Below are 72089 nucleotides of genomic sequence, written 5' to 3' on the forward strand. Positions count from 1 at the left end.
TGATGGATAACTTGGCCTTAGTCTCACTTTTTGAACCCAAAAATGTCATTGATGCCTTGAAAGATGAAAACTGGATTGTAACTATGGAAGAGAAATTAAATCAGTTTGAAATGAACAAGATCTGGACATTAGTTGATAGTCCTCAAGATTATCCTGTCATTGGCACAAAATGGGTATTTAGAAACAAATTGAATGACAAATGTGAAATAATAAGAAATAAGGCCAGACTTGTAGTTAAGGGATATGCTCAAGAAGAAAAAATAGATTTTGATGAAATATTTGCACCCGTATCTAGGTTAGAATCAATTAGGATGTTTTTGGCCTTTGCATGTTTCAAGAATTTTAAATTATTTCAAATGGATGTTAAAAGTGCTTTTTCTAAATGGCCTTATTGATCAAGAAATATATGTTGATCAACCTCCTGATTTTGAAAATAAGACTTATCCAAATCATGTGTTTAAACTCTCAAAAGTTTTGTATGGATTAAAACAAGTTCCAAGAGTATGGTATGAATGCTTAAGTGATTTTTTGGTTGAAAATGATTTTAGAAGAGCCATTGTTGATACCACTCTTTTCACTAAACATAATTCAAGTGATTTTTTAATTGTGCAAATATATGTGGATGATATTATATTTGGTGCTACTAATGAGAGTTTGTGCGAGGATTTTTTCACAATTATGAATAAAGTTTGAGATGAGCATAATAGGAGAATTAAATTTCTTTCTTGGACTCCAAGTGGTTCAAACCCGAGAAGAAACGTTCATTAATCATGGCAAATATACCAAGGAGCTGCTTAAAAGATTTAGAATAGAAGATTCAAAACAAGTTAGAACACCTATATGCACATCTACCAAACTTGACAAGGATGAAGAAGGTACAAAAGTTGATGAAAAAAAATATAGAGGTATGACTGATAGTTTGCTTTACTTAACTGCTAGTAGACCTGATATCATGTTTGTTGTGTGCTTATGTGTTTGTTTTCAGTCTTGTCCAAAGGAATCTCACTTGAATGCGGTAAAAAGAATTTTTAGATACATAAAAGGAACTTTGAATTTTGGCCTATAGTATCCTAAGTGTCATAAATTTCCTTTACGTGGATTCTCGGATGTTGGTTTTGGTGGTTGCAGAATAGATAGAAAGAGTACAACGGGTATATGTAACTTTCTTGAAAATTACTTAGTATTTTGGTTTAGCAAGAAAAAAATGCTATTTCCTTGTCTACAACCGAAGCGGAATATGTTACCAGCAGAGCTTGTTGTACTCAATTATTGTGGATGAAAAACACATTGAATGATTTTGAATTAATGTATGATTGTGTGCCTATGTATTGTGATAACACTAGTGTCATAAATTTGACAAAAAAAATACATTCAACATTCTAGGACAAAACACATAAACATAAAGCATTATTTCATTCGTGATCTTGTCCATAAGGGTAAAATTTGTGTTCAATATGTCCGTTCAAAAGATCAAATTGGTAATATTCTCACAAAAGCCTTACTACTGGATTAATTTGTGTCTTTGAGAACAAAATTGGCCGTTTCAGAAAAAATATTCTAAAACTTCTCTGGTCACTCTTTATCGGACATCTGATGTGTTAGAACGGACGTCCGACAGTATTTTTCATCATTTTTTCAGAAAGTTCTGGTTCAAACGGTTGTGTCAGACACCTTATTTCGTTCGACCGTCTGACACTCGAAAGAAAAATATTATAAAGAAGTTTTCTTCTTCATTTAGTTCACTCTCAACCACTATATCAGAGCAACTCTTCATATTCTCCCACATTCAAAATTCAAAATTCATCTCATTTGTGATCAAGTTCCAAGAAATCGAGTTGCCAAACACCATTACATTCCTATTGCTCGTTCATTATCCCTCATAATTCTTCTAACTGCCAATTACCCCGTAAATTTCAATTCTCACCCAAAACCCTAACTACTCAAAGTTCACTCTCTGTGGATGATTCAAGCAGTCATTGTAGTTCATCTGTACTCGTAGTTCATTTCATTACACACTCATCATATTCTGCAATAACATCATCTTGCATTGCATCATGGTGAGAATTAGAGGAGGGTCTGTCAGTGCCAGACGCACCACAAGGTTCAGGTTAAGGGATGAAGACATTGACATTGTTGAGCCATCCACCACTAAATCTCCAAAGAGAGGAACAAAAAAACATGGTGGAAAACGGAAAGGTTCGACCCAAAAGAAACATTCAGAAGAGCGGCAAACTACTTCCGCTGAGCAAACCGAGGAACAGCCTACTGCATTGCCCCCAGTCAGTGATAGTGAAGAGGAACTGGAGCAGCCCACTAATGCTGATGCATCAGTCACGAAATCACCCAGAAAAGTGACTGAATCTCATAGCAAAAAGGGGAAACGGTCTGCTAAAAGGAAAGGGACTGCTCAAACTAAGGAAAGGCAAACTATTGATCCTTCTGCTGAGCAAAATGCTGAAAATCAGCAAACCCCTGAGACTTCCACCAGAAAGTCACCAAAAACAAGATTTGGTGGACAGGCTGATGAACATGTTGCTCAACGAAGTGCAAAAAAGAAACGAGTTGCCAGGGAACAATCTGAGACTCAAACTGCAGAGGAACCTATCCCCTTATCCAAGTTCATTGATGATGATGCCAGGGAGAGGTTCGAATGAATTTTACAGAAAGGGTTCATCACTCAGAGAACCATTCTTCCGTCTGAATTCCGTAAGATGGACCTTGAACCTCTTCTTGAACTTTTGTGACCATTCCCAATACCTATTACCCAGACATGTTTTACCAATTTTTTGCCAAACTTAAGAAGGGTAGATCACACACTGATTTAGTCTCACGTGTATAGAGTTGAACCTTGACATTGTCAACACTATTATGAAAACCAAAATTGAAGATGACTTTAAAGGAAAAATTGTAAACTTCTTTTCATATGAAGAATTTCCTTTTGCCTATCATCATTTTCATGTTGCTAAACTGATGGCTTATTTTCAAACTCATTTTAATACTCCTGCTGAGACAAGATTGGAGGATCTCTGTCCTCAAAATTTGACCATCTTTTCTATAATTTTAAATCTGTTGGTCCTTACTGATGGTCATAGGACTGATGCCAACAAAATGGAGTTTTACCTGTTCTATTGCTTTCTTGAAAAAATCAGAATTAATTTTGGATTTGTTATGTGCAAATTCTTGTTCAAAATCAGTACTAATAGCCGTAGGAAACTTTCCTATGGAAAATTTCTAACTCCAATCTTTGCTCATCTTGAAATTTCCTTCACTAGAAAATCACCAAACAATAGTGCATCAACTGTTTTCTCCAAGACTTATTTTGAAAGAAAAAATTTGAAGTTTCTTGATGGTAAATGGTGCTACAAGGAAACTGTTTCGGAGTTTAGAAGGAAGAATTATCATGAAACTCCTGTTAGTCCTAGAACTCCTCGAGATCAGTCCATGTTGATTTCACCTTTTACTATCCATCCTAGAAAATCAGCCACTAAACCCTCTTCATCCAACTCTGAGGTTATTTCTTTGTTAGAGGATCTCAAATAACACATCCTACTTCTAGAAGATGATTTGATGATGGCCATGTCACCCGACCAACAAGCTACCTTCATTGACAAAAAAACTTGCTTGAGCCTCCTATTTCTCAAGACAATGAGAATGTTCATCAGAAAGAGTCAAGAGAGCCAACTGAGCAAACTTCTCATACTGAAACTACTACAGAGGTTCGTGCTTCCAGATTTTAGCCACAAGACAAAGGAAAGACTCCAATAACTGAAGAGAAAACTGAAGCGAATGATGATAAAACTGAAGAGGAAGAAGTGGATCCTGCTCAGTACTGCCTAGCAAGAAGAAGACCCGGATCATCCAAGATCACCATTTATGCACTTTAGGCATATTACACTTCATCATTTAGTTCATCATTTGCATCTTTTGTTTGCTCTATATTAAGGATTCTATTTCTTTTCTTTTCTTGTGCTGGTTTGTAAAACTATTTGATTATCTTTTATATATTGAATGAATGCTACTTTTGTGGATTATCCTTTAGTTTACTCTTAATTCAGTGTGGCATCTGATTTCTGATATTGACTGTCAATATTGATGGTGTGTTATTTTGATTTCTGGTTTTGTTGGTAATAGTGTTGCTGATAATATTAATGATGTGAATTGTTGGATTCTGGTTTCTGGTTGATTCAATGATGACAAAAAGGAGGAGAAATGGATATGCAATCTGGGATAAGTGTAATCTATACATGAGGGGAAGTCACTCTAAGGGGGAGTGTCCAATAATCTATATGTGAAAGGATATTATTCTGAGAGGGGGTATCCACTCCTTGGATGCATTAAGTAAGGGGGAGTTGTGCCTCAATTATTTTCCTCCATCCATTATTTTGTCATCATAAAAAAGAGGGTGATTGTTAATTTCAGTCTGTAACTTTTGATGATTACAAAACAAATGGATGTTACTAATATTCTAGCAATAGACCTTTTCAGAAATGGAGCAAAACAGATTCAAAGATTAAGTACAAAGGATGCTGAAGTTACTGTCGGACGCACAAAAAGACTGAATCGGACGTCCGACAACCATTGCGTAACTTCGGACGCATGAAGAACTCCACCCTCGGATGTCCGAAGATGTTAAGTCATTTCTTCTAAGTTCACTGACTTCGATCGGACGTGCAACATCAGAGCACCGGACGCCCTACAAACATTACGACACTTCGGACGCAAAGCTTTGGAGGCACCGGACGTCCGAAAAGAATTGAAGAAGAATTTTCAGTTTCATTTCCTACCCTCGAATGCATACATTGAAGGTACTGGACGTCCGAAATAATTCAAAAAAATTTCTTGAACTCACTGCCTACGTTCGGACGCAAGAAATTGGTCTACCGGACGTCCAACACTGCCAACGGCTAGTTGACTCTTCAACTGCCTTCTATCCGTTGGAAGCATTAATTGAAGAATTTTTTGGTCTCATATAAATAGAACAAGGTCAACCACTTCAAAGGACTTTTGCACATTGAGACTACATCAGATCAAGAGTAATTTTAGTAAGAAAATACTTTTCAAAGAAAATTTGTAATCTTAGTTGTGTAAATTTCGATAAGATTTTCTAATGTGATTCAATTATTTCAATAGTGTAATTTTGTGAGGGTTATCCGAGTGATAGTAAAATTTCCTTGCTTAACCAAGTGTGACTTGGAGTAAGGAGGAAGCGATCCTTCATTTGTACACAAAGATTGGTTATAAGTTGATCAATTTGAAGAAACTTACTTATTAAAGTGATGTTCAAACTCAAGAGGAGTTTGGTATTTGGTTTGATATTTTTTCTCTTTTACTTACTATCTTGCTATATAAATTGTTCATCTCTTCTACTCACAAGTACTTGTGCTTTCTCATTAATTGCATCATTGTGTGGTCTTTTAGAAAAAGATGGCAAGTACTCAAAAAGTGACTCACAATTTGGCCAGTTTTTAAAACTATTTAATTCACCTCCTTTTAGGCTGTCTTCGATTCTTACATAATTGAATCATTAAACCTACAAAAACATGAAGTTTTCACCATTAAAATTCATAAAAATGCAATTTTTACACTTTAAACCACAAAATGCATACTTTCACTAGATTCCTAGTTAATTAGCTATAAAAGTAGTTAAAATATACCAAAACTAACTAATAAAATACACTTAAAATATAGGCCTATCAATCGGGCCTAATGAGTCGGGGTTTGATAAGTTCAAATTCAGCTCATTTAATTTGAAACATTTTCGGGATTCGGACTATAAGATTCGGGTTCATAAATATGAAACTCATACTCATCTCACATAATATTCGAGTTGTGAGCTTTAATCGGATTTAGCCCAAACTCACTTATTACTACTTAATTTTCTTAATATAATTACTAAAACTATTAAGTTGTAAAACTAATTTAATATTTACAAGACTATAATATTACAACTAAACATGAACAAATAATAGTTCTTAAAAAGTATATAAACCAAAAAATTTTCAACAATATTTATATTTAATTCGTTCAAAATGCATGAAAAATAGTAATAAAACATGCGATCATAAGCCAAGACATCTTTAAAAGTTGAAACTTTTTTTTATAATCTTGTGTTTTAAATCCAAATATGCTTTGATGATTTGTGTTTGTAGACCAAAAAAAATCAACCAATATTATGCCAATACAAAAATTTACTCAACCAATAAGAAAAGTTAGAGATTTAGTTATGCATTACTAATATTGCTTATCAAGAAAACTCATGGAAGAGTCTTTAGATGTATTTTTATACTTTGTAATTTATATATATATTTAGTATTTAGTAATAATATATTTAGATATATAATTATACATAATATCAAAATATAAATATTATAAATATAGATAATTAAAGGGTCGGGTCTATATTGGGTTTGAGCCTAATAAGGCCCAACCTTGGCTCATATTTAATTCGGATCTAATTTTTAGACTCAAATTCAGACCGGCTCACTAAATGGTCGGGCTCATCGGACTTTTTGTCTAGCCAAACGAGCCAAGTTCGGGTGGCTCAGTCCCATTGACGATCCTATTAAAACACGTAAAATATATACTTGTCAATACTTTATAGAACTTTCACACACATAGAGTTCCGTAGCTCCTAGCCATCTTGGGAAAGATAGTAGCAATGCTCTAAATGCTCTGGGATGCTTAAGAATACAGTGGAATGATCATGGTGTTTGTATGTTAAATTGGCGTGACGGAGAAATCTTATGTCAATTGTCTTGAAATAAAATCCAAAAGCAGTAACTCTGATGTAAAATATGCATGTTTTTCAATTAAATGTTCTAAAGGTCAACCTTGCTTGTTTAATTTTGTCAGTACCAATGTTGAATAAGTCATAGAGTTAACTTGGATCAACGTTTTTTTTAATACATTCCTACTCCTTCCCACAGCCTTTCAATCTCAATTATCACCCATAAGATTTGAATCTTGAATATGATAATGACGAGAATTTGAAGAGCCTTCCCCTAATCACTAAGCTGACCCCAATGGTAACTTGGATCAATCTATTTCTATAAGAATGGTAAATATATATCATTATTACTATATAAAAATTATCATGAATTTTGGTACTTTGGGGTATAAGTGTAAGTATCATTGTGATCTTAGTTTTTGTTATTCTTGATTATTGAAGTTTTATATTATGCTCTTTTTAATTTATTATGATGATTAAAATTCATTATATTATATTTATTAATTTAGAAGAAAATAATGGTTCATCATTATTATTACTACATAACAAGTACCATGAATAGGTTTCTCCTGACCACTGAGCTAACTCCAATGGTTGGCAAATAATTAATTTTTACTTACCATGCAAATTTAGGTCATCCAACTCGAAAAAAAATTGTTTATATATCTAATTAAAAATTAAACAATTTTAGTGGCATTATTATAATTTATTTGTCATAAGAAAGAAAAAAGAAGTAACTAGAAATAGCGATATATTTAACTTTTAGTATGAAAAGGTTGTGTTAATTTGTGTTAGGTTTGGTGCAATGTTTATGATTATTTGTCTGGGTATGATGTGGGTCAAAAGTTGAGTTAAGTGCCCGTTTGGGGTTGCGGTAGATTATTGAAAAGTATTTCACTAGTACATCTTTTAATAAAAGTACTTATCAACCGTTTAAATGCTTTTAAATATATTGTTTGGAGATATAATTCAATAAATACTTATTGTATTGGATAATATGTAATTTAAAATTTTTTTAAAGTATTTTTTCTTTATTTGGTTCATAATATAGGATAAGATGATTAAATTTGATATTTTATTTTTTAAATCACAAAAATTACTCTAAAAGTACGAAATTTGATCTTTTGCTAAAAGCACTTTTAACACCAAAAATTTCACTCTTAATTTTATGGGATGATATTCATTAAATATTTTAAAAGTACTTTTAACATCTAAAAGTATTATTTTATCAAAAGCACTGCAACCCAAACAGGGTGTAAATATAAATTATTATTTGTGGTCCACGGCATGTGACTATTTGGTTAATTGTTTAGCCTTCTTGTTCTTGCATGGTCCTATTTTTAAGACAAAGTGTTCCTAGATTGTATATGTCTAATGTTTGTAACAGGTAAAAGTAGCCCCTCATTGAGTTAAATATGAATTATTATTTGTGGCTCACAGCATGTGACTATTTGTTTACTAATTGTTTAGCCTTGGTGCCTTCATGGTCCTGTCTTTTAAGGCAACGTCGTCCTAGATTGTACATCTCTAATATTTGTAACAGGTAAAAGCAGCCATCATGGTAGCGTAGTTGTAGGGGAACATATCAATAAATATGCCAGCGGATTTGTTGAGTTTAGGATCATGTAATGCTTTTTTTTTTTTTTTTGAGAAATAGGATCATGTAATGCTGAAATAATGAATTTGTCAGTATTAAAACATGTCAGGCACCGATCTTGGATATCCAGAAACTACAATTTTGCAGCATAGAGTTCCTGATAAAGTTGTAAATATGATTCTTTGAACTTTGGAAAATGAAGGTGTAATGGCTGTAACTATTAAAGGAGAAAGAATTAGACTGAGAATTGAGACAAAGGAGAAGAAGAATGTTATGACTCACAGCCATGATCATCATCACAGAACTTTCTCATTTATTTTGCCATGAACCATCTCCGTGGCTTGAAGCCCACCATAGTCACCATTCTCTTCTACAGACATTTCATCGTTTACCAAAATCTAACCATCAGTTGCTTGACAAGCTAGATATGATTCATCACATTTTCTAGTTTTTCTAAAATTTCCCTTAGAAGACGTAACCAAGTCAGTACTTGAAAATTGTGGGAAAGAAATCATACCAACATTTTTCTCAATCAACATCTGATTCAAATTACTGATCTTAGTTTCAAGAAGTTCATTCTTGAATTCTAATTCTCTTTCATTGCCTAACATTGAATGTTCCAACTCCCCTTGAACTAAAATGGCTGAAGAAGGAAGCTTTGGACTTTTACCAAACAGGTGGCGCTCTTCAATTGCAAAACCATAGTCACCTACCAAATGTTCTTCCATTTCACCATGAAGGACTCTAAACTTTTCCATTTCTACCATTGCCGAATATGCATCATTCCACTTCTTGATTGGGGTAGATGTTGAAAGAGGGACCTCCTTGGCTTGAATGGATGAGGCAAGCAACCCCATCTCCCCAATAATCCTTTGATGCTCTTCTATTGTGAACCCCCATTTATGACTGAGTGCCTGAAGCATAACGTTGAAAGTACATCTGCATTTGTACATGACACATCCAATTTGTGATAGCCTTTATTTTCTTTTGCAACCAAATGATCTTGGAATCTTTGAGTTTGTAATTCAATTTGTCCCTCCAATGCATCCATTTTTAGATCACCCCTCTGGATTTGATTTTCCAAGAGTTGATAGATGATGTTATCATCCATTGGTAAAATCTGACAAGCTTGTAATTTGGAAATCAATCCAAAATGTTGGTGGATTAATGGTGTCTGTTGAAGAATTACACAGAAGGAATCGGAGAAAGAATTATGAGGATTAGGAGTAAGAATTGAATAGGAGAGAGAAAGAAAAAAGAATTAGTAATAGGAAGAAGAAAGGAGCAGAAATAGAACAGAGAGAGGGAAAGGAAGAAAGAAACAGAGACGAAGAAAGATCTTGCAATTGTTGGGTTCCAAAAGCTTCCGTTCGAGGATCGGAAGCTCTGATACCAAGTATAATGGCTGTAACTATAAAAGAAAGAATCAAATAGAGAATTGAGACAAAGGAAAAGAAGAGAAATAGCAGAAATGAGAGGGATTTTGAGAAAGAAACTAGGGTTGCAAACGAGTCGAGTCGAGTCAAGTTTTGCCTAATCAAGCCTAGCCTTGACTTAGTTTTATCAAACTCGAACTCGAGGTCGAGCTCGACGAGCTACTAATTTAAAGCTCGAACTCGACCTCGAAAAATAAAAAATAATTATTTTATTTTTAAAAAAATAAATAAAATAATCCTTTTTTCTTAGTAAATAATAAAATATTAGGAATTTATATGTAATTTTACTATTAAATTAAAATAAAAAATATATATATGCACTCGAACTTGCAAGTCGGCTTAATATTTTTGAGTTCGAACTTGAGTTCGATTTGGCTAACTCAAGCTTGACTTGAACTCAATATTGATCAATCTCGAGTCAAGTTTTGACTTGCAAGCGGTTAGATTTGTTTGCAACCCTAAATGGAATAGAAAGGTAGAATATTATTCAGAAAAGGAAGATTCACAATCAAACTTTAGCCACTTCTTCCTACATTCAATGCTTATTTATACAGCAGAATTATTCCTTCTCCTAACTACTACTGCCAGCTTGACAATAACTGTCTAGTAACTACCACTAATCATTAGTGCTAATGAAGTACTCCAGATGTTCCAACTAAAACTTGATCAATCATGACCTGATGATGATCATCATGGCCGTGGGTCATAACAAAATGGGATGTTAGTGACAATATATTGTTGCTCAAAGGGGAAAGGTGTGCGGACCCGTAAAATTCCCTTATTTTATATCATTTTATTCTATTTCTTTCATGCATTTTCTTTATTTTATTGTACTACCATAATTTTCTAGACATTTTATAAGTGAATATAGTTTTTAAAACATTTTTCTAGTATAAGTTAGTTCGTGTTAATTTGGAAGTGTATTAAGGATGTGGGACCCACTAGTGCGGTTAGTGCGATGAAATTTTGACGATTAAGTGAAGTTTTGCATAAAGGGATATTAATTTTCAAGGTGCTAGGAGATAATTAGAGTTTAGCTATATAGATTACTCTTGGAGGACAAAGGGATGAGAATAAACAAAGGAAAAGCCAAGTGTCATGAAATCAATGGAGGTTGGACTTTGACCAATTTTCACCTTTACTAAATACAAAAAATTGATCAAACCTTCTTCATTTTTCTTGTGGCTTGGCTGAAACTTTGAGGGAGAAGAAGAGAGAGAAATTTCATCTTGCACTCCAATTTCCAAGCTCAATCTCGAATTTCAACTGTAACTTTTGCAAATCACTCCATAAAAGTGCTAGCCAAAGTAGTTTCCAAGGTGGTTGCGGAGTAAATTTGGGAGGAAGAAGCCTAAGCTACCATCTTTCTTGTGGTTATAAGGTAACTTGCCAAGAAAATCCCTTTTTACTTCTAATACTAGCATACTTGTGGTTTGGAGTTGCAAAATATGTAGTTTTAAGAGATATTTGATGACTTGAGGTGGTGAGATGGGAAAATTTCAGTTTATGGTGAATATTTTGCTCTTATTTGATGCTTGAGCATTAGCCTTGGATTGATAGATTTGTTATGTGCAATGTTGAGCTTTTATATGTTAGGTTTACTTGTCTACAAAGAATTTCAGCTTGTATGTATAAATTGCAGATTAGGGTTTCCATTTAGGAATGAATCTGTCCTGTTTCTGATCTGCATATTCGTCCATGTTAGAGGCCGAATCAGGTCTAGGTCAAAATATAAAAGTTATAGGGAATGGAGTTAACTATCTTCCTGTAAAATTTCAGCTCTATCTGAGCACTGTATCCTATTAAATGACTAAAATACCCTTGACTGCCCAAATAGCCTATTTCACAAATAGTTTTCTGTTTTCTCTGAGATTTTGATTTTTGACATTGAAAATGCAAGAACTGGGTGTTGATATCTTCATAGGAAATGTAGTCTATGTCTTACCTTCAAAATGCCATAAAATTTACTCCAATCTGATAAGCGTAGCTTCAGTTGTGACCAAAACGCCGGGAGATGGCAAACCTGCTACTTAGCCATTCGTCTTTAAAACTGGTTTCCAGCTTTGATTTTGATGGGTGCATTGCTAGAATTGACTTGTATTTGGATGAATTTGAGCCTCGTTGAGGAACTATTATGTTAAGTTTACTTATGTGTTGAATTTGGATAAGTTGAGGAAAAAAATGAAGCCATAAATGGCTGGAATATAGTGAAATACAAAGGGCATGCTGTCCAAAATTTTAGAACTACTTGATTCCTTTGAGTTTGGATTGACTTTGGCTGGAAATGAAGGGCTTTGGGATGTTCATGTTTTTTAGACCAACCGCTACTTTTTTACTCCAATCCACATTGTTATCTCTTTGCACTAATAGTTAACTTGACTAGGCATACGACTTGTAGTTGGGCCTCATTTGTCCATTTTCATTTCCTAGGTTTGTGGATGAGGAAACTATAATTGTTTTACCTTGGTTGTTATTAGGACACGACGGTTATCCAAGCCATCCTTTGAGAGGAAACTTTTGAAGTTATCCTTGCTTGAACTGGTGAGTGTACCACTCGCATGACTTGTTTCTTAACTGTTTTACCTGTACTTGCAATATGTGACTTGAATGACTGTAACACCTGCTTAATTCTGGACGAGACGAGGGTGTACTTCATCACACTCGTCTCTCTTACTTAATTGTCAAGTCACTGTATAAGATTGAACCTGTTACTTGTGCCTGTTATAAGGTTGAACCTGTTACCTGTGCCTGTTATGATGTCGTTTGGAGGCTTGTATCCAACGACCTTCTGGTGAAATCTAAAGCCTCATTGGTAGTTAATTGAATCGAGCCAGTAAGGGGCTTGGTTGAGGAAAATTGACAAGCCATGAGGACCTGTTTCTTGGGAATCTTTGGGTATTGGAGACTTTGGATTCCTGGTATACTCAAGTATTACCATTCTTATTCCTGTTTGGCGTTCGGGCCCGACAAGGGTATGTTTGGTGAACGAGATTTGGCGTAAGAGGGGTCTACGGACATGTTTGTTTCATTAAACGTTGACGGAGGGTCAACGAGTTTGGATCAAGTACTGCAACGGGAATTTGGCTCTTGAGAGCCACCTATATCCTTTCTATTTGAGGTGTTTGTTCATTTTTTTATTTGGTGTGTATATGATTGATTAAAAGGATGATCCATGATTCTTGACTGTTTGTACTTCTGGTACCTCATTCAGCGTAAGCTCACCCCTTCCGGTTACTTTTGTTTTCCTTACAGGGTTCAACATGTTGGAAATCATGATTTTGAAGAAAAGAGTAGAACTAGTGATAGACATCCCTTTTGATTTTGCTTCTCTGAAATGACCCTAATTGTACTTTGATCACTTGTGAATATTCCGACTTGTATTGGTAGTTAAACTTTTGAACCTTCCAATGCATATATCTCTAACTGTTTAACCATGTAAATTAAGTGTACTTGTTTGAGATGATATTTTTATTTGGCTTGGGTGAACTTTTCTTGTATCCGTTGGGAGTCGGGTGAGTGCAGAACTTGAACGAGGAAGAAAACAATTCTGACGGGGCACCTGTTCCTTTCCATTTTCATTGGAGCGTTAATCGAAGTTCTATTGCATCGTTTGAGTTAGCTAGTTCCATTTCCAACCATTCATGTTCTCGAAGTTCTTTCGCACATCGGTAGGGTTTACATGTGTTTCAGTTAGTAATCCTAGCGAGAGCTGGACAGGCGATCCGCCGAACCCTTTGGTTTGCCTTAGGGGGAGGTGAGGTTGTCACAACAGGAAAAAGGACCAAGGAAATTATATGTGCTTAATGTTAAAAAATCATGTTACTTCATTTCTTATTTACAGGAGCTCAATTACATGCATCTTTTGCAAGCTCATGAACCGAAAAATGCCACCGGAGAGTGATTGCTAGGACTTTAATGCAGGTTCTGTATATGTTGCTGAAGAAGTTGAAGTCTAAAGGAAATTTAGTTTTGGCAAGAAACTTCTATTGTAATTATAAATCTTTGACGTATGTTTGTGACCTTGCATAACTCACTACAGTTATATATTTTGGCGGCATATAGACTTATATTCTGATGACTAGAATTATATGCATTGCTAAATTATATATTACTTTAGTGATCCTTAAATTATATACTAAATTTGATGGCTGATGCAATTATTCTTTATGATTGTTGTTGAATGTTTTAATTTAGGGATATTGTGTGTTTGGTTGTTTTTTGGGAATGCTTGTATTACAGGGCAAATATTGCCAAATTTCTTTAAAAAATCCTTGTCCCATTAAAACTTTGTTTAATGATTTTAATGAGAGGTGGAATGTAGGCTTCCTTTTTTGCCCCTCAGTCCACGAGAAAATTTTGTGTTGTTGGTGGGTTAATCTAAAAAGGACAAAATTGGCTAGACATATACAGTTAAGGGACTAAATTAGCCTTAATTAAAGTTTAGGGACTATTGCAGCTTTTGATAAATAGTTTAGAGACTATTTTGGCCTTTGCTCAAATTTTTTTGTTGAAGAAGACATCTTTAGTAAGTGTTATTTTGACTGTATTTAAATCCAGAAATTCTGAACTCATATCCATATGTTTTGCCTGAACCTACAACCGGATGACAACCCAAGTGCCCAAGCTACAACGCAATTAGACCAACCATTAATTCATCAATATTTCTTGACCGAAGACTCCTAAATGATATAGAAATAATACACAATATAATACAAGAGTTCAATTTCAAAAAATATACATCTCTTCATACTATATATATATATATATATATATATATATATATACTATATATATATATATATAAAAGGTACCATGAGTTTGGAGTGTAAGTGTAAGTGATCTTAGATTTTGTTATTCCAATTATACCCTTATTAATTGATGATTGAAGTTTCATATTATATTCTCTTTAATTTTTTATGATGATTGTTGTGGTCTTAGTTTTTATTAATCTAATTATGCCCTTATTAATTTATGATTTATGTTTCATATTATGCTCTTTTTAGTTTTCAATTTATTATGATGATTAAAATTCATTATGTCATAGCTGTTGATTTAAAGGAAAATAATGGTCGATGACAAGACAAATTTTAAGAGAGACTAAGCAGGATCTGGTCTTTGTTTTCGATTCACCCAAAGTACCATTCTTCCTAATAATTGGATTTATTGCATTTCAATAATAGCAAAAATTGTAGCAATTAAAAAAAACTGTAACTTTAATTAAATTTGAATTATAAAGACAATAAACAAAATATAACACTCCAAATCAATGTATCTTGTTGCTTTCTATTTTCGATTTTTTATTTCTATTAAAAATAATTTTTTTTAAAATATTATTTTATTTTATTGATAGGAGCAAATTTTACACACTGAGAAAGACCAATTCGAAGTACAGCAATCGACTGAAAAGGTAATAAATCAAACACAAAACCTCCATGTCTCATTCAACCGCATATTAGCTCCAGTTGTACTTTGTTCTCAGCCCTTCATACGCTTACTTTTCCGAATTGAAGGCATTCCTAATCTATCAAGTCGAATGGCCCCACGAACCATAGTTGGGAACGAATTAAAGGCCTCGTAAAGCTTGACTTGATGCTCTGGATGAAATACGCCCACATTAGACAGCACATCAGCAACTTTGTTAGCTTCCCTATAGCAATGCGAAAAACGATCAGGATCTTTCACCAACTGCCAAATCTGCCTAATCTCTCGTCGAATCTTCCAGGGGCATTGAATGCGATTCTGAAGAATTCCAACTAATAATAAAGAATCCGATTGAACATAGAGATTTTGAAAACCCCGATGTACACAAGTTTGAAGACCAATAAGGAGTCACAACCTAATTAAAATTTTAAGACTTCAAAAATATTATTATTGATATCAAACCAAGGTGCTATTACGATAACAAAATCTTTATCATTTATGCTTTATGTCAGATTTTGTCCAAAAAATTTTATAAATGAAAAAAAGAAAAACTCAATTATCTCTACCAATAAAATTTCAATTCTCAAAAAATGAACAGTTAGAAAGAAAAAATTTATATGTGGTGAATGATTTATACTCCATTGTTAATAAAAATAGCACACAAAATAACACATAGAGTTCAACTTCAAAGGATATATATATATATATATATATATATCTTCATTTTTTCAAAAAATGGTGCATATAACTTCATATTGAGGATGCATTATTATATAAAAAGTATTATAAATCTTGGTACTTTAGAGCATAAATGTAAACATTATTGTGATCTTAGTTTTTTGTTATTTCAATTATACCCTTATTAATTGATGATTGAAGTTTCATATTATACTCTTTTTAATTTATTATGATGATTAAAATTCATTATATAATATCTATTGATTCAGAAGCAAATAATGGTTCATTATTATTATTACTATATAATAACTACCATGAATTTTGGTACTTTGGGGTGTAAGTGTGAGCATTATTGTGATTTTAATTTTTATTAATCCAATTATGCCCTTATTAATTGATGATTGAAGTTTTATATTATGCGTTGTTTAGTTTTGAATTTATTATGATGATTAAAATTCATTATATCATAGCTATTGATTTAATGCAAAATAATGGTTGATGACAAGACAAAATGTTAATTATTAGAGACTAAATAGGATTAGGTCTTTATTTTTTATTTGTCCAAAATACCCTTCTTCCTCATAATTAGATTTATTGCATTTCAATAGTAGCAATAACTGAAAAAATGTACCCTTAATTAAATTTGAATTATGAAGACAATAAACAAATAAACAAAATATAACACTCCAAACTAATGTGTCTCTTTGCATTCTATTTTTAGTTTTTCATTTCCATTAAAAATTCTTGATTAGTCACGGCCGAATTAAATTTTCAAATCTTCAAAAATATTACTACTGATACCAAAACAAGATGCTCTTAAAATAACAGAATCTTTGTCATTTGTGCTTTATATTAGATTCTGTCCAAAAAATTCAAAAATAAAAGAAAAAAAGAAAAACTCAATTATCTCTACTAGTAAAATTTTAATTCTCAAGAAATGAACAATTAGACAGAAAAAATTTATATGTGGTGGATCATTTATGCTCCATTGTTAATAGAAATAGTACACAAAATAATACAAAGAGTTCAATTTCAAAGAATATGTATCTCTCCACTTTTCAAAAAAATAGTGCATGACTTCATATTGAGGAATTTCATTAAGCAATTGACAAATTGATAGGGTGCATTTTTGTTATTAAATTATGAATATTTTTTCTTGATTTTGGCCAAATATTGTATTAATTGGTAGATTCTATTCATATTTGGTTATTAGTGTTAATTGTAGAAAACTAGAGCAAAAAGTAGTTAAAGTAGGCAATTTTATAGAAGACTATGAACCAGTTTAGCGTGGGCGCGGTCAAGACATGCTGTCAAATCCAAGAGGCTCGGGATTTTTCTTGCGCGTGAAGGTTTCCTAGTTTGAGTTGAACTCCAAGCAAATTTGTTTGAAAATTTAGAAAATATCTTAATTAATTATAGTATTTGATTAGGAAATTTGGGATATTATCTTTTGTGGCTTTCCTTTTTCAATTAGGAAATGTACTTTGTTTCTTTAATAGCTACAATTTAGGAGATAAAATAGGAAGGTGGTCCGCAGGCTATATTGGCAGACTAGTACTTCCGAGGGAAAGGAGAACTTTGGCTCGTGACTGATTAGCCTCGGTAGGCGCAAGAAGCAACGGACTTATCTTCGTTTCTTTTGGTTTCTCATCGTTGAATGTTCCGGCAACTTTTATCAATGAAATTGCTTGGATTATTCCCAACGATGAGCTACTAAATCCTCTTTTCTAGTCAAAAGTCAATTCCAAGAGGCAGTTCCAAACGTTTGTGAGATCGAATTGATTTTTTATTGTTTCTTTTAATTCATTGGTATTCGTACGTTTAACTTTTTATGATTATTTTGTTATTTGAATATTACGGACCTAATAATCTACTGACATATTTGAATTAACCTAATAATCTAATAGCATATTAATTAATTAAATTCATAATTATTTGATTGGTTGATATTAGTGGTGACTAGCATGATTGGTCCCATGTTAGGGAAATATATGATCTAAGTTAAATAAACCCTCGTAGCATGTTTATTGGTTAGGGTTGGGTTTTTCTAGTTTTTAATGCAATCGGGGAATTAAATCTTACAGTTATATCTAGAGTTATTTCTTAGTTAGGGAAATAATTAACGGTCATACTTTAACTATCGATAAACTAAAGAAAAGTTGGCAATCAGAACTTGTTGATAACTGTAACCAATCTATTAATGAATAATTGAACTATATTTGTATCGAAAATCAGTTGTGTGAACCGTATATAAAAAGTTGCACCTTTGGTTAGAGTCATGTCTATTATTGATTTAATTCCTGTTTATTTTTGCAAATGACTTTTCTAATTAGTTAATTAGTTTATTTTAAATTTTTCACAAATCCCCATTTTATTTAGTTCTTTAGAAGGAAATAAATTATCCAGTCCCTAAGGAGACGACTTTATTCACTGCTATATTTGAAGTTAAATTTTTAGAGTAGGAATTTTAATTTTGGTAGTTTGACACCCAACACAAATTCAAACTTATGTAACTTGAAACATAATAATTATAGTGCATGCAATTGATATTTTTGTAAAAATTTATTTTTTATTTTATTTTATTCCATTTTTACCCTTTCATCCCTCCCTACACTTTTCATCCCTAACTGTTAGGCACAGGATTCGAATCCTGAACTTGACATCCGAGAGGACTCTAACAACTCTCTTCTAATCATTGGATCAACTCCAATGGTTGGCAAACAATTATCATTTGGTTAGCGTGCAAATTCAAGTCATCCTAACTCCAAACAAAAAATAAAAAAGTTGTTCATATATCTAATTAAAAATAAAAAAAATTTAGCTGTATTATCATAATTTATTTGTCTTGGAAAACAGAAAAATCGAAAGATATCAATATTGTACATACCATTCAAAATATTGATACTTTTGTCAAATCAATTCATATTTGGTCAAATCTTTATTTTTCTAAATGTTAATTTTTCATCTTTTTTAATTAATTGTCCTTAAAACCATTATTATAAATTGAAAGAGACTGAATATATCCTTATTTGTTAAAAATTCTCTAGAGATTTGATATGAATTGATACAACATTTGGTGAACCTTTTTTCCTTTTAAATTAATGGTTTTAAAGGACAATTAATTAAAGAAGATTAAAAATTAATTAAAAAATAGGGAGAGAGTTTGGTTGGGTGGTAAGATGGAATTGATTATAAATAAAAGGTCCTAGATTCAAGACCTCGTACTTATTTAAAAAATTAAAATAAAAATAAAAAATAAAATAGAAAAATATGCAAATATTAAATTTGTTTAAAAATTTTCACAAATAAATTGTAACGTATACGAAATATTATACTTTATGGTATTACTAGTCACTGTATAAGAACGGTAAATATATGATTGAACCCATTGTCAAATTTTTGGTTCTCTGTAGAAGTGAATGGAGCGGGTTTTGGATTTTTTAAGTCCTCTAGGGGTCTCTAACAAGGGGATCCGCTGCCATTGGCTTTATTTATAATTGGTGTTGAAGTGTTATCTAGAGATTTGAATTTGGTAACCTCTCAACTTGATTTTTTGGGGTTTAAAGTTCCTAAAAATTGTTTTTCTGATACTCATCTAGCGTTTGTAGATGTCGTTTTGATTTTTGCTAAGGCGTTCTCATCTTCTTTGAAGAAAATTATGCGGGTGTTAGAATTATACCAAAATGATTCTGGTCAGCCAGTGAATGCAAATAAAAGTGGTTATTTAGTTCATCCTTGGGTTTCGTTAGCTCGGTAGAGAGTAATTGAGAGGGATACCAAATTTGCAAAGAAAAGATTTCCGGTTCGGTATTTGGGCTCTCTTTTGCTTATTGGTAGGTACGTGCAAAAGTGTTTATTATGTAGATTTGTGTCAATCAATCATCTACAAGGTGCTCTCAAGGAAGTCTTGATTGTTATATGCAGGTGGTAAGATTATTTTGATTAAACTTGTGTTGGCGAGTATTCCGATACACTTGCTTGCTGCGGGGGTAATTCCTAAAGGTATATATATTCCATATTATTGAGAAGGTTTGTGTTGAAGATTCCCAACAATTATGGCTTGATTGTGTTGAAGATTGTCAAAAATTATGACTTGATTGTCCCAAAATTATGGCTTGAAGATTCCCAACAATTATGGCTTGATTATATTGAAGATTGCCAAAATTATGACTTGATTGTCCCAAAATTATGGCTTAATCATAGTCTATTATTGCTCTTTACCTTGTACAATTGTATTTTGTATCTAGCTAGAATTGTAGCTTAGTTCATAGCTCTAGTTTAGGCAAGTTTTGTATTATAAATTCATTCTCAAGCATCGTCCAAAGATCATGGAAATCATAATACAAGAAAATTTCCTTAAGTCTGATTGTCATTTTTACATGGTATCAGAGCATGTTTGATACTAATCTTTTCCAAGGTTTCCCTCATCATGTCAATAGCAAATTGCTCCAATCAAGGAACTCTCTCAACAATGAACCTTTTTCAAGATCCAATATCACCATATTTTCTTACATCGGCTGATTACACTAATTCTTCCCTTGTGGCCGTGCTGCTTGATGGAGATAACTATCAGAGATGGAGAATGGCGATGTTGAACGTGCTCCGGGCTAAAAACAAGCTCGGATTCATAAATGGAGTTTTGAAAAAACCAACAGACAACCCTCAAGAAGCACTCGCTTGGAGCAAGTGCGATGGTCTGGTAATTTCTTGGTTGACTAACTCCATCAATCCTATTTTGTACGATTCTATTGTCTACCATGAAACTGCTCTTGATATGTGGAAAGATTTAGAAGAAAGGTTTGGACATTCAAATGAACAACGCATTCATGAACTTCATTGTGAGATTGCGACAATGACCCAAGGAGCAACCAATGTGTCATCTTTCTTTACCCGCATAAAAGGTGCATGGGATGAACTTAATTCTCATATGACAATTTCGAAGTGTACCTGTGATGCAGCAACGGCATGGCAGGCTGAGAGAGATAAAGAAAAAGTTTATCAATTCCTTATGGGTCAGTAGAATGTTACAAAGTTAGGCTTGTGGCCAAGGGCTATACACAAATTGAGGGGTTAGACTACAAAGAAACTTTTTCTTCAGTAGCAAAATTAACCACTATTCGATGTTTATTTGCTATTGCAGCATCTAAGTAGTGGGAATTACATCAACTGGATGTCCATAATGCCTTTCTCCATGGTGACCTCCATGAGGAGATCTATATGTTTCCACCACCCGGATACCTTCAACTAGGGGATACTTGCATTTGTCGTCTCAAACAAGCCTCTATGTGCTCAAACAAGCTTCAAGAGAATGGTTTTCTAAATTATCATCAGCCCTTAAGACCCACGGCTATGTATAATCCCAAGCCGATTCATCCTTATTTACTTGGCAGTCTAACAATATATTTCTTGCTGTCCTAGTATATGTTGATGACATGGTTATTGCAGGGAATTACTCAGCTCAGTGTAGCCATCTGAAACAATTTCTGGCAACTCAATTCCATCTCAAAGATCTTGGATATCTCAAGTATTTTCTTGGTCTTGAAATAGCTCACAGTCCAAAGGGCATTTTTCTTAGTCAACGAAAGTATGCTCTGGATATTCTTGCTGATGCAAGGTTGTTAGATGCCAAATCGAGCACAATGCCCATGCAACAGCAGCACCATTTGGGAACATCTACCAGATCCTCACTTCATGATCCTACTCCTTTTCGACGTCTAATTGGTCGATTACTCTATCTAACAATCACTCGACCTGACATCACCTATGCAGTTAATTTCTTGAGTCAATTCATGCTGACGCCCACTACAGAGTACCAACAAGCTGCCTTTCGAATCCTGCGATACATTAAGGGTGCCCCAGGCCAAGGGTTATTCTTTCCTCGAGAGAATAGTTTCTAGTTACGAGGGTATCGTGATGTAGATTGGGGAGCCTGCCCTATCACTCGAAGGTCAACAACAGGATACTTTATGACACTTGGTGATGCGCCTATTTCTTGGAAAACCAAGAAGAAGCCCACCATGAGTCGATCTTCGGCAGAAACAGAGTATAGAGCCATGGCTTCCACTGCCAGTGAACTTATCTTGTTACGTACTTTGTTACGTGACTTTACAGTTGAGTCTCAATCGATGCAGTTGTTCTGTGATAATCAAGCTGCTATGCATATTGCTTCTAATCCGGTTTATCATGAAAGAACAAAGCATATTGAAATTGATTGTCATTTTGTCCGAAAACACATTGAATCAAAGGCAATTGAGACAGCCTACATTCCTTCGGTGATTCAACCAGCAAATATCTTTACTAAAGCCTTAAGTGATGATCAGTTCCATTGATTACTATCCAAGTTGGGTGTTTCATCCTTGCACAGTCCAACTTCAGGGGGGCTATTGAAGATTCCCAACAATTATGGCTTGATTGTATTGAAGATTGCCAAAAATTATGACTTGATTGTCCCAAAATTATGGCTTGAAGATTCCCAACAATTATCGCTTGATTGTATTGAAGATTGCCAAAATTATGACTTGATTGTTCCAAAATTATGGCTTAATCATAGTCTATTATTGCTCTTTACCTTGTACAATTGTATTTTGTATCCAGCTAGAATTGTAGCTTAGTTCATAGCTCTAGTTTAGGCAAGTTTTGTATTATAAATTTATTCTCAAGCATTGTACAAAGATCATGGAAATCATAATACAAGAAAATTTCCTTAAGTCTGATTGTCATTTTTACAATTTGTGCCAATTTCCTTTGGGGTGCATACCAGTAGTCAAATAAATTCCATTAGATTGGCTGGCGAGATCTTTGTTATCCTCCGGAGGAAGGTGGTGTTGGGTTTCAATCCATTTACGAGGTTTATAGGGCGTTCTCTTGTAAGTTGTGGTAGAATTTTAGGAGTGGTTCTTCCTTGTGGGCAAAATTTATGCACGGCAAGTACTGTTTTGGAATTCATCCATGTCAAGCCCCCATTTCTTCAACAAGCTCGCCTACATGGAGAACGAAGTTGGAAATTAGGGGATTTGCAGAATTATTTTTAATCTAGCAACTTCACAGTGGAAGTTGTAACTTCTGGTATGACAACTGGGTAGGATCAGGAGCTCTGTCTCTTAAAGCTGAGGTGCAAGGAAATCTGTTTTTCAAAGATGTTATTGACAATGGTGAGTGGAATATAATCTTATTGGGTCAACTGCTGCCAGTGGAGATTGTTCAAGAAATTGCGGGTATGGCTATTCTTTCTAGGGATGTTCCAGATGCCATGACTTGGGTTGTATCTACATTGGGCAGGTTCTCTTTATTCTTTGCATTCCAGGAGATACGGGATGCTAGGGATTCTTCATTCATGTCTAAACAATGTTGGCATATGCAAATTTTTTATGTTGCGATTGTTTAGATGTAGGATGCCTTTGGATGATATGCTGACTAAGTTTCAGTTTCATATGCTGTCCAAATGTTTTTGCTGTGTGGACTCTCAAGCTAAAACAGTAAAACATTTGTTCTTCGAAGGAGAGCTGGCCATGGCCGTGTGGAAGTTTTTTGGATCGCCTTCTGGAATTCGTTATGCTGGAGATCATTTGCATGTGGTCTTGGCTAATTGGTGGTATATACCAGCCAAGTCCGAAAGATTAAAGTTTATCTTTCGCCTTTTGCCTATTTTTGTCTGCTGGAATTTATGGAAGGCAAGGAATATAGCTTTCTACCACGGAGTTTTTGTGGATTTTCATTCGGTGTGTGGAGCTATCTTTAGTGATTTGAGGTCTGCGTATTGGATTAAGTTCAGGGGATTTCACAATATTATGTCTTGGCATCCTTTTTGGGACCTAGTTGAGTGACGATTGGATGATTTTAATGTCAGGATTGTTTTTTGGCAACCCCCGTAGAGGGGAGGTGTTGAAACTCAATATTGATGGATGCTCGAAAGAAAATCCAGGTGTGTGTGGTGGAGGAAGGGTACTCCGGGATTCAATGGGGTCTTGGCATCCTAAAGCTTCATTATTAGGGATGAAATTGTGTGTTCAAAGAGGATTTATGCAGGTTATTGTTGAATCAGATTCAATGGTATTAGTATGGATTCTAAAGGATTACTATCGATGCCGTGGTCTATTTGTAGTGAGGTGGAGCAGGTTTCCAACTTCGGCATTGTTATAGGGAGGCTAATAAGGTGGCAGATTTGTTGTTGAACGAAGGTTGTTCTATTTTAGAAACCGAGATTTGTTTGTATGAACGAGTAGCTGACCTATTGATGATGGCGAGGAGAGAGTATAGATTGGACAAGTTAGTTTTTCGGTCTTTTCGTAGATGCAGGGTTGCTTGTCGATGTTCTTAATTGGTCATTTTGTCATGTACTATATGAGGTATATGAGGTAAGGTTGATGTCCCCTCGTATTTGATTTGTTTCTAATAAAATTTGGGCCGGCATTAAAAAAAAAAAAAAAAGCCCAAGATAAGCACACAAAAAAGAGGGACTAAACCACAACGAAATTCCAACATTATCAGTGTGAATTGTGTATAACTTAACTAGCATTAGTAACTATAGTTACATAGTGCAAACAAGATAATGCCAAACGCATCCCTTATTCGGTATCCTTAGGGCACAGTGTACAATAACCCATCACTATAGTCACTAGAAATGAAACAAAACAAATCAAGCTGAAACATCATAAACAAAGACATTAGCAAGAATATGGTGTGGCAATGGCATGCAGAGGAAATTTTCTGTGGACTGTGATACCAAATGATTCGGTCATGTCCAACTCGTTTGGATTGATTCCATCAGGTGATGTAAAGTTAAATTTGTTGACCAGTTTTGCCAATGCAAGTTCAGTTACTGACATGGCGAAGTTGATACCCGGGCAAACTCTTCGTCCGGCACCAAACGGAATTAACTCAAAGTTCAAACCATGAAAATCTACACTCGAACCCAAAAACCTCTCAGGTCGAAATTCCTCAGGGTTCTCCCACAACAATGGATCTCTTGCAATTGCCCAAGCATTCACAAGTACCTGTGTGCTCTTTGGTACATCATACCCCATTATTTTGACGTCTTGATTCGATTCTTTAGGACCCAGTAATGGAACTGGAGTATGAAGTCTCATAGTTTCTTTAATCACTGCTTTTAAGTACTGCATTTTCTCCATATCAGCTCGAGTTATTTCTGGTTTTCCTTGAGTAACATCTCTTACCTCAGCCTGCAATTTATGCAAGACTTTGGGGTTCTTTAGAAGTTCCGACATTCCCCAATCCATAACTGAATGTGTTGTATCAGATCCAGCACCAAAGACATCCTAAATAATGGAATCAAAGAAAGTGTTGCATTAGAACATGTTTGGATTATACAATGGCAATAGCCTTTATTTCTATTATGTACCAATCCAACTTTATTCAAAACCATGCAGTAATCAAACTTTATCAATGAAATGATTTTAAAAATCAATAAGTATAAGCTAGCTTGGGCTGGCTCACAGTCGAATAAAAAGCCTAAGGTTTGTGAGCTTTTATAGTTCTAACGTATATATGAATATTTAAATGGGTTGAGTTTAGGTTTGTCAAATCTCGATTGACAAAACCCAATTATTACTCCATTCACTCATCAATCCGGGCTTCATAAGGCTTAACTCAACAAACCTGAATATTTATATGTTTGAGTGGTTAAAACAGGTAAAAAATTTAGAATTTGATGCAAGTTCGGTTGTGATTTATATGTTGTACTCCAATTTACTGATATAAGTATATACCAAATTTAAAAAATAAGAATAAAATGACCGTATGCAACCACACCAAAATCAACCATACTTGCTTCGATCCCAAAGATTTATTACCAATGCAAAGAGATGTAGACAGAAATTTACCAGGATGATAGCTTTCATGGCATCTCGCTCAAGAGCAAAGCCCATAGTCTTTTCCTCATTAATCTCAATCAAGATATCTACAAAGTCTTGGCATCTTGGCTCACTAGTAGAGTCACTTTCAGCCTTTCCTTTCCTCTTATTCATGTGCTCTTCTATCACTCCCTCAAGAAATCCATCAATCTGTTTAACCGTTTTCTTCACTTTAGAATCCAAGCCATTGAAGCGATTAACCCATGCAAGCGAAGGAATATAGTTTCCTACATCAAAAATACCCAGTAACTCACCAAACACCTTCAAATTCTCCATACTTTTCCTCCCATTTTCTTCCTCGCTATACTTCCTCCCCAAGGCAACCCTACAGATTATATCATTTGTGAGAATTAAAAACATGTCACTTAAGTTTACAGCTGTGGAAGAACACATTCGGCTGATCTTCTCGATCATGAGTGACGTCTCTTCTTCTCTGACATGTTGAAAAGACTGAATCCTTTTGTTACTCAAAAGATGAAGCATAGAAATGCTTTTTAGTTGTCTCCAATACTCGCCATATGGCGCAAAAGCTATGTCCTTGCTTCCGTAAAAGAGTTTATCAGGGATGCCAGATTTAGGCCTGCTTGCAAAGGATAAATCATGGGTTTTCAAGATCTGGCAAGCTGCATTAGAGGAAGAGACAACCAGCATTGGCTTGCTTCCCAGTTCAAGCAGCATGAGTGGACCATATTTTCTTGACAGTGATTGAAGGGAGCGATGTGGAAACTGGCCAAGCTGGTGAAGATTGCCAATAATTGGGAGCTTTGGTGGAGATGGTGGTAGTTTTTTCTGGGGTTTAGAAGCAGCATAGAACCATTTGAGAAGGGATAGAAGGAATATGAGCAAGGAAAAAATAGAGAAAAATGAAAGATCAAGATTGATCAAAGCCATGTGGTATATGAGCATGCATTTGGCTGTGCTGGTGTTCTCTTTTTATACTGGTTTTTCAAGCTCTTTTACAATAGAAAATCCAATAAATCGGGACCAGAGGGGATGATTGAGTCAATACATCATTTAGGGCACCGTTGTACGAGTACGACCATTGAAGGTCCTAGGGTCGTTCACTTTTTGAGCAGTGATATTGGAATCTTCTATATGTTTATATCTATGCAAATAAATTAGCAGAAAGTAATATGTTTATGTGAATAGTTTTATTTTCACAGGTAGATCAACGCAATTAAAAATCAAACTTATCTATGAACATTTTTGTTATTAAATTTGAACAAAATTTTGGATAGCAGAAAATACGTCAAAATTACGATAAAAGTTTTAAAGTTTGATCTAATGATAAAATTTAATCAATTTAATTTTTATTTTTGTATATACATTAAAATCCTTTTCAGTTAATGGAGAGGAGCTTAATTCTTTGTATGTGAGAAAGGTTTCGCAGATAGGAAAATTCTTGGGTAGATCATGTGGTTTATTTAAGAATTTGATAGTCTTTTTCATACCATTTTATCTTGCTCCTCGTGACTTTTTTATGTACTTAGATTTTGAATATCTACGTGAAATTTCAATACATTGTCATGGTTTGACCTTTGAATATGTCACAATCTACATGTGCCTGACTTTTGAATTGCGAATGAACTTCTCTTGAGTAAAATTTCTCATTTGCTCTAATTGATTTGGCTTAAATTGCTGCATAACTTTTTCGCTATTATTATTTGAGTTATGGGTGAAATCACAAGCTCGGAATCCAATTGAAACTTATTACAACGTTTATTTTTATTTTGCGTTTTTTGGGTGTTCGGCAGAGAAACATGGATCACCAGAAAGAAAGAAGAAAAGTAAGCAACTCCAGACAGTTGAACATTGAATAGAAAATTCCAAGTCCAATTCATCTAGATGGTCAGGGCTATCAGAATTTTTTTTGTTATAATTAGGGTGCACCGTCTATGGACTGGAGGCTGTCAGAATCTTCTCGTTACCAAGTCAGGTTTTACAAAACAGATTGAAAGTGAGTTTAAGATTAAAAATGTTTTCTAACCATTACATAGAAAGGAATAATCTCTTGGTAACTAAAAAGAATGAGTGCTCACATTCATGAGCATGTTTTTTGTTGTATGAGAACGAGTCCTCAATTCTAATTGTCATATAAAAGATAGAATCCTATTTTTCTTGTTAATGAGTATAACTTTGCCAAAAAATGAAGAGGAAAGATTTTTCTTCCAATTGAGGTTTGTGGGCAAATTGTTTCCTTTATTTTACTCTTATCTTTATTACGTCAGGTTCGTTTGATCCGTATAACATATGGGCGTCTTATTAATATTTTTTCCCCTTTCGTTTGATTTATTTCTTTGACTTGAAAGGTTCTGTCACATCAAAGTAAGGGTGAGATATCATATATTATCATATTGAGTCAACTCATTTGCTATGCAAAACTTTTTTTTATTATTTTTCTTTGACTAGAATGGAAAAGAAAATTCAAAAGAACTACGGCATGTACACAAAGTTAATCACAAAATATTTTCGTTGACTTTTCTGCTCATTTTTATTAAAGCTTTCTTTTGTATCTTTTGTTCTTCATGCTTTTCGTACGCATATAGACCAAAGTAGCATGAGTCATTTCTATTACAAAATATCTTTTTTTCTTCTTAGAAGGCTGATTTGTTATTATTTGCAACAATTAAGTCACATCTATTTACAAAATGACTACTACTAGCCTACATAATTAGAAACATAACATCCCAAGTGGATGGTATTAGTATTTCAACAGGAAATTAAGGGTATATGTAGGCAAATTGTCTTAAAGGCATATTAGATAAATTAAAAGAGTAAAAAAAAAAATCCATCGATAAATCATTCAAAGCACTTTTATATATAGTACAGATTTGCAACAATTGAAGCACCTCGCATAAGCTCGGCATTCCTACTAGGATATTATCCACCATCCAATGAAGCTGCAGTTTTCACTTTTGGATACCTTAATTGCTCTCTAATTGCTTCTCCCTTTACATTTTTTGTTTCGTGCTTCAACTTCTGATTTTAGATTGTGATGGATAGCCACCACATTTTTTGTAGGCCAAGTATCCCCACCTCTAGGTGCAAGTCCAAGTATCCCTGCCTCACACATTGTTTCACTCTATAAATTAACCAAAGCCTTCAACTCTACTTGCAAGCTAGACAATGTGCCAAAGAAACATGAATAATCAAAGATAAATCTCCCCTGTGAATCGCGCAAAAGGCTGCCTCCACCACTTAACCCTGGATTACCCCGAGAGCTGTATGGAACCAAAGAAGAAAGAGTTACCCCCCTGAATCTCAAATTCCTTCCAAATCTATCAGGTAGTTTCCCTAGAGCAAGATTAACTAGGTTTCTAGTGAAATTTACATTTTTTGATTTTGGTATCAAAAATTGCATTTCTATGGATTAAAGTGGTGAAAACTTTATGTTTCTGCATGTTTCAATAACTTAATCATCAAATGAAGTGAAGTGAGAAGATGATTGAATGATTGTTGATAATTTGAAATAATTTAAAAAGAATATGAAGAGCAAACTGATCAAAAGATTGAAATACAATTAAGTACAAAAGAAAGGGAGTTTGACAGTTTTAACACCTTATGATATTTCGACTATATCTTGAGTTACAAATATCGGATTGAAGAAATTCTTGAGCCATTTTGAAGCTAACACATATCTATACATTTCTTATGCAGACATTGAAATCCATTTCATGAGTTCCTAGTCAAAATGTCAAAACAGTCGGTCATTTAGGGTCATTGCACAATTTAGGTCATTGCATGACTTAAGTGAAAACTTAAAAAGTCATTCTGCATTTTCTACATCATAATTGCGGGTCATGACTTCCAACTCATCCTGCATAATAGAGGTGGCAAAATGGAGTCCATACAAAGCAACTTTAAATGGACTTGTATGAAGGGTAATGACTTTAGATCGATAACGCTTTCAACCCAATTGAATTGATGGGTTTGCATGAATTATTCCCTGATCCATATAAATCCATTTAGCAAGATAGATTGCGGTGGGAACGAGGACCAAAACTCGTCTCACGCCCACCACCAACTCTACAAACAGATTGCACGCAAGCCTAGTCAGGACCTGCAACTTCTTCTTTCTAGATTGGTGTTCTTGAAATCCACAGTACTAGAGAACGTCATAGTTGAACGCTTGAATAATTGGCAAAAAACAAGTGGAGCTAGAAGCAAATAGTCAAAATATTGATAGCTAGCCTCTCCAAGATATTTAAATTTGATAAGAATCTTTTTTGTTATTGTCTTCTACTTCCTTTAGTATATTTCCTTTTTTTGTAGATTTTTTCCCTTAGTTGCTTAATGATCAAATGTTCTTTGTAAATTTTTTTGTAGATTTTGTTAAAATTTTCCCCTTAGATTTTTTAAACGCTTTTAAATATATTGTTTGAAATATAGTTCAATAAGTACTTATTGTATTAAATAATGTGTAATTTAAAAATTTTAAATGTATTTATATCTTTATTTAGTTCATAATATAAGATAAAATGATTAAATTTAATATTTTATTTTTCAAATCACAAAAACTACTCTAAAAGCACCAAATTTTGATATTTTGCTATGCTTTTAGCACCAAAAGCCCTACTCCTAATTTATGGGATAATGTTTACAAATGCCTTAATAGTACTTTTATTACATAAAAATGCTTTTTTTTAACCAAAAATATCGCAACCTCAAATGGGGTCTAAATCTATGCAAAGTACTAAATTCATCATTATCAAATGTTTAAACTCAAGTTGCTTTTTTAAAAAAGAATTTCAATAGAAAAAGGGTGAAACTTGAGAAGCAGGAAGAAAGGAAGAGATTTGAACTCAAAACTAATTCTTCATATTTGGCCTTAATCAAGGATTCCTCACCCAAGTTGCTTCCTTTTTCCTTTTTCCTTTTTTTTCTCAATCTTTTTCATTTTCACTCAAATTTTCTAGTAATACAGTTTGCTCCAATTTCTATCCTGATTATAGAATGAAATTTTTATTGCCTAATCTTTTACACAACATGGAAATGGAAAAAAAAAAATCACTCTTTTTCCTTTGATTAGTAGCGGCTTGAGATGATCTTTAAGCATTATGAATCGGAACTTTCTTATCGCATTATCTTTGTATTAGATTTATTGGATTACATTCTAACCAATCATTATAATCAGTTTTAATGAATTCCTAATTAAATTAATAAGAATAGGCAGTAAGAGGCGTGGAAATGAACTTTAAATTGTGAAACATCATCCAGGAACCAAAAAGACTTGCAAGATCAAAATTTGGGCAGCAAGAATCCGTATGCACACCCAAAAAAAGGAAAAAAAGAATCCGTTTGGAATTGCAGGAATTTTGAAGCTGTTTGACTTTAATCCGATCCCGGCTCTGGCTTGGAGAGCCTCTAATCTAGTGTTGGTGACAAGAGTTTTTAGTGTGTTTTATTATTTAGTTTTGGTCTGTTTTAATTAGTTTTATAGCTAATTAACTAGGAATCTAATGAAAATATGCATTTTATGGTTTAAGTGTGAACAATTGCATTTCTATGCATTTTTATGGTGAAAACTTCATGTTTTTATAGGTTTAAAGATTCAATCATCAAATGGCATGAGTTGAGAAGATAATTGGATGATTGATGATGGTTTAAAATAATAAAAAGAAGATATGAAGTACAAAAGAGGAATTGCAATCAAGAACAAAAGGTAGCAAGTTTCACAGCTTTGACACCTTGTGGTATTTTGGCATTATCATGAGCTACATGCATCGGATTGAGATGATTCTTCAACCATTTTGAAGCTAAGAGATAAATCTACATTTGGTATGAAGACATCAAAGTCCAGTTCAGTTGTTTTCATTGTCAAAAAGTCGGAATACAAAAGCACAAATTCTATGGTCGTAAGCTGGAACAGAGCTCTGACCAGTCTTTGATATTTCAGTCATATCTAGGTGCACAGAGCTCTAAATTAGATGATTCTTAAGGCATTGGAAAGCTAACACGAAGGGTTACAACTTTCATGTTTTGCACAAGAGTTCTTTCAGCCTCCATCATCACCAAAATAGCAATTGAAGTAGTGCAGAAGTGAAAACGCGACTTGAGAAAACGTGGGTTGTAGTTGGGTATTCTCAAGTCGCATATTCTCACCTGTTTTCTACAACTTGCACATCAACTTGCCTTTCTTTCACACAACTTGTAGGCTCAATTCCAGCTAGCAATTCCTGTTGTATCTGACCAAGAAAAGGCTAGAAAGTTGGAGAAACAACTCAAGAGAGTTTCATGAGTCAATTTTGCTAACTAGAAACAACTCATCTTGAGCTTGAATCCTCTATAAATAGAAGCCTTTGGAGACCATTTTCACAACTTTGGAAGGCTAGAGAAACTCTAATAAAATGTAGTCTTCACTAGTTTTGCTTAGTTCATTAGTATAGTTAGAGTTAGTGTAGTTTATTCTTCTTGTATTTGTAGCTAAACCGAGATGAAGTTGAGGATGGAGATAGAGAGCATGGAGCTCAAGTGACATGGGTGACATTTCTCCTATCACTTTATTTCTTGTGTTGCATCTTATGTTTAGTTATAATACAAGTATGGATCTTTCTTTCATTTTCTTCAAATTTAGTTAAAGTTTATACCTATAGTTATGAATAAACTTTCTATATCTTGTTAGTGATGTTTACTTGGTTATTTGATTTGGAATTTAATACTAGTTCAAGGAAGTGATAAACCTAGTGAGTACACTCCCGAGAATAGAGGTGCATCTATGTGGCTTTTAGTGACTTGTTCATGTAATTTCATAGAAGAAATGAGCTTGTAGTTAATTTCATAACCACAAGAGCAGGTATGGTTTAGCTACAAGTATAGTTGATTCACTACGAGAGTAAGTTTCACATACCTTTGGAAATTATACCATAATTAGTTAAGATAATAGCATTCACTTAAATTGGTAATCTCATTTGCAAGAGTAGTAAGGAATTCCATATCTCTAAGAGTTTTCTAGTGCTAATTTTTATTACTTTTAAGTTTATGTTAGTCTACATAATAAAGGAGTTCAAAAAACACCGGTAATTGTCACTCTTCCCTGTGGGATCGACCCTTAATACCCTATACTCACTCACGATTCGTATACTTGCGATAAATCGTATGTGGGGTATTTAGGATTTATAAATGCAAAACTTGATTGTGGATGAGTTTATTGTATATGTATACGCTGCGCTTGTCAGTTAGATCCGGCATTGGCCAACAACATGATTTTTTGCTGTCTTCTCATTTTCTTGATTTTTTTCCCTTTTCGGTTTCAGATGTTTTTCGCCTATAAATAGGTGTAATTAGGACTTTTGTTAGTAGACTTTTATTTAATCATTATTCAACTATTGTTGGTTTATTGTAATTTTCTTGAATGTTTTCAAAGGTTTATCTTGATTCTTTTGAATCGTTCTTGAAAGTTGATCTATTGTAGTTTTCATTTAGAATCTATTATGCATCATATATATAGCATGAATTTTTTAATTATAGATGGTATGTGAAAAAGATTAATGACTTCAATCTTTTAAGGATGCAATATTGATGATGGAGTAAATGAAAAGAATTTATTAGTATTAATCTAATTTATCCACCTTGGCTTCCTTCACTGCCTCTCACAATTTACTCAATCTATTTTATTATTATTAAAAAGAATTTGATGATGAAGTAAATAGTCCTCTTTGGCTTCTTTGGATGCCTCGCACAAGTAACTTAATCTAATTTATTACTATTGAAAAAACTTAAATAGTAACTAAACTATTCAAGTAGTATAAGTTTTGGCCACTAAATTATTTGTTGGTTTTAAATCGCACATTCAAACTCACAAAAGTGATATATTAGTAGTCATTCCTTTGAATTTCACCATTAAAATAATTATTTTCCGTTAGTTTTAGATTATTTATGCCAATTCACTAAAAGCTTCCCTATATGTTTTTACACAAAATGGAGAGCGAGAATGAGAAAGAGGAAAAAAATTGAGCATCCAACTCCTGTAAATGAAAAGGAAAAGAAAAAATGTGAAAGAAAAGCATATTAGTAAATAATATAATTAGGTTTCATTGGTTTGACTTATTTTTTAATCCTAAAACTACGGATAAAGCATAATCTAAAGGTAAAGCTAACTGAATGAACCCTTGTCACTTTTGCGAAACCAAACACTTAAGGAATAATATCAGAAACCTCCCTTGAGATTTCTCTTAATATCATTTAATGCTCCAAAAGTTTTAAAAATATCACTTGCCTCCCTTACTTTTGTTATTTATGTAACAAAATTTTTAAAAATTCTAAACTACTCTTTCACTTGCTAAATAAAAATATTCCTAAACCACTTTGTTGATTTTAAGAAAACCATCATCTTAAAAGCAATCTCTTGTAATACAACCACATCAAAATGTTATATCCCACAAAAATATAAATTTGAAAAATAGAAAAGATATTTAAAAAGAAATACACTTGCATCAATTTAATTTTATATGCTCAAAACCAATTTCTTATGAATTTATATTTTTTTCCAACATCTTCTCAACCCTTGTTCAAAGCATTAAATTGCACCAATCATTATAAAAATCAACTCAAAATAAACAAATAAATCATACCCCACTTTATTATGATCACAAAAAGTAAAAGATAAACAAAATTTAATTTATTGTGATTTACATATAAAATATTGCATAGTCATCCAAAAAATATGAATGAGAGAGAATGATGAAGAAAAGGAAAAAAAAGTGACTTTCATTTCTTTTTTTTTATTTTTATTTTCATCTATTTTATATGTTGTAAATTATGTGTCAAGTGAGGGTTAATATAATCTTTCTACTCCTAATATTGGTTTTTATTTAGAAGAATCATAAACTACTGAAGTTTGAAGAGGCTATGCTTTTAGATTCTAAGCCCAATGATTTGGGCATATAGTAATGGGTAAATCTTTTATGATTGGCACGGTATACATTAATGGATTGGCATACATGCTACATATACAAAATTAATTTGTAGATCCAAATTCAGATGATGTGAGATTTATCTAACTTCGTTTGTACATTGACAGTATAAAAAAGTTAATCCATATTAATAGGATAAATCTTTTACGTATCGACACTGTATACATTAGTGGATTTAGATGCATGTCACACATATAAAATCTCAGGGGCACCAAGTGATATTTCTAAAATCACAGGGGCCAAGTGATGTTAAGAGAAACTTCAAAGGAGGTTTCTAATATTATTCCAACACATATTGAGTAGGCAATAGATACTATTTCAATTATTTAGGTGGCAACAAGTTTTTTTTTTTCGCCGTATCACTGCATGTGATACTCGTGTACAAGGACAAAACTAGGGGATTAGGGCTGAAGTTTTATAGAATTCAATTTTCCTCCCTTACAAAATTACATATTGTCAAATCAAATAATCTTGCTCCCGAAAAAACCTAAAGATATTTAGATTATACATTTAAATTTATGCATATTAAAATTCACGTTCTCGAGATATATTTTCTGGTATATGACAGACGATTCATGCATCATATATGAATGCATATGAATGGAAGAGCACGTCAAAAACACATTACCACATAGAGATTCTCAATGCCCCTGCGAGTTTCTTTTAGATTAGAGCTATTTTGGTAGTCATCAATTACATTACGTACCATAAATATAAAAAATTAGTCTCATCATAATAACATATATAAGAATAAAACACAAGGTTGAGTGCCTTTTACTTTTTGGTACTAGTATTGTAATATATCTTTCTACTATAGAAATGGTACGTCAGAAATGCATGTGAAAAATCTACTAGAGTGGATGATAATAAATGTATTAAAGAATAAACTAGAGCTAGAAACAAAGTTATAATTTCATAAACCTCTCCTGAGGTTTTTGATAATTGCAGCCATCTTCCTTGAAATTTTAAAAATTATACTTATCTCCCTTGATGTTTTGAAAAGGCTATAATAACCTTGACAACTCTACAAATTCTAAATGAAAAGTGGTTGTAAAGAAAAAAGAACTCGCATTTTGTGAATGTTTCTTTATTCAAAAGCTCCAACCACAACCTAATACATTATATTCACTTTTGAGGTCATTTAAATGAATTTCTTGCTTAGTTTTATAAATAGCTGACCAGTAGGGATGCATTTGTTAAAAACAATTTCTTCACAACTTACTTAGCAAAGGGCAAAAAAAGCACAAAAAAAAAAAAAAAAAAAAAAAGAAGAGAAGTCCGAACATTAAAAATTGATGACTTGAAATATGGCCTAAATTTTTTTTTGCAAAGAACTACGTTAAAATTTTTTTACTTAGCAAGTAACAATAATATTTGATTTGTTTTATAATTTAATTTGTTTTGTAAAATAAATAGAGGCAATATAGAATATTCATAAGCCTTTCTGTCCTTATAACACCAATTGTTAACAAAAATACTTTCTAGGGATGTTTATGTAATTTTTCAAATCTCAAGAGATGTAATTGCAATCATTACAAACCTCAGGGGAGGTTTTTGAAATTATCCCCAAAAACAATTTACATTAGTTCCTAAAATTGTAAAATTAGAATTCCAAAGTTAATAAATTCAGTTAAACTTTAATTAACTTCAAAAACCTGAATTGATTCATCAAAGCATGCTTGAACATCATAAAATAAGGCCAAGAATTCAAAAGAAAAATTTGTCAGTTTTCATAAAATTTGGGGCCTTAACATGATTATGCCAAAATTAGGGGACCAAACAGCAAATTTTTTTTTGGGCTTGGATGAAAGAAATCAGCAAGCAATTATCATGAATAAACGCAAAAGATATCCAAGGCTCCATGTTGAACAAAAAGCGGAGGAAAGAAAGGAAGAAAGAAAAAAACAAATAAGAGAGAGATTTTCATTTTTCAACTCAACTCCGAAGTTCAACAAAGCTAGACATTTGGACTGAGTCTTCTAATCCAAACGAAACTATAATGCATATAAGCACGAATGAAATAAACAAGTAAGTCCAACTCAAGATCAGAGGAACCCAAATAAATTAATATTCTACAACCCACGCTTCAACCCATGAATAAGCCACCAAGCAAGACCATATAAGTCCAGCTCAAGATTAGAGCGACCAAATAAACTTATCTTCTACAGCCCAAACTTCAACCTATGAGTTAGCTCCCAAACATGACCATATAAAGATACAAACGTGATCATGAAAAACCACAAGAAAGCCCAATTTAAAGCAACTAATTCAGCCCATATCATAATCTAAAAGCCCAACTCAACTAATACAACAGCTTCAATTATATCACATATAGAGCTGTTAATCGAGCCGAGTCGAGCAGAGTATTTGGCTGCCGAGCTCGACTCGAGTTTAATTCGAGCCGAGCTTGACTCGAACTCGTTAAGAAAACGAGTTTTAAAATGTATTCGAACTCGGCTGGTTAAATATACATGTGCCTCGAGCTCGAGCTCGAGCTCGACTCGTTCATCACAAACGAGTCGAGTTTCACGAGCTCGAGCTCGAGCTCGTGCAAATTAACATTAATAAAAATTTATAATTTTTAATTTATATAATTTTGATTTCTAAAATGACAAATATACCCTTCATTACGAGCTCTAACGAGCTACTCGAGTATCAAACGAGCCGAGCTTACTCGACTCGTTAACTAAACGAGCATGTTTCGAGCTCGAGCTCGACTCGTTAACCAAAATTAACGAGTCGAGCTCGAGCCTTAACGAGCCGAGCTCTAACGAGCTTTCGAGCTACTTGATTGGCTTAACAGCTCTAATCACATATGACAAGAAATAAAAAAAAGAAACAAGAAGTTAAAAAAAAAAAAAGAAACAGGAAAAGAAGAATGCAACAAGGTTGGCAAAAGGGAAAAGAAAAGACAAAGGCATTAATTTAGGAGAACAAAGAAGAAAAAGTCAACCCAGGTAAATTATTTAAAAAACTCATAGCAAGGCCACCAAGGCACCAACTATGCTCCAACTCTAACCAAGAAGAACAAACTCTGGGGCAAAAAAAGAAAGAAAGGAAAAGGAAACAAAGGGAAAACCAAAAAAGCATCAAAACTTTTCAACTGATAATCCAAAGGATGGAAGAACTCGGATGATTCATCTCTTCATGAAAATAAATTAAAACACAGGAACACAAAGGAAACTTCTAACTCATGCATCCTTGCCAGAAACCAACGAAAAGCAAAGATACTTAGATTAGCAAGTTCATAGGGTAATGAAAAGAGGTTCACGCTGAGATTCCTAAGCTTCACATAACTCAACGAAAAAAATTGCAGAAAACTCATGTCCTACATCTTTACAGGTCTAAAATGGCAAGACCCATCCAAAATTTTAGGACAAAACATCCCAAAAAAGAAATCACTATTGTCAATCAAGAATGGGAGAAAATTCTAAGAAATTAGTCAAATATGATATAAAATAAAAAGAGTTGATCAAGTAAGGTTATCTACAATTCCTCTAAGGGTTTTAAGTTGGACTAGATAGCGGTGGATGGCCGAAATTCAAGATTCGTGGAATTCCTCTCTATTGGGGTGAAGAATTCGGATTTCAAGAGTTGAGAAATGCGTGATTTGAACTAGAATTTTTGCAGCTTTAGAGTGATTTTCCTCAGAAGAAGACGTGAATTCAAGAAAACAACCCAAACACTTATTTATCAGTGTCCAAGCTTCATCCAAATACGCATAAGTATCAACTGAAAAGAAAACCACATGATGCATGCCATTCATATTAGAAATTGAAAAGAGACAACTAAGAATTTTACAATCCTTCCTTGATGAGTTGGATGAGCTCGATGGCAGCAATAGCTCCTTCAGCAACAACTTTCTTCCTCTACTCCCTTGTGTCTTCTTCTTTTTTGTTTGTTTCTTGTGTGAGCCAAGAGCGAAGGAGAGAATGGAGTGATGTGTGTGTTTTTGATGGTGTGCAAGTGTGTGTATCCTTGGGAGAGAGAGAGAGAGAGAGAGAGAGAGAGGTGAGAGAGTTGTAGTTGTTGTGTGTGATGATGAATTTTGTACGAAAAGGAAAAAGAGAAAGATGGGGGCTGGAATGTTGTGTTAGGTTAATGATTTAGTAGTCTAAAAAAAAGTATGAGGTGTGTTGATATAATTTTTTATTAAAAAAAAGGAAAAGTAAATGCCAAGGTTTTTTTCTTTTCATTTTTACTATTTTTTATTTTCTCTATTTTTCTTTTTTAGATAAACCTACAAAAATAATAAAAATATACATTAGAAAGCATAAAAATAAATGACCCATTAATAGATAAAATTTTCAAAAAAAAAATTTAAAAATAGTAAAAGGTTGGTGTTTATAAATGCATTAACGGCTATCAACTTAATTATGTCAATTTTGCTACTGTCTTGGACTATATTCAAGGAGAATCTGAAATTACTTGACTGTATCACTTTCAAACAACAAAAAATAGTAACAATAATATGTTTTTGCCAAAATCATAAGTGGCTATCAACTTTATGTCACTTTTGCTTCTGTCTTGGATTTATATTCATGAAGAATCCGGTTATAACTCAGGGGAATCATTTTTCTTTTCATTTTTTGTAGCACAGGAGGAGTGAGAAGGGGATTCGGACCCAAGATATTTATGTTATTGGGCTTCAATCTTATCTATTAAACTATGGCACCCTCAACACAGGAATCATGCTTATGCCGACTTAAATTATTAATCACACCGAACAAAATTTAGTTTCAAATTTTGTAAGGAAAACCAATTTATGTGATCTTGTTAGTGTCATGGGCCACATTCACGGGAATGACACTTTATGTTGAAGATGATTTTTCACACTAGCCTAGCTTCTTTCTTCCAGCTAGCAGCTTTTGCCAGAGAGCAACAAACCATGGGATGTATTTCTTGTTTGGCTATATTTGTCAGTGCTGAAGTACTACATATCTTGCTCAATTTTTTGGATAAATGAGCATGTCCTTGCGATTAAAGAAGCAATTAAATATCACACTTCTATTATAAAGTTAGACAAGCAATTAATAATGAATTACTCCTACTTGAAATAATTGGGGGAAAGCTCGCTCGATGCGCGGGTAAGGGGTGCCTGTGTGTGAAATTGTATTTGCAGTTTTTCTAGTAGCAAGAAATGTAGCAAGTCTAAGTTCTAACATTAATAATCATGGTAAAAGGTATTTTCTACCAACAATTCAAATTTTGTAAAGGAAAGCTAGGTTTGAACTGTACAATTACTGCACGAGGCATTTGAAACACTATATGAAGGGAAAGCAACTACTTAGGCAATCAAACAGCCAACTGTAGTGCCTTAAGAGTAAAATTAGGCCCCATTCTCTATCACACATTTATGAAAGTAACAATAGCTACCAGGGGAAGACGCACACTAATTTGCATGACTCTAAAAATCAATCCTCTTTCTTTCAAATTCTTTTCCTCTTTCATTTTTCTTTTTTCTTTTTTTTTCTGTCATTTAGCAACTATCATTGCAGGTGGAGGAGACTCTGGCTGCAAGAACTAACTGCTTGCGGCTTCCAAAACTAACTTTGCTGCCCATATTTTTTACTCTTCAGCTAGAGTTGCAGTCACTTTATTCTTTGGATTCTCATTGTTTATCTGTTCACTGAAAGCCGTGGAGAAGAAGCATCTTTGAGAGAAAGAAGCAAGAGATTTGTTAAAAGCACTTTTAAGCAAAGTTAGCATCATTAGCAAATGTTATGCTCCAATCATCCCAATGTAGAGGAACCTTAGCCTTTTGATCATGTCACAATGTCTCCAATCTAAATGCAATAAAACATTTCAATTAAGTCAAATTGGTAGGTGAGAAAGTAAAGATTACTCATGAAAACTTGATAATGCTTACTTGAACAAAAGTAACACCACAATTCTTGAAGCTTTCAACAAGTTTTCCCTCAAAGAGGATCGGAAACTTGGTCAGCTTTAACTCTTGCCTCAACTATAAACTTGTCAATGTATCTTGTTTCTACAATGATGAAAATCTTGCTTGTTCTGCCGTTCTTGAAAATTTTAAGATACCAAAAATAAAAGGGGCATGAAGAGTCTTGCCATTCTTTCCAATGTTGATTTGAGCCTGTTATCTGAATGAAGGAATCTGCAAAAGAGACCTCAGCAGACATATTAACTCGAAACACAACATCTTTTTGAAAATTTTGAGATACCAAAAAACAGAAGAGGCATGAAGAGTCTTGCCATTATTTCCAATGTTGATTTGAGCCTGTTATCTGAATCATGATCTCGTCACCTAGATGAAGGAATCTGCAAAAGAAACCTCAGCAGACATTAACTCGAAACACAACATCTTTTGTGAACATTTAAAAGCATCCACAGCATCATAACGACAAGAGAACTTTGAAAAAGCAAAGCCTTGATTCGTACCATTACTATTGCTGTCATCAACAAACGTAGGATCCTCAAATGTTCGCAACACCATACTGCTTTACCTTATCTACTTTTTTCTTTCGTGTAAGTGGGAGGGTTCAAACTTGAGTCTCTCACTTGCATTCCCTCCCTGAACTGCCCAACCCATCCCTTTTTCCCTCATTGTCCTTATCTACTTACATCTTCCTTTGTCCATGTTTTGCAGATATTACCTAGGAACAAATTGAGTATCACTATCTTGACTTGGGTAATACTACATTGTTTTCCATGCATCTGGAATTTGGGGCTGCTAAAGATATGAATTAAATTCAACTTTTATCATAACAACTAAATCAGAAAAAAAAAAACACTTAATTTTTGACCTATGAACAAAGCTTGTTTAGCTTGTTCCACAGTAACAAAACTAAGGTAGATGAATCCATTATATTACTTAGTTTCAGGATTCATCATTAGCTTGACTTTAATAAACTCACCAACTTCATTGAAGATTTTTCTCTGCTCAGGCTCAGTAGCATATTTGTTCAGGCCCACAAACATCTATTAATGATTGAAACTACCTTCAAAATGTATTGAATCAAAGAACAAGTAGTTGTAGACAACTCAACGTGCAAAATAATTACAAGCTCAAGTAGCACGTATCTCGTTTAAAAGATATCCATTGAAGCCTATTTTGGACGAAGACTTCAATTTATTTGACAAATATACCTAATGAAAATTATGAAATATAACAACTTTTATCAATCAACTTTAGTTTGATTCCTAAATTCATCATAGATCCAAAATTTAGAATAGGAACTAAGTAATAGATCTAAAATTCAAAATAGGAACTAATAGGGTGTAATTTATAGTATATTTTGATGTATAAGTTGCTAGTAACTATGCTATTTGAATTTTATATTGAGTAGAAACTAATTACTTTTACTCTTATATTGTTCTAATAGGTGAATAGCTCAACTGGACAGAAAATGGACTAAAAATGTAGCACGAAGAAGCAATGGAAGAAGAAAACATAAAGAGTAAGAAGGGAGTTGGCCAGATTGACTTGCTTCAATATTTTGGCAATAAATTGAGCTACCAAGATCAGATTGAGATGATTCTTAATTTATTTGGAAGCTAAGAAAATTCTCTACAATTCTTATTCAGAATTAAAGTTTGGTTCTCATGTTTTCATACCCAAAAGTCCAAATTACTAAAGTATAGTTTTGTTGTGATGCTTTTCGGACCAGTTTTTAGTACTTTGGGCAAATCTCAACGTCCATACCTCTAAATGACATTAGTCTTGTGGCATTAAAAATCTAATTCAAAAGGCTACAACTTTCATGTTTTGACCAAGAGATGATTTAGCCCAAATAGAGTTTTTTGACTTCAAAAAGGATCTGTGCATCGATCCGAAGATATCTACCTGACATTGATTTCGGTCTTCTTGCTAGTGTTTCTCTAGTCCCAATTCCAGCGCCAGAGTTTAGGCAGGAGTTCATTGGGAAAAATGAACGAAATTGTCATTTTTTAGTTCCAATGAACCCAATCCTACCCTGTTTGGGACAATAATTTAAGAAACTATAAATAGGGGCTATTTATGATGTTTTTGGGGAGAAAACACTTGCATATAAACATTAGTTCTAAGATTTTTCTTTGAAATTCAAGAATCAAAGTTAGAGATCAAGGCACAGGATTTAGAGTTTCTTCAACTAGGAAGTTCTATTTGCTTTTTATTCTAAGTCTTCTATTTTTCAATATTGAAGTGTTGTTTACTCTTATAGGTATGATGAACTAATTTATATTTAGCATTAGAGTTTTATGATGGAGTTTTGATTATTTATCTTAGCTAATTTCTTACATTTTGCCTTGATTTATTTATTTTGATTTAATTATATATTTGTGATTGGACACCATGGACATCTTTTTTGGACTGTATTGAATTGAAAAGCGACGTACAACCATGCACTACATAAATAAAAACTTAACCTAATCATGACACTAGATTAGAGTTCGTATGATGTAACTATATCACCTAAGATCTTAAAGAGTTTAATTAAATACACTTGATATCGATAGAGATGTGAGATTTAATAGGCAAAACTTAGATGTATCGATACATAATTTAAGGTACTTGCGTGTGATACATTCTTGCCATATTAAGAAATTAACTGGTTAATTAACTCAAACTCTAGATCAAAATTTGAAACCCTAGTCTTTTGCCATTTGTTTTCTCACCTCTATCTTATTTGATTTGATTATTTATTTAATTTCGTGAGTAGTGTAAACACACTTTGAGTTCAACTTTTGTTATTTTTGTTAGAATAAATAAAGTAGAAAATTAACTCGTTCTTGTGAGTTTGACCCTGCAGGACTCCTGATAATTTATTACTATGATCAATCATGTGTGCCTGTAGGAATTCTTCAATCTGGAGCTAAGTAGAAAACCACAAACAACCAGGCTTCTTTAACATTTCAAACAAACAACCCAAAGCAAAAAAAAAAAAAAAACTTAGAAAACAAATCTTTTGCTGAATAACAAATTAAAAGAAATCATAACAAAAGAAGAGAAAGCCGAACAATTCTGAAAAAAGTAGGATGAATATTTTCAACCTATTTGACAAATCAACAAATTAAAAAACATTCAAACTATGACTTTTTGCAAAAAGAAATAACAATGTTTTATAGAAACGATTTCAGTTTATCACATAAATCAATCACAAATTTTGTAGGAACCAAAATTTTTTGCATTTAAAATCACAAAAGTGAAAAGGGAAAACCAACTCAGAAACCCGAAATATGCACAATTGATGAACCCTGAATCCCAAAAAGTAATGACGAAAGAGATGCAATCAAAAGCCCGAAGATAACTAACTTTAGAGCACAATTAAAATCTAGTGTTCATATAATCACGTCAAAGCAATTGAATTTGACAAATTATGAGTCCAGTGATGAAATTACTAACCTTATTCAAGGTATATGCAATAAAGCTAGGTTTGGAGAATAACAATAGCCTCACATACAGGGAAAAAAACAAGGGAGAAATTAACAGGTTAAATAATGCAATTCCAGTTACAACCATATATAGATCATTCGCAGATGAGTATGAAAATTTATTCCTTGTAAACTAAAAAGTACCCAAAATGAGAGTAGGAAAATTGATACGAGCGCCGCCAATCTTGTAACAAAACTCGTAAAAGACAAGCCCTAAATTTTCAAGATTTCAAGAATTTCAAGATTTGAAAAGTTTGAACACAAGAATTCAAGAAACCTTAAAGATTGTTTCCAGATCTTTAAGAACTTCTGGAATTTAATCAAGAAATTCAAGAAACTCAAGAAAGATTCAAGAAACAGACATAAACAGCCAAGATTTCCCCAAAAAATTTTCCATAACTTCAAGAACGAAAATTTAGGGTTTCAAGTATTAAGTGCAAATAGCTCACACAACCCAAGACTCATAAAGAAACCCTAGGTAAGAACTTTGGATTTCCAAGAAACACTTTAAACACAATTTTTTTTCGAGATGAACAATAACACGGATGAACAGTGCTATGAATGACTAGTAACTTCTTTTTTTTTTTTTGACTCAAAAGACAAAACCCTAGAACTCTAGAATAAGAACGACAAAGACACCAACAAGAAAACTAAAAGAGATATAACTTTGATACCTTCAACTAACTCTAATACCAGCTGATACATTCTACTCCTATTTCAAATATAACTTGTAGCACTACAAGCCCCAAGGATCTAGAATCGATATCAAGGTTTAAACAGCGGAAATCAAAATGCTCAAGGAATGGCTCAAGAGCGTTTGATTGGTAGATGACGCCACAATCAAAGTGACTATTTGATTAATAAGTCGATAAGCGCCTTAGCACCACTTTAAGGTGTTCAAGGATGGCTCATAAAGAAGGCAAGAAGGAAACAGACATGTTTAATGTTGGAAAATTTGTTCGCTCTATTGTCTTTATTAATCGAAGTAAAGAGTTCGACTATTTATAGCCAAAGTACAAATCCAAAAGGGCCAAACTTAACTACTTAACTAACCAACTAAGAACTAACTAATTATGGCCCAACTTAAGTTTTAAACTGACCAAATTATTTTATTAACCTAAAAGGCCCAAAACAACACAGTTAAAACCACAACTATGTGGTTCCAACTTACATGCAAGCTGGCACAATTTATTATTAACACAATCAACTTAATAACTAAGAAATTAAGGTCCTATTTGATAACCCAATTTAGCATTTAAATATAATGGATTCAGATCTTAATATTTTCAGACATATTTGATAACAAAAAATTGAACATCTAAATTAATTCAGTGATACCAAATTTCCTAGCTAAAACTTACTCTAAAAAATAAGTAATAATGTGATATACACTTAAATGTATTTGATTTAATACTTAACAATTCAATAATTTAATGGAATCAAATTTCAATTTTTATATTTCACTTTTATCAAATGCTCCTAAGAGAAATAGACAATGCCAAATCAGTAAAGTATTTGCTCCTTGATATGCTTCATGAATCAAAGTCTTGATTTGAAGCTTGGTTTTGCAAAATCGTGAGCTTGAAAACCCTAGGAATTTGAGAAATTGATCCCTTTGACTTCACTGAAATGAACGCAATAGAGGACATTTCACCATGCTCGAATTCTAGCAACCGGATCAATACTTGGACAACTTTTGCGCTCCCATTAAAAATCATCAATGAACTCACCTCAATTAAAAAGAGAAGCCACACTTGCATCCAAATATCACAAAAGAAGTTAATTTGATTTTAGAGACCCGCGATATATATGAAGCCTGACAAAAGCACAAGAGAGAAATGGCCATAGCCATTCGTTCAACGTGGAGGAGTAACTAAGGTAATGGTTATGCAGAGAATGAATAAGTAATTTGATTGCAATTGCAGTTTAATGGCGAATACTATATATCCATGAAGAGGCAGAAGAAACAGCACGTCCTTCTACCAAAACAGGCTGGAATGCCTGTATACTTAGAGTGGGTGCTCTATTCAGCAATACGAGATGCCCCTACATAACTTCCTGAAGTATTTCCCACCAATGAGTGAAAACCCAGCTTCTTAATAGTACTTATGCAACTATCTGCAACTAATGTCTCATAATAAAGAATCTAAAAGGATATTTTACTTTCTCCGGCAGAAGGAAACAAAGTCAACACTCAAACCTCAACTCCTTCTTATATAGTATAAGGATGATGTTACACTGTTTAGAAATGATTATACTACCCCTTCAACTTTTTATAGAAGTTAACTCTTAGAATTCAACCTTCTAAAATAGTTCCTCGTGCAACTATTAGTGCCTGATGAATTCAACCTCCTAAAATAGTTACTCGTGCAACTGTAAGTGCCTGATCCCATCAATGACCACTATAAATTCAATGTATACAGTATCCAGTTTGAATGTATGCGACATGTGTAAAATTTAAAATTTAAATTTAAATTAAGATTAGTTCTTTTACATATAGACCTGATAGTGTATACAATGTCAGTTATAGTATGAAGGATAAACAGTTTCAGATTTTTGCCTTCTCTATAAAGAAAATTATTATGTAGATTAAATTACTACATTAAAGAATCTAACCTCTATTGGTAATTAGTTTAAATTCTTAATAACTACCACACCTACCACACCTACAATGCAGGTGTTGCTTGTAGTATTTATGAAAATTAGCCCTAATAAACATAAATAAAATGGACAAACCATTATGACCATCTTAGAGATTGTAAAAAATGGGACAATAACAATATCTAAAAAGTAATGAAAACTAATAGTATATAAAACCAAATTACCTTTTATTGATTGCAGTAGTGAACTTAACTCTCAAACTTGATGTGTAATTCTACTGTCTAAAGTTCCAATGTTAATTAATCTAGATATTGAGCATTAGGCACAAATAGCAATGCCAAATTCACAATTGAAACGTTATTTGGATTGGAAAACTTACCTAATATTCAACCAGGAAAGGCCAAAAAATAGCTTTCAGATGATGACAGAGCACCTTGCGCCAGTTTGTCATAAAATATTCTGTAATTATATTTCTTTCAACAAAAACAAAAGGAAAGAACTTGGTTTTTTGCCCAAAGTTGAAACAAAGACAGTAATTCGTAATTGTTTATATCATCTCTCTTATCTATTAATTAGATAGGCAAAAGCCAATGGAATAACGGTTTATGCCAATTTTGCTTATGTCTTGGACTATGTTGAAGAGGAATGTGGAATTATTTGACTATGTCTCTTTCACCCCAAAAAAAAAAGCGATTTTGTCGCCCAAAGTTGAATGAAAGACAACATGTGTGATTTTTATATCATTTCTGTTATTTATGTAGTTGCAGACCCACAATTAATACCACAATAGTTAATTAATCACGGAAAAAAAATAGCTTCAAATATCGTAATGTTTAGATAGCCAACACCATTAGCGGCTACCAACTTGTGTCACTTTTGCTGCCGTCTTGGACTACTTTCAAGATGAATCTGGTTATAACACACAGGAGTCATGCTTTTTTTGTTTTCTTTTTAATTTTCTTTTAACACAGGAAGAGTGAGCAGGGAGATTTGAATCCAAAATCTCTAAATTATGGAATCTCAACCTTAGCCATTAGACAATAGTCTTCTTAGCATGAGAATCATACTTATATTGACATAAATTACTAGTCACAGCAAAAACAAAAACAAAAATTAGTTTTAGATTTTGTAAGGACAACCAATTGATGTGATTTTGTCAGTGTTTTTTTTTTTTTTCCGGAAACGATAGAGATTTTATTGCTAATAAAAGGATAGTACAATATATAAGCAAGGGCTCAATTTGGACTTTACAAAAGTGTACGAAGACACAGAGGGTCTAGAATCTCCTCATCAAAGTGAAAGTGCATTGCTAGCTTACTTAACCTCTTACTTATGCTATTACCTTCAATAGGTAGGCTATCAAATGAGCATCTCCTAAACAAAGAGCTTATGTGTCTTATGTCCTCCAGGTGACCTGCTATGCACATGTCCCTTGAAGCTTGACATTTTATCAATTGTAACACCTGAGAGCATGATAGTAGAATCTTAATGTACTGCCATCCTTGTGCCATTATCTTGCATAGAGTTAGTTGTAGCGCCAAAAAATGATCCAACGTAACAGAACCAGTGCTCCTCTCCTTCAACGCCCAGGCTGCACATATCTGGTTTTGAGTGTTTTGTACTGTGATGCCAATTCCCATATTCTGCCCTTCAGCATGTTGGCCAACTGCAATACATATGGTCCGCATGTTGTCACTTTCCCCCACCATTTCATCTTGGACTTCTGCTGTCTTTGTTTCTGAGATGCTCAGCTGCTGCTCTATCCGTTGGGCTTGTTGGAATTCCTCCCAGTCCTTTACAGCTTTGGTAATTACTGCCATGGGATGCTTATGTTTCTCTTCAAATTCAACTTCATTCCTTGCTTTCCAGATTTGCCACAAAATTTCCACAGTCAATGCTATATGTTGCATTCCATCCTTACGGCTCTTCACCTCCATCAGCATGGTCCACCACCTTCTGAAATCACTTGTATATTCTGTCAGTCCATCCCACTGTAATGGAACTGTAATGGAGCCATTTGCCATATCAGTGTTGCCTTTCTGCAATGGAAGAAAATGTGTTCTATTGTCTCACTGTTGTCCCCACATGTTTTGCATATCAGGTCACCTTTTCCAATTCTTCTAACAATGGTTTCTCTTCCTGGTAATGTTTGGTGTAAGCACCTCCATAAAAACAACTTTTGCTTATGCTTAATCCTCATTTTCCATAGCTGTTTCCATACTTTTTCACAGCCACCTGCCCAACTTGTTTCTCCCCCTACCCGCATGTGTGGCACTGCAGATTCTTTCTTGCCAGTGCTTTATATGCTGAACTGACTGTGTAATTTCCATTGTTGCTATTGCTCCAAAAGTAACTGTCAACCCTGCCTGTTATGCTTATAGGCATTTTGAGTATTAACCTTGCTTCGTGTTGGCTAAATGTCCTAAAAAGGAGTACTGAGTTCCATCTAAAATTAGATATCAACTCACTTACTCGACTGATGTTGCATCCTGGAGGTTTAGGGGACTGAATTTTACCATCCCTGCCTTCCTGTAACCATGCGTCCTCCCAGATTCTAATGTTTTTCCCATTTCCAATTCTTTTCCTTGCTCCTTTCTTCACTCCCTCTCTTGCCCCCATCAGACTTTTCCATATCCAAGATGAGTTACACTTTACTTCACAGCTCAATGGTGATGTCTTAGGATAGTATCTAGCTTTCATGACTTTACTCACCAATAAATTTGGACATGTGAGGAGTCTCCAGATCTGTTTTCCCAGTAGAGCTTAATTGAAACCTTGGAGATCTTTGAGGCTTAATCCACCAATGCTCTTGTCAGTTGTTATCCTTTTCCAGGAGCACCAGTGAATTTTCCTTTTTCCATTCTTTTCTCCCCACCAAAATCTGGCCATCAATCCATTAATTTCTTTGCATAACTTAACTGGAAGCTTAAAAACCGACATTACATAAGTTGGCATTGCCATTGTTATGGCTTTCAGCAAGACTTCTTTCCCTACTAGACTTAACTGTTTATTGCACCAGTTAGAGACCGTCTTCTGACATTTATCTCTGATGAAACCAAAAATTTGGTCTTTCGTTTTTGTGACAACCATTGGCAGCCCCAAGTACTTTCCTTGCTTTACCACCCTTATGTTACCTAAGATGCTGAAGATCTCTCCTTGTTTGTGTTGCTCCACATTCTTACTGAAGAAAACTGAAGACTTATCCATGTTAATCATCTGGCCTGATCCTCTTCCATACGTCTTTAATATTCCCATCAATGTTTCAGCCTGAGTTTTGTCCGCTTTGCAAAAGATCAAAGAATCGTCTGCAAAAGAAAGGTGAGTTATTGACGGTCCATGTCTGCTGATTTTCATCCCGGTCAGTCTTTCGTTCCTCTCTGCTTGGACCAGCAAGTTCGAAAAGCCTTCTGAAATGAGCAGGAATAAGTAAGATGATAGTGGATCACCTTGTCTAATTCCTCTGGAGGGTATCACATAGCCTTTAGGTTCCCCATTGATGTTGAAAGAAAAAGAAACTGTCGAAACACACTCCATTATCCAATTGATCCATGTACTACAAAATCCCATTTTTTCCATGATTGCTTCCAAATATCCCCACTCCACCCTGTCATAAGCTTTCGACATATCTAACTTTAGAGCCATAAAACCTTGTGGACCTTGCCTTTTGTTTTTGAGAAAATGTAAGTACTCATGAGATATAATAACATTATCCAGAATTTGTCTTCCAGGAACGAAAGCTGCCTGGCTTTTGCTAATGTATCTTTCCAAAACTTTTTTCAATCTATTTGCCAAAATTTTGGAAATGATTTTGTAAAGCACATTACAAAGGCTTATTGGCCTGAACTGTTTAACCTCAGTGGGGTTATCTACTTTGGGGATAAGGGATATAATGGTGTGGTTTGTTGCCTTCAACATATGGCCAGAATGGAAGAAGCTCTTAATGGCTTGGATGACATCTTGTTTGAGAATGTGCCAAAATTTATGAAAGAAAAGTGGTGTCATTCCATCTGGGCCAGGATCTTTGGTTGGGTGCATAGAGAAAAGCGCTTCTTTGATTTCTTTCTCCCTAACAGGCTGAGTGAGGTCTGTGTTCATGTGGTTAGTAATGGTTTTTGATATTCCCTCTAGAACCACATCTGAAGGATTCGTTCCCTCACTACTGAAAAGGTCAGAGAATTGCTTCACAACTTCTTCTCCAATTTCGTCATCTGACTTAGCCCAAGAGCTGTCCAGCCTTTGTATCTTGTGCATGTAGTTGCGCTTCCTATGCCCCTTTACCCTTGCATGGAAAAAATGAGTATTCCTTTCCCCTTCCTTAAGCCATTGAACTCTAGATTTTTGGCTCCAGAAAAGCTCCTCTTCCTCATAAGCTTCCTTAAGTTGCATTTTAAGAGCCTTTTTTCTTTCCCGTATGTCCTCACACTCAAAGGTTTGGAGATCGCTCAAGAGTTTTTTAAGGCTTTTAATTTTCTTCCTAGCATTTCCTGTAAAGTTGTTTTTCCATTTCAAAATGGCCAGCCTACATTTTGCTATCTTCCTATGCACTTTATACATATAAGAGCCTGATTGTTCCTCCTCCCACGCCTGCTTCACTACTTGTTCCAGTCCTTCTTTTTTCAGCCATCTTCTATCAAACAGGAACCTGCTTTTCCTCTTCCCTTGTAGAGGATTGGAGTCTAACAAGATCATGCTATGATCAGAGCCAAAATTTTCAATGTGTTTGACTGTCGTTCGGTAAAAAATTTGGCTCCAAGCACTACTCGCCAATGATCTATCGAGCCTTTGTTTAATCTCACCCTCTTGAGCCCAGTGATTACTCCAAGTCCAGGGATTGCCTTCATATCTTAAATCAATGAGGCCATTTTGTTCAATAAAGCTCCTAAAGTATTTGAAAGTTCCTTCCTCCCTTTTTCTACCCCCCATATCTCCTTATTTGATATGATGTCATTGAAATCGCCAGTAATCACCCATCTAGAACCCCATAAAATTTTCCTTCTCTCCACCACTTCCCACTAGCATCTCCTGATTTGGTCATCAGTGCTAGCATAAATTCCTATGAATCACCAATCTACATCATGTTCAGTGTCCATTATGTGAATTTCCATGGTGAAAGCAGTGGTTTTGACCTCCAAACCTTTCACTTCAGGATTCCACAATATAGCCATGCCCCCTGATTTATTCATAGATTCCACCACCACACACTCTTCGAATCTCAGCTTCCTTTGAACTTTCTCCATGAATTGTTTTCTAGTTTTAGTCTCACAGAAAAAGACCATATTAGGGGAGAGGAGGTTGCAAGCCTCCCTCAACTGGGGAATTGTCAAGGGGCTCCCAGCACCTTGACAATTCCACACCAGTGCTTTCATTTATCCATTGGTGACCAGCCAACCTGGTCACCTCCCCCTCTCCAATGTTTGCACTGCTTGATTGATCAGCTTCCCTCCTTCCCTTTTTTCCAACTGATTCTGTCACTACTGCATCCTCCATTACTTCATCCACTGGCTGGAATTTTCTCTTGCCAGCAGAATTCGTAGAGTTCCCACATTTCTGTGCATCTGCCAACAGTTTTCTTTTGATCACTGGAGTTCTTAAAGTTTTGGCTCTAGATCTTGTAGTTGTTGACAGTTTATTTGTTTCCTCTAAGACCTCCGACTGTTCTTCCACCTGCATGTTCTCAGTTACCTGTTCCTTTAATACATGATCCACAGGCCTTTCCAACACTACGTTGAGATTACCTCCACGAATATCCCATGCAGAAGTTTCTGGTTCCTGAGTCTCTTTACCCACTTTAGCTTCCTTACTCTCCTCCTCGTCTGTCAACTTGGCTTTGGCTTGAGTTAATAGGATGGATTCTGCTTGTTCACCACTCTTATTTTGTACATTTCATTTCTCAGAATCTCTGGAATACTAGTCATATTCCTCTCTACTAATTCCCTTCCATTTGGTTTTGGAATAAGCTCTCCATCCTTAAATCCCCACCTTTGCTTGCTAGGAGATATAGATGCAGGTTGTGGACTTCTTGATTCCTTTTGCGGTGATGATTTTCCCTCCCAGCTCTGAGCCATGGTCCAAATTGGTTATCCTGCAGACCTTTTCCCAGTTGTATTCCATCTGAGCAATTCCTTTCACTATGTCCTATTTTGCCACAGGTGTAGCAGAAATCAAGACATCTTTCGTACTTGAAGCTTAGCCATCTCACTTTCCCTTCCAGTTTAACCGTAGTACCCCTTATGAGAGGTTCAGAGATATCTGCCAACACCAGAATTTTAATGTGTCTACCTTCTTTGCCCCCTCCTTGGGATATGATCACTTCTTTTGTTTCATGGAAAACTGAAGCTATTTTCTTTCCCACCTCATTTGATATCCAGTGCACTGGGAGGTTCCAAACTTGAATCCATAATGGGGCTATATTAAATTCAGCTTCATTCTCTTCAAATCCTTCAAACCACGGTCTGATAACAAGTGTCTGGCTATCAATAACCCACAGACCCCCTGTACAAATCCGTTCCCTATCCTTCACATTGGGCATAAAAAACTGAAAGGTATTGACTCCTACCTCCACCACCCTTAAGCCTTTGGGATAACCCCATGCTTGAGTTGCAAAATTTTTAACTCCCACAAAGTTGATAACTTTTTCACCTTTTATCTTCCCCACCAGGCTTTCCTCACATTCCTTTACGCTGGGACTTACATCTCCCAATTCTAGTTCTGGACCACCCAATTCTGTCAGTGTCATGAGCCACATTCCAACATACATTCCAACTATGTTGGAATGTTTTTGGGGGGGGGGAGATGGCACTTTATGCTGAAGATGATTTTTCACACGACCACAGCTTCTTTCTTCCAACGAGCAGCTTTTACTAGAGCAACACACAATGCAAGCGTTAATGGTGATGCAAAAATTTTGGCTGTCCAGTTTAAAATTATGGTGGTATTTTTTGTTGCAGGTACAAAGTATATGGAAAATGAAAGGATGTTTAGGCTAAGCATTGTTTAATTCTAGTTTAAAATCTGAAATTATTAGTGCAATTTCTTGTTTCATTTTGATGTCACTATTACATGAACTCCAATCCTATCTCGACGACAAACCAAATATTAGGTAATAGGTTTGATTTCAATGGATGGCATGAAATTACACAACTTAGTTAATGAAAAAGTTTATCGCATTCCAAACCAACTACTTGGCAAACCTAATAGTTAATCTTTAACCAATGAAAATATTTCAAATAAGATCTATGTAACCTACTAATTCCACATTAAATGAAATCTAAATAAAACTTGAGATCCATATTTGTCCAATTGATGATATTTCATTGATCAAAAACCAATTGCTGGATTTGCTAAGCAATTGATATGAACTGTGATAAATTTCTCTCAATCATTAAAGTTCTGTAATATAAATCAACTTGCAAACTTAAAACTGAATGGGAAAAATTTTTCATTAATGAAGTTCTATTTATAGCTTCATCTAATTGTGCATTGAAATCCATACCTGCATTTGCAAACCAAGCAAATAAAGATGGATGTGCTTATGTCAAACTTGACCAATGTGCCAAAAGCCGTGCCTGAAACATGTCTTTCCTCCAGAATGGAGACCAGGGAAACATATTCCATACTACAAAGACATGCAAATCAAATAATTACAAATAAATTATACTAAGCAGCAGAAATTTAAATGATTTACCTCTAGTCATTATTGTTGAACAGAGTTTAATCCTTACAACTCCCTTGTCTTCTTGCCTTATTCTTGTCTACGTGGACAAAGAAACAATGTAGATGTGTAGAAGAAGAGAAAAATAGAAAGAGAATTTAGAATAAGGATCTTCTAACTAATACCTAACCAAAAAGTGTACAACTGATGAAATGCCACAGGTTTTTTATAGGTTAGGCTAGGGACCCTTACTAGTAAATACAAAAATCCCTAGGATTTCCTTCCATTAAGGAAATCTTGTCAAGATTTATAACTGAAATAATATTTTTTGACTAATTGATTGATTAATAGATTGAATAAGACATCAATTAATAGTAGATATCAATCAATCATTAACAAATGAAAGATACTAATTAATTATTGACAAAATGTCAATCAATTAATTAGAATATCAATCACCAATCATTATTTAATGGGAGATACTAATTAATTATTAACAAAATATCAATCAATTAATTAAAATATCAACACTTTAGAATCAATCATGTGGGTCATAATTGCCAAAGGAGACAAGTCTTACAAAACATTCCAACCATTGACCTTGAGGAAGTTGCAGGCTTGAACAAACTGAAGTCATTGAGCAGTTATGAAAGCAAGCCAAGAATTTGGATTCTTTCAGGTTCATAGTACTCGTTATGGTTGAACTGAAAAACTAAACATAATCCTTGATGATGATTGTCTAAGACCATTATTTGGAACGCATTATCAATCTTGCTACTCATAAGTAAATGCTGTCAGTTCAGGTCATTAATCATGGAGTTTCTAAAGGCTTAATGGAGAAGACAATGAATGTTATCCAGGAGTTCTTTAGGCTGCTAGGCTTTTACTCCAACGACAGCGACATCAGCCAAATCCGCAGAATCTTCTCAAGCACTCTAAATTATCACAAAGAAGATTTTTACTACTGGAGTGATAACGTCACACACAGTTGCCATCCTATGGAGGATAGTATTCAATCTTTGCCCGAAAAGCCTACCAGATACCGGTAAAGCCTCTACATATGACCCAACTTATTTAAATAAGAATGAAGTCAGGAATTCCGTAACAATGATTAGCACCACAATTCATACAACCTTTTTTCAGGAATGTCATAAGTACATAATGTGTTGAAGCACGGAAGTTTCTCTTGAGGATTTTGGATCTGATTTGTGGAGGATTGGGAGTTTAGGACTCATAGTCTACTTTGAAGATGAGCTAATCAAAGTTTAGCTGTTCTTAGACTGGGAATGCCAAAACACTGTGATCTTAATCTCATAACTATGCTTCATCAGGCACAATACCTGGACTTCAGTTCTTCAAGGAAGAAAACAGTGGGGTTGGTGTTGAACCTTTGCCTGATGCATTAATCATCATTTGTGGTCTCCTATTAAATGTACGTATTATCCTGAAGCTCATTTGAACTATAATTCTTGCCAACAATCATGTATACCCCTTGCTAGGTATCCATCTTTTTCGTAAATGACACGGGTAATTAGTAATGATTTGTTCATTAGTCCTAAACATCGAGTGGTAACAAACACAAAAGCTTGAACAACCATCACAACGCTCTTGGCTCCATCTAATGATGTCGCAATAGAACTTGCAACGGCTTTGACTGACAAAGGAAATCCTCCTGTTTATACTTTATAGAGCTTTCACATACAAAGAGTTCCGTAGCTCCTAGCTACCTTGGGCAAGATATTAGCAATGCTCTAAATGCTCTAGGATGCTTAAGAATGCAGTGGAATGATCATGGTGTTTGTATGTCATTTGTCTCGAAATAAAATACAATAGGAGTAACTCTGATGTGAAATATGCATGTTTTTCAATTAAATGTTCTAAAGATCAACCTTACTCTGTTAATTTTCTCGGTACCAATGTTGAATAAGTGATAAAGTTAACTTGGATCAACATTTTTTTTAAATACCTTCCTACTCCTGCCCATGCCCTTTCAATCTCAATTGTTGCGCACAAAATTTAAATCTTGAATCTGATAGCGAAGAGAATTCAATGAGCCTTCCCCTAATCACTAGGCAGACTCCAATGATAACTTGGATCAATGCATTACTATAAGAATGGTAAATTTATATCTCTATATAAGAACGGTAAATATATGATCTCCTAAAGATGCAAGGAAATCTGTCTGTCAAAGATGTTATTGACAATGGTGAGTGGAATATAATCTTGTTGGCAAGGTTCGCCATCGCGGATCTCGGTCGCATCGTGGTCTCAGTTATTCCACATCCGTCGCGGCATATCGGATGAATATCGGGTGATACATACATTATAGTATATAAAAATTTTCAAAAAATCTGAAAAAATTACTAAAAATAGAAAATACCATAAAAAGCACAATTATCAACTTAAATTTACTAAATACCTACATTATCATATATAGGTACTAATAATTAAATAAAATAATGCTATCATTACCATAAAGGCCTATAGCATTAGCAATAAATGATTTTAGAATAAAGTGTACGTTCTGACTCTATTTTATATGAGATAAAAAAGTATATATAAGAATGAAATCATCATATATTACATAATACAATACAAATCACGGTACACAAAGGAAGTAGCGGTGTTTAGTTTAATACAATAAAAAAATAAATACCTATCAAATAATATTATGAAATGCAAAAACATAAAGAAACAAGCATTTTCACCATATTTTCAATAAACATTTTCACCCTATATTGATCCACTGCAGTGCCCAGATGATTGATCCCAATTTCCTAAAATATAAAATAATAAATATCACTGAAATATTAAAATTAATGAATTATGTACAACTCTTAAATTCTATCAAATATAATAAAAATACATTTTTACTTTGTTTACATACCTCTTAGTACCATGTAGAATGACGAGGAGGTTCAAAATCATGCTCATCTTCCGACCGATTAGAGTAAAAATATGGCATTTGCATTTGATTTTCTTCATGTGAATGGGAAGAAATATATGAACCATATTGCTCATCTCTTAAGTTTGATGACGCACTAGATGAACCATGATTAAAATGTGGCAATGGTGGTGGATTTGATCCAAATTCATCACCTCTATGGTAGTAACTGAACCCTCGATAGTGTAAACTATCATTGGTGCTACTGGATGAACCATAATTGTGTCCATAATAACCAATGCTACGTGAATCAAATGCAGATTCGTCATGATGTATTCCAGTTGGCCGATTATAATATCCACCAGTAGAAACACTAGTGGACCTTTGAAGCTGGCTAGGTCCACCATATGATCCGTATTCAGAGCAATAAGAAGTAGAGCCTGCAAGTGATCGCTCAAATTCATGTCCTGACCACCTAGTACCCAAATTTTTACTAGAATCATAGACTCCATATGAATGACCTATATTCAAATCTTGCATGTGCTCATGAAATTCAGAATATCTCCTAGAATTTGAGTTGTAAGAAGAGTCACCTTCACTTGAAAATTCAGTTATTTTGCTCAAATATTGCCGCTGTGCTTCTATACCAGGACGATATCCATGATCAGTGTCTTGAGTAGCATAATAGTTATCATCTCCTTGACCCCATGATATGCCACCAGTATATTGGCTATCATGATAGTTACCACCACTACCACTACCATAAACATTTTTTGGTTGAGAATGTCTCATGTTCGCCCCTCCATCATCATCATCATTACTGCTGTCATCTTTTTCACTGCTCGAACTTTTGGTAGAGGAAGATGAAATGGATTTTGATATAACTTTTTTCTTCCCAGTACCCTTGCTTTTGCTCGTAGATGTTCGCTCCTTATGTTTCTTTTTCATACCAGTTATGAATTGGGACAAAGGCATATCATTATCATGATCACTGTCATGACTTTGTTCTCTCCCTTCACTTTCACTGATGGCCTTATCCAACCAACTCAAATCATTTTCATGAATCAATGATGGCTCATTTTCTCGGACCCACTCATCTAATATATCATTTTCATCAAAAATGTGATTTAAATCAATTGGATCATAAAAATCATCAGTGCCATTTTTGTACATCAAATTCTTCACTCTAAGCCGCATGTTGTAGTGCACGAATACCAACTTGTGCAACTTTTCAATTGCCAATCGATTTCGAAGTTTTGTATGTATCAAAGACCACGTACTCCAATTTCTTTCACAGCCAGATGATGTACAAGTTTGACTTAGAACTTTAATTGCAATATTTCTTAAATTAGGAGCTTCTTCACCATACATATTCCACCATTCAGCTATTAAAAACATATAACGTAAAAAAAATACAATTTTAGTTATGCATATATAAAAAGTATCATTAAAATAACATACTAATGCATAATATAATTTAAAGAACAAAATCATAGTTATGAACCTGGTAAAGATGCAGCTACTGCCTTAATTGCAAGTGCACTTCCAAACTCTCCAATTTTGTTCACGAATGTGTTTATCTAAGAATATTACAGAGTTAGAATATTAATAACTTTCTTAAATTTATATAGTAATGCAAGTTAATAAACAATAGCTATTTTTTGTACCTCGTTCATTGCTTTTGCTTGCACTTCTAAATTTGGTTCAAGCCTTTTGATTATTTCTTTCAATCCCCTTCTAACTTCAGACGTGTTAAATTCACAAGTGCTGGAATATTGAAGAGAGGGATTTAAGAAATAGGTTGGGCCAATGACATAAAAAAAATCAAGTGAGTAAATTTTTAACACAAAATAATTTGTTTAAAAGAAATATTTATTTATAACTGTCAAATGTTTATTACCTGCTGCATGCAAGTTTCGATGTAACTGCCTATACCATCTGTCATCAATGATATCCCAATACTTTTCACAGTCTTTCACTGTACTTTGGATTGCCATTTTAGCCCTATCCATTGCCTCATATATAATGGGTAGTGTGGGTTTTTTATCATGATCAATCACTTTTAAAACTTTCACTAGTAGCTCCATGATTGCACATACCTGTCATACCTTTTTCCAAAATCTTTTTGACAAAATCAAGTCAGACACTTCAGCAGCTTCTTCCCTTCTTTTAGAACTGCTATTATACTCCTGCCACTCATTTGAAGTATACATTCGTTTCAATTCGGTAGAATGACGAAGAAGACTTTCCATTGCAATGAATTCGGTAGTAAATCTTGTTATGCCGGGTCGCAATAACTCTCTATGATTTGTATATGTCTTCATTAGGTCAACCACTTTGTCACTATTGTATATAAAATTGGTAATTCTCTTACCTTGTTTGATAGCATCCTTTATTGACTTTATCTGACCAATGTCTTCTAGCATCAAATCAATGCAATGTGCAGCATATGGTGACCAAAACAAATGCTTCCTTTTCTTCATCAGTTGCTCTCCGGCTGCCTTCATGCTAGATTCGCTATCAGTGACAATTTGTACAATATTTTGTTCTCCAATGGAATCCACAACTTTATCCATTAAAGATAAGACAAAGTTTGCAGTCTTTACCTTGTTTGTACAATCGATAGAGCTGTGGTATATCATGTCTCTATCACAGTACACCATGAAATTAATTATTGGATGCTTTGTCCGAGTACTCCAGCCATCACACATGATTGTGCACCCATATGTTTTCCATTTATGTTTAATGGAACTAATGCATTGGTCAACATTGTCATCTCCTAATTCAAATATACACCTCCAATTTGTTTACCTGTTGACCCTTTAATTCCAGTTCTAGCACTAGCAATTGTGTCAATCATCGATTGATAATAAGGACCACTATCAGCCGCATGAAATGGTATGGCATTAAAATGAAAAAATTTTGCAACTGCCGTACCAACTTTTTTGGTATTTTCTTTGGAAAACATACTTTTTATTGACTTATTTTTGGAGGGAAACATGTATGGATCAACTCCTTTTGGCCCCAAAACTCCTTCCTTGAGTTTAAAACTCTGTGACAAAGCTCTTTTATTTCTAGAGAACAATAGATTCGGTATACTTGAACTTGAACTCCCTGCAATATAGCACATAAAAGATTATAATTTTTTATTAAATAAGTCTTGTAATCTAAAAATGTTATATTAATTCTTAGATATTTCTACATACATACCAGATGTAAAATCCATAGTTGGCTGACCTCCAGATATAGAATGCCTACGTTGCTCTTCCATAAATCTCATGTATCTACTTTCTTCCATAGCTCGCTTATATTGCTTTCTTTCCAAAACTTCCATTGCTTCTTCATTAAGCTCGAAAATATTATCATCTTCATCATATCCTCATTTTCATTTAGGAGATTGATGGACGAAAGCAATGATTCTTTTTTCTTTTGTGTTGCAGCTCTTGCATTCTTACCTTCTTTCAAGTGTTTCTTTAAAAGCTCTCTTACATCTCTTGGAGCTGTCGGACATGTCTCTACTTGTCCTGCTACATGTCCAATATGTTGTTTCATTCTTGTAATTCCTCCGTGCACAATTTTACCACAATAATTACACTTTGCAACCTTTCTGTCATTACCAACTGGAGTAGCATAATCCCAACCAATGTCTTGATTTCGAGCCATTTTATACTGTCCCTACATTAATTAAATAATTGTAGATGTGATGTTAAACATATCAATATGCATTATTTAGATAATAATAAAATTATTTTTTATTATCTAAATATATTAAAATTTTTCTAATCAAGTTTAATTATGCAAGGTAATATGCATTTTTAGATAATAATAAAAAATTTTATTATCTAAATATATTAAATTTTTTCTAATCAAGTTTAATTATGCAAGGTAATATGCATTTTTAGATAATAATAAAATTATTTTATATTATCTAAATATATTAAATTTTTTCTAGTCAAGTTTAATTATGCACGGTATGATGCATTATTTAGATAATAATAAAATTATTTAAAAATTATCTAAGTATATTAAATTTTTTCTAATCAAGTTTAATTATGCAAATCAAAATGCATTATTTAGATAATAACAAATTTTTTTATTATCTAAATATATTAAATTTTTTCTAATCAAGTTTAATTATGCAAGGTAATATGCATTATTTAAATAATAATAAAATTATTTTTTTATTATCTAAATATATGAAATTTTTTCTAATCAAGTTTAATTATGCAAGGTAATTTGCATTATTTCGATAATAATAAAATTTTTTTATTATCTAAATATATTAAATTTTTTCTAATCAAGTTTAATTATGCCAAGTAATTTATACTTTGACAATTTGCCCAATTCAATTTTTTGTTTAACTAACTGCAACAAACTCTTTTTTTTTTTACTTTTTCTAATTAATTTACCTAAAATCATTTTAACCAACATAATTGAGATACATGAAAATAAATAAATTACATTTATGATCATTAAAATGTATCCAAATAATCACTACATATTTTGTAACTAAAATTTAGATAAGAGACTACTAATACAAATTAATCATATACTTAATAATATGTAAAAAATGTCAAAAAGCATTACTTAAATTTACAAATACCTAAATATCATATCTGAATGCTAAATTAAAAAAAATTAAAATTGATAAGTTATTTTGAAAGAAGATGCGGACCTTTTGACTGATGCTTGGGTTTAAGATTAGGAGCCTAATCTCTTAATTACTTGGGCCAAAGCTGGACTTTACGTGCTTTTAATTTTTCCTTCAATTTTTTCCCTATGGCTGGCTTCGGTACAAAAGCCCATCTTCTGTTTAGTGCAGCCGCACCTCACTGGAGTTTTCCCTTTTGTTTTAGCCATATGTTCCTCTGATTCTTCCCTCATTTTTTTTCCCAATTTCCGTTTCTCACTTTTTCACCTCCGTCACCTTTATTCTTTCTTTTGCTTTCCCTTTCTATAATTGAAGAGCCAGCTCATTCAACAAAATACTCCAATGGAAATTTGAGCCAGTCGTCAACAGATATGAGCCGTCAACAGATGTGAGCCGCAGCCGGCCGTCAACAGATGTGGCCGTCAACAGATGTGAGCCGGACGATGACAGATGTGAGCCGGCCATCAACAGATATGAGCTGCAGCTGGACGATGAAGAAATTGAAGAACCGAATGGCTTGTTTCTCCAACCGTCCGTCACCTTTATTCTGGAGTGAAGCTCAAAAACTAGTGATGGATTACGGAGGAATTGCTGGTATGGTTCTCTTTATCCCCACTTTTCCCTAAAGCTTGTCTTTGTGGCTGAAAAATGAAACAAATGGGAAAAGACTGCAACAACCGTGTGGACCACTTTGGTAATTGTAGTTTTGTTTGGTTTTGTAAAAGGCTCTGCAACAGCCGTAGGTAGCTGTGGTGTGATGCCTTTTGTGTCGTTTGGTGTCGGTTCCTTTTTTGTTTGGTTTTGGCTTCCCAGTTGCTATTTAAACTTGTTTACCGGTACATATCTGAGTCGAATCCGAGAATTTGGCTGTTATCTTGCTACACGGTGCTAATTCGGAGGATATCAGCTGATTCGGAGCGATTCAAATCGGATATGGTGTAATCGGCGTTTCGGGTATCGGTATCGGAACGGCACCTGCCGCTCCGGTTATGACTCGGGCGAGTCGTAACGGACTCGGCCGAGTTGGCGAACCCTGCTTGTTAGGTCAACTGCTGCCAGTGGAGGTTGTTCAAGAAATTGCTGGTATGGCTGTTCTTTCTAGGGATGTTCCATGACTTGGGTTGTATCTACATCGGGCAGGTTCTCTTTATTCTCTGCTTTCCGGGAGATATGGGATGCTTTGTATTCTTCATTCATGTCTAAACAATGTTGGCATACGCAGGTGCCATTGAAAATTTCATTTTTTATGTTGCAATTGATCAGGGATAGGTTGCATTTGGATGATGTGCTGACTAAGTTTTAGTTTCATATGCCATCCAAATGTTTTTGCTGCGTGGACTCTCAAGCTAAAACGGTAAAACATTTGTTTTTGGAAGGGGAGCTGGTGATGGCCATGTGGAAGTTTTTTGGATCGCCTTGTGGAATTCGTTATGCTAGAGATCATTTGCGTGTGGTCTTGGCTAATTGGTGGTATAAACCAGCCAAGTCCAAAAGATTAAAGTTTATCTTTCGTCTTTTGCCTATTTTTGTCTGCTGGAATTTATGGATGGCAAGGAATATAGCTTTCTACCAAGGTTCTTGTGGATTTTCATTCGGTGTGTTGAGCAATTTTTAGTGATTTGAGGTCTGCGTATTGGATTAAGTTCAGGGAATTTCACAATATTATGTCTTGGCATCGTTTTTTGGAACTAGTTGAGCAACGATTGGATCATTTAACGTCAGGATTTTTTTGGCAATCCCGCAGAGGGGGGTGTTGAAACTCAATATTGACAGATGCTCGAAAGGAAATCCAGCTTGTGTGGTGGAGGGGAGATACTCCGGGATTCAATGGGGTGCTTACATTTTGCCTTCTTCTCTTTCTTCGATAAGGGTACTAGTATAGAGGCGGAAGCTAAAGCTTTATTATTAGGGGTGAAATTATGTGTTCAGAGAGGATTTATGCAGGTTATTGTTGAATCAGATTCAATGGTATTATCGGTGCTCGTGGTCTATTCATGGTGAGGTGGAGCAGGCTTGAGTTGCCTAGGGGTGGTTTCCAACTCTAGTGATAAGTGAATATTTAACGTACATTTTGTACAAATTTGGCATGAATTTTTGTTATGTTTTGAGAAGATTAAAGCCATATTTGAACTCTTTTGGTGATAATTGCTTAAATAATGTTTAAGGGTTCAAAACTTGATAAATGAGTGGATTAATGCGTTAATTTTGTGAAATTGTGAAGGTTATTGATGTATGAAATTCATGCACAAGCTGAAAGAAATGTAAGGGTCATCCAGAGGAAAAAGTACACAAGAAATTGGGAGCAAAAATGCAGAAACACAGGGGAGAGGTGAGGACATTACCATACGTAGCTAGTTTTTCATCTTGTAACATTTTTCTCTCTAGATAGGAGTTCTTGGAGAAGCATTTTTTAGAGTTTTCACTTGTAATCATATTGTGCAAGAGCATAGCAGGAATTGGAGGGCTTCACCATCAATTGGCTAAGCTTTCTTTTATCTTTCTTGTACTTGTACTTCATGATGTTTTGCATTAATAAACTTGTGAGTTTGATTGTTAAATCATTCATAAGTAGCTAATTTTCTTTATCTAGGGAATAGATGAAACTTATGGCTAAATAATATGAATTGAATGTGATTTACACTTGTTATATCTTGTATTAACTTGTCTACTTGTGTAGTTGTGATTACTTGTTATTGATTGATCACCAATAGCTTGGTTATAGTTGTTATTGTTCGATGAGAATTGGTAATAATAATGGAAACACATGAGTAGAGCTTGAGTTGTATGTTCATGAAAATAGAGATACACTTAGGTGGATTATTTAGCATTTCATGAAAGAAAACAGAGTAGTAGTAGTATTTCACCATGAAAATAGGGAAATCTATATTGCTTTAAGCCATTTCATCATGAAAATGAGAATTGGAAACTTTGGAAATGAATCTCTGGTTAAACAAGAATAATAGCAAGAAGTAAATCCATTCATTTGTGTTGTTTACACTACAAAAAATTATTTCTTTCGTGACAAATTTTTCATGACAAGAAATCTTTTCGTTAGGAAAACCATGCTTTTTATGACAACCCGTCAAGCAAATATCCTTCAAAAGGTGCTGCTACTTTAAACGTGTTTTTCTATTTATTTCATTGTCTAAAGTTACTTTCCCCACATCAATTTGTCAGGAAAAGTTTTCATTCTCCCTCCATTTTTTTCCCACCAATTTTTTCCCCTCTTGGACCGAAAAGGAATTTAGAAGGACATCTTGTCCTTATGACATAGACACCGGGAAATTCAAGAAGCACTTTTCCCAAATCTCTACTTTTGGAACAACAACAACAACAGAGTACACTTTCTCCAAATCTTCAGCTTGTCTTCATCTCCAACAACAGAGAACACCAACGAACTCCTCCGAACTTGTCTTCATCTCTTTCAACAAGAGAGACAACACGATGGTCTAAGGTGATGTAAAAATCAAATAATCCTTCAATTTTGTCTTGAATCAGCTCCCTTTCTCCGAATCCCCCTTCAATTTTGTCCTTAATTGATTGTGAAATGACGGTCCTACAGATCATCAGTTCAAGTTCGGTGTCAAATATTTTCTCTGCATAAAAATTGACTCATTTGTGATCTAAGTTTTCAGAAATTGTTTTGGAGAACCTCATTTGGCCCCTTAAAGTTTCAAATTTGATTATTTTCATTATTTTGGTTGAGAATGAGGAATTTAGTGCAAATTTGATAGGCTCCCATCTCCCTGATGTTCACAAAGGAACGGTTCTTGGAAAACTTGTTCTTGCATGTGAAGAGTTGAGAATTCTGCACATGTACATATAAAATTGATTTGCCAGTTCGTTTTTAGCAGAATGGTGCAGCAGTCTGGTGCATCAGCTTTCGGAAAATTCAGGGTCAAGGATTGACTATTCTTGGAGATGAGTCCTCGACAGGTTCAGTTCCCATTGGGTAGATATGACTTGTAAATTGCAAAATGAAATATTACTATATGAGCAAAATGGGTCCTATATTTTGGATTAACTCCAGAGTAGATCCAAACTTATGGTGCAATATTCACATCTAAGTGTGCTAGACGCTTGTCTTGTGTCGAACATTTTTCCCGATTTATCCTTGTTATTTGTCCTTCAGTTTTTTGTCATACATGTGATAGGCAACCGGCTTTCAACAATTTTATCTACTACAATTTTCTTTGATTTTTCAATGTCTGAAACCTTGTTAAGGAGTCATCTCTGATTGATCATTTAGTATGAGCCTTCAATGTGATGGCAGAGATACATGTTCAGTGTTTCTGGTTTGTCCTCTTGTTTTGTCATGAAAGTGTCTGAATGAAACTGGAATTTGTTTCCTATTTTTCTTCATTATTTGTTTCCTTTCATGCAGACCTTGTTCTGAAAGACAAGATTGTTGTTTATGATTTGGCTGGCCAAAGGATTGGATGGGCTAACTATGACTGTAAGTTCCCATATCAAGAGCATTTTCCAGCCGTTGGCTTGATTTTTACAGTGCCTTCTATTCATCATTTATCTGATTGGATTAAAAGGGGAAACTTGGATTAAAAGTGAAATTGTTTTCTCTGATACAGATACACTTGAAATTCAGTTTTTAGTTCAAGATTCGCAGAATTTGGGGTTATGTATGACATCTGTTTATACATGTACAAACACGAAAATGGGCCAAATGGGAGAGGAAAAAGTGGTGTTGCCGGAAGGGAAGAGTAGGTGCGGTGCGGTATCAAGTGGGGAAGGTAGTGGAATTTTGAGAGGTTTGGGTTTTAATATGGGAATAGTCGTATTGACAGATTGGCACAGGTCTAATTTAATATAGGACATGGGAGCAATTCACGCAATAATGCGACACAGTCAAGTGTATTTTAGATTTTTTGGCTAAGGGCCCCTACTTATAAATTTGGAGCTGATCTCATGGATAAATATTTATGGTGAAGTTGGCTAGTTTGATATTATGTCATGGGGAGCATTAAAAATTTGTACCAGACGAAAAATGCATCAGCAACTAGCCTATATTGTTAGGGGCTTTTATCTATTGGTTTGGGTATTTGGAGTCTATGGTGAAAATGGACCATCTGGTTTTAGAGGTTTGGTTGGAATGGGAGCTTTTGGTTCTTTTTGTTAAGAGGAAGGCTATACATCCATCGTGTCCAACTAAATCCATGCAAGAAATGTAGGGAGTAACATCCAAAAAAAAAAAAAAACAGTTTCACAATCATTAGCTCTTTCTGGTTTTCTGAAGTACTATAATATCCTTGCAAGTTTTATACCATAGGTTTTTTATGCCAGTTTTCAGTTAGCATTAGTAGGCAGGAAAAAGAAGGGAAAGGTAAAGAAGTGCAGCACTTGTAAATTCTTTATCTAGTGTGACAACTTGATTATTACTCCTATTGGACAAAAAGTGATAGAATGTGACTGAACCACTACTGTTTGTCTTCCTTGCTATAGTTCCTGATCCATAACTTGACATGTTCCAAAAAAAACTAGCCCGCCATCAATTACTGAACCCAAGTAACCTAGCTAGCTAGTTGGAATGGATCTTTGAATGTTCTAAGTTACAGAAGAAATCTTGATGATTTAATGTGGATCCTTATCCAAAGTCAATCCTGTTGACAATAAAATAGTTTTCAGTCTACCTCAGCAGAGAAATATCTAATTTCGTATTTCTTCATATTCAGCAGAACAGACCTGCATTCTCACTACCTTGATAGAGAAGATAAGGAACAACCAGAGAAAAGATTGCATAATTTGAGGTATGTGGTTATTTGGTAGCTTACCATAAAGAATGAAAAGTGTTTATCATGACTGCTAGTTTCTTGCAAATTATGTTATGGTTTACATCCTTATTTGTGTAAATCAAGTTATGGGTTATGATGTTTAATGTTTTCTATATACTATACAAGAGCATATACAATTAAACAATAGGAGAATAGTACAATCAGGAATGTGTTTTTAGTTTTATTGAGTAGTATACCATTTGGTGTAATCAGTGAATAATCTAATGTGTTTTCAGTTTTATTGAGTAGTATCGCATTTGATGTAATCAGTGAATAATCTAAGTAGCTTGGAATTCATAACTAAGCCATAAAAAGTAGGTAAATTGTGAATAATTCTATGTCTTTTTGCCTCCTTTATCTTTTTATAGCTAGAAATTGTCTTTCCTCCTTTTTGAGTTATTCATCTTAACAATGCCTTGAGTTTAGTAAGTTAAGACTTTTCTTATTCTAGGTATCGGAAATGGATAAGAGCTGGATAAATGATCCAAATATTTTGTCAAGTCATTATAAGTCTGGTCTTAAGGATTTTATTGAATTTGCTAAGACCAATGGTATGGGATTGGATGGAAAATTATTTTGTCCCTGTAGGAGATGTAGGAATTCAAAGAGAAAAAGCATTTCTCAAGTTGAATCAGATTTGTCAGAAAAAGGCTTTTGTATGTATTATAAAAATTGGGTCTTCCATGGGGAACCATTTTCTGCACACTCTTATATGTCAAGTGGAAAGAACAATAGCCTTGATGAGAATGGTGTTGGAGGTGAGACAGATTTCATCAATGAAATAGAATATAATGACTTTGATATGAATGAAAATGGTGAATCTGATGAGTTACCTGATTTATTGGATGAGATAAGAAATGCACATGAATCAGGGACATCGAGTGAATGGGATTCAAAAAATTTTGACAAATTGTTAAATGATGCACAAAGAGAACTTTACCCGGGATGCAAAAAATACTCCCTGCTGCGTTTCATTGTTTCCTTTCTCCATATCAAAGTGATGAACCATATGACTAACAAGGCATTTGACATGATGCTAGAATTTTTAAAAGATGTGTTACCAGAAGGAGAAATACTTCCATCTAGTTTTTATGGGGCCATGAAAATTCTATCTGGTATAGGTTTGGGGTATCAAAAAATTGATGTCTGCAAATTTGATTGTGCATTGTTTTGGAAAGAAAATGAAAAGATGGACAAGTGTCCTATTTGTAAAGAATCACGATGGAAAGTCAATAATGGCAAGAAAAAAAAAGTTCCACAGAAGGTGATGTGGTACTTTCCATTAAAAGCTAGGTTGCAAAGACTTTTTATGTCTTCTAAAACTGCTGAAGACATGAGATGGCATGAGGAGAAACGGGTTAAAGAGGAAGGTATCATGAGACATCCGGCTGATTCTATTGCTTGGAAGGATTTTGATAAGCAATATCCTGATTTTGCTAAAGATTCTCGAAATGTAAGACTTGGATTGGCCACGGACGGATTCAATCCATTTGGTAACATGAGCAACTCATATAGCATGTGGCCAGTTATTCTTGTACCTTACAATTTGCCTGCATATAAGTTTATGAGAAAGGAATTTCTTATACTATCACTTCTTATTCCTGGTCCACGTGCCCCTGGAAAGGAGTTAGATGTGTTCTTAAGGCCAGCAATAGATGATTTGAAAGATTTATTTCATGGAATCAGCACTTATGATGCATATAGTGGACAAAACTTTCAAATGCGTGCAGCAATTTTATGGACTATATCAGATTTCCCTGCATATGGCTATTTGTCTGGATGGAGCACCAGTGGGTATAAAGCATGTCCATGTTGTCTTGATGATACTGCTTCACAAAGACTAAGAGGCAAAATATGTTTCATGGGACATCGTCGCTTTTTGAACCATGACCACCGTTGGCGAAAGCAAAAAGCTCATTTTGATGGAACTATTGAAACACGCTCCAAGCCAAAGGAATTTTCTGGAGAACAGGTTTTAAGACATTTAAATTCCTTGGCTGGTGTCTTTGGTGAGTTTGGTAAGAACCCAGTTACTCGGAAAAAAGGAGTTGATAAAATTCAGGGTAATTGGAGGAAAAAAAGTATATTTTTTGAGTTACCATATTGGGAAAAACTCTCCATGAGACATTGTCTGGATGTGATGCATATCCTTAAAAATACATGTGAAAGTTTAGTAGCAACATTGTTGAACATTCCTGATAAGACAAAAGATACTAATAAAGCTCGTGATGATCTACTTGACATGGGAATAAGGCACGAACTACACTTACATGATGATGGTACAAGGAAAACAAAGCCTCCAGCCTTGTATGTGATGTCTTCAAGTGAGAGAAAAGGATTTTGTGATTTTTTGAGTTCAATTAAGTTTCCTGATGGGTATGCTGCCAACATTTCCAAGTGTGTTAAAGATGGTAAACTGATGGGACTTAAAACACATGACTACCATGTCCTCTTGCAACGACTTATTCCAGCGGGCATTCGTGGGTATTTGTGCAAAGAAGTCAATGAGGCAATTTTTGAGTTAAGTGAGTTTTTTCGAGATTTGTGTTCTAAAACCCTTAAGATGGATGACTTGGAAAGGTTGGAGAAAAATGCTCCATTAATATTATGTAAGTTGGAAAAAATCTTTCCTCCTGCCTTCTTTGACATTATGATCCATTTGATTGTTCACTTGCCAAAGGAAGCAAAACTTGGTGGGCCAGTACATCCTAGGTGGATGTTTCCATTTGAAAGGTACTTCTTCCTTATTTGTTTGACTACAAATTTTGTTATTTTACTTAACATTCTGTTTTGGATAGAAAATTAACTCATGCTTTTGAAAAGGTATCTTGGATCCCTTAAAAAGTATGTCCGTAATCGTGCTCGTCCTGAAGGCTCGATTGCAGAAGGATATATTGCAAATGAGTGCCTAACATTCATGTCCAAATATCTCCATGGCATTGAAACAAAATTCACCCGCAAGAGACGCAACTATGACTATAATCAGGATAAGGCAGAGGAGCTGGTGGTTTTCTCACTAAGTGTTCGCCCATTTGGACTTGTTACACCTCCTACTAAATTATCTCAAGTTGAACTAGATGTGGCTCATAAATTTATATTGAATAACTGTGATGAAATAGAAGAGTACAGAATGTAAGTGCAATATGTATTTCAATTTTATATTTTCGATATTACTTCTTGTGGTTTATTTTACTTTATATTGGTAATACAATCTGAATTTCAGTAAGCATAAAGAGATGCTGCAAAGGATTCATCCTGAAAATGTTGATAGCAGACATGAAGATCAATTCACAGAGTGGTTCAAAGATCATGTAAGTTATACATATTATAAAAATAAGTTTATTAGTTATTGAAAACTGACTAATAGAGACTCGTTTTCTATTTTATAGATAAATCAGTTACACATTGATAAATCATTGGATGTTTCTGAAGAGCTGTGGGCATTAGCAAATGGTCCTATACCTTTCATGACAAAGCATTACTCAGGATGCATTGTAAATGAAGTTCGTTTCCACACAAGAGATCGGGATGATTGCCGTACAACACAGAATAGTGGCTTAGTTGTTGAGGGTGACCATAAAGGAAAACACATTGACTTTTATGGCTTTGTTAAGGCTGTGGTTGAGCTGACCTTTTTTCATGCATACAAGGTAGTCTTGCTTCAATGTGAATGGTATAACACAGGTAGCACAAACACAATAAAGAGTGATAGGCACTTTGTGACCATCGATATTAGATCACGTTGGTATCAAAATGATCCATTTGTTTTACCAAATCAAGTCCAGCAAGTCTTCTATATTGGTGATACAAAGTTGGGGAGACATTGGCGAATTGTACAACGTGTTCAACATAGGCATTTGTGGAACCTACCAGATTTGGAAGAGAACGATGGAGATGTGCTCAATGCAGATACAAGTTTTTTAGATGAATTATTGCAGCAAAATGAAACAAGAACTGTTCTGCCTATTGTCGAAGATGATGAACTAGGCCTCTTAAGCAGACAAGGTGTTGAAATTGAAGTTGTTCTGGAGAATCCTTTGCATACTTCCACTGGTGAAGAAGAGTATGGTGAAGAAGACAATGTTTTTAAAGAAGATGGCATGCTTATTGAATCTTCTGATAGTGATGAAACCATTGACATGGATATAGATTTAGATAGTGCTTAAGAAATAGCATAGAAGTGTCAAGTGAAAAGGTTTTTGGCATTGTAGAAGAAAGTGTTACTTTTTGTGGTTTTACCCAATATTGATCAAATTGATATCTTTTTCATGGTTTTAACTCTTTGTTAAGTTTTTGGTATAACTTAAATTTTGATCTCTGTTTATAATTTGACATCAAAATTTTACTAATTTGACTCCTTTTTTTATCATATACTGTGTTATTGCAGATGGCACCTTCCGGGAAACGGTTGAAGAGAAACTGCCCACCCAATACCAACTTGCAATCTGAACAACCACCAACTTCAAACTCAACTTTGGAGCATCAATCAGCTACCACAGGT

General features: G+C 34.3%; 2 protein-coding genes and 1 long non-coding RNA gene across 6 annotated transcripts in view; 2 read left to right on the top strand and 1 right to left on the bottom strand.

Moving 5' to 3' along the window:
- The first annotated feature begins 19223 nt into the window (after positions 1-19223).
- On the top strand, positions 19224-22566 carry LOC140037646 (uncharacterized). Its single transcript, XR_011841591.1, has 2 exons — positions 19224-21210; positions 21305-22566. It is a non-coding gene; the product is annotated as an uncharacterized lncRNA (long non-coding RNA).
- A 1750-nt stretch (positions 22567-24316) lies between these two features.
- LOC113734735 (norfluorocurarine oxidase-like) lies at positions 24317-26619 on the bottom strand. The gene is made up of 2 exons (XM_027261391.2): positions 25699-26619; positions 24317-25134 (listed from the first exon to the last, which is right to left on the bottom strand). Exons 1-2 carry the CDS (start codon positions 26617-26619, stop codon positions 24523-24525), a joined length of 1533 nt encoding a protein of 510 aa, XP_027117192.2. The 3' UTR covers positions 24317-24522.
- A 38620-nt stretch (positions 26620-65239) lies between these two features.
- LOC113734734 (uncharacterized) overlaps positions 65240-72089 on the top strand; it is a 9082-nt gene continuing 2232 nt past the window's right edge. The window contains exons 1-8 of one of the 4 annotated variants that reach the window (XM_072082326.1): positions 65240-65256; positions 66187-66258; positions 67490-67564; positions 68040-70321; positions 70412-70720; positions 70812-70899; positions 70978-71238; positions 71976-72089. The exon at positions 71976-72089 is cut by the window's right edge and continues 55 nt beyond it. In XM_072082326.1, the coding sequence (XP_071938427.1) occupies positions 68049-70321; positions 70412-70720; positions 70812-70899; positions 70978-71238; positions 71976-72089 (3045 nt within the window). In that variant the 5' untranslated portion in view covers positions 65240-65256; positions 66187-66258; positions 67490-67564; positions 68040-68048. Of the gene's footprint in view, positions 65257-66093; positions 66259-67489; positions 67565-68039; positions 70322-70411; positions 70721-70811; positions 70900-70977; positions 71239-71975 lie in introns of those variants that run through there. The other 3 variants (XM_072082324.1, XM_072082325.1, XM_072082327.1) reach the window with 3 other exon arrangements.

The sequence above is a fragment of the Coffea arabica genome, chromosome 3c (assembly GCF_036785885.1).
Source record: "Coffea arabica cultivar ET-39 chromosome 3c, Coffea Arabica ET-39 HiFi, whole genome shotgun sequence".
In the NCBI taxonomy this organism is placed as follows: Eukaryota; Viridiplantae; Streptophyta; class Magnoliopsida; order Gentianales; family Rubiaceae; genus Coffea; species Coffea arabica.

Bases quoted from the DNA above. Each gene is read 5' to 3' on its own strand.
- LOC113734735 (XM_027261391.2), bottom strand. From the start codon at position 26,619: ATGGCTTTGATCAATCTTGATCTTTCATTTTTCTCTATTTTTTCCTTG. The intron at 25,135-25,698 runs GTAAATTTCTGT...TCCATTATTTAG, and splicing joins CCATGAAAGCTATCATCCTG to GATGTCTTTGGTGCTGGATC.